The sequence below is a fragment of the Lactuca saligna genome, chromosome 1 (genome assembly GCF_052625555.1).
Source record: "Lactuca saligna cultivar CGN05327 chromosome 1, ASM5262555v1, whole genome shotgun sequence".
NCBI classification, from domain to species: Eukaryota; Viridiplantae; Streptophyta; class Magnoliopsida; order Asterales; family Asteraceae; genus Lactuca; species Lactuca saligna.
The window spans coordinates 1,312,833-1,384,921 of record NC_136417.1 but is presented as its reverse complement, the minus strand read 5'-3'; the positions used below and the strand labels follow the sequence as shown (position 1 = coordinate 1,384,921).

Below are 72,089 nucleotides of genomic sequence, written 5' to 3'. Positions count from 1 at the left end.
TGTTGAAAGAAGAAACCAAAATCTAGTTGAAGCTACTCGGTTGATGTTGAACTTTTCAAATCTTCCTCTTTATCTTTGGGCTAAAGTTATCTCAATATGCTACTTTACTCAAAATCGAAGCATCATCAACTGTTAACACCATATGACACCATATGAAGTAATGAATGGTCGGAATTGAAGTACTTATTTTTACACATTTTTAGTTGTAGATTCTTTATCTAAAACAACCGTGATTAACTCACCAAGTTTCAACCGAAATTTGAAGAAGCCATCTTTTTAGGATACTCAGCCAAATCTAAAGCTTATAGAGTTCTGAATCGTAGAACTCGTGTAATTGAAGAAAGCTTCGACATCACTTTTGATGATAATTTTGCTAGGAACTCCGTTCCTACTCATGTTACAACACATATCATGGAGTCTGATGCTCCACCTTCTGGGACTTTGAATCCACATATTATCTATGAAGTTGATTTTGAAAGCATGTTCGAACCAATAAAAACTGCTCCTGACTCGGGATCTCAATCAAGACTGTCCTCAATTGCCACTCCTATTTCTCAAAATGTTTCTGGTCCTACCCCAACATTTCCTCCATTTGATTCCAAGACATTTCAACTTTCTCAGGTTGAGGGGGAGAATAGTCATCCAAACCTCGAATCAAATGTCAATGGATTTCAAGATACAGCAGATCAATTCGCTGAAATTGATCCTATTCTGAACAAAAATGAAGATGATGTCAACTTCTTCGACTTTCCAAATGATGAGGATGATGACATATCCTATTAAGAAGTTCAGGGGGCACCATCCTCAAATTCAAATTGTTCAGGGGGGGGGGGGGAACACTAGTCCATTGTTAATATCGGATCATCCATTGCACAAGAGCTTATGAGGTTGCATATCTAGAAAAAAGATCATCCTCTGAGTCAAGTAATTGGAAATCTCAACACTGGCGTTAAAACTCGCTCTACAACTAACATTCAAAATGAGTGTCACTTCTAATCATTCATAGCAATGGTTGAACCTAAATCCATCAACGAAGCCATAGAACATTCAGATTTGATTGTAACCATGCATAGCAGAAATTGACAGAAATCAAGTGTGGAATCTTGTCCCTCCTCCTTAGGATCACCCTATTCTTAGTACACGATGGGTTATCCGAAACAAAGTCAATGAAGATGGAGTCATAATCCTAAACGAATCAATATTGGTAGCCAAATTATTTACTCAGGTCGAAGGACTTGACTACGATAAGACCTTTGCTCCTATCGCTCGTCTTGAAGCTATCTGAATCTCTCCCATTTATGTTACTCGCAAAGGATTTATAGTTTACCAAATGGATGTTAAGAGTGATTTTCTCAATGGTGAACTTGATAGTGAATTATATCTTCAATAGCCTCCTAGGTTTGTGAATCTTTAATATCCGAACTATTGCTATAATCTTCAAAAAGCTGTTTATGGCCTTAAGCAAGCTCCTCGCACATGGTATGAGACACTAACTGATTTTCTAAAGAGTTTTTGTTTTCAAAGAGGAATTCTTAATCCCACATTATTTTGAAGAACAAATGGGAAACATCTCATGTTAGTATAAATCTATGTCGACAATATCATTTTGGATCAACTGATCTGAGATCGTTGCTGACTTTACTAAACTAATTGTTAGTCGATTAAGCTTCTTCCGTGGACTACAAGTTAAAAAGAACAATAGAGGAATCTTTATTTATCAAGAGAAATACATTTCCGAACATTTGAAGAAATATCTAATGGACACATGTGCCTCTGCAAAAGTTCCAATGGGTTTTGGATACAAGATCTTCTCGAACCCATCCCGTTTTTCCATTGAAAAAACAAGTATATGGGAATAATTGGATTGCTAATCTATCTCACTACAAGTCATCCTAACATAATGTTCTCATCATATGTATGTGCTAGATTCCAGGTTAATCCGAAGATGTCTCATCTTTTGGCTGTCAATATCTCAAAGGAACAAAGAACCTCGAAATTTGGTATCCTACAAATAAAAGTTTCCTTCTTCAAGCCTATTAGGACTCAAACTATGAATGAATTTAATTCAAAGAAAAAGCACATCTTGCGGTTGTCAATTTTTGGGAGGAAGATGGTTAGCTGGACATCCAAGAAACAGAACTGTATTACTCTTTCAACAGCCGAAGCGGAAACATAGTTGTTGCAAGATGTACATCGCAAGTTCTATGGATGAAATCTCAACTTTTGGACTATGTTTATCAATTTCAATAGATTTCGATCTATTATGACTCACAAAGTTCCAATGCAAACTCTTATAAACCAATTCAACATTCTATGACCAAACACATTGATATTCGATACCATTTCATTAAATATCATGTTTTGAAAGGTAACAATGAGCTCATTTTTGTTCCATCTGACGATGAAATTGCAGTTGTATTTACCAAGCGACTAGACTAAACCAAATTCAATGGTTTTCTGAACAAAATAGGAATGATGATGCATGATCCTCAATTCTTCCAAGAAGTTTGTACTCTCTGATGGAAACATCGGAAAGTCAAATAATTTTAAACCAAATAGTTACCTTGAAATTATTTCTTCTCGGAAAATAAAGGATCATTATATGTCTTTGTTCTAACCTTCCTTCAAGTATTAAGGTTTTTAGACTGCTACTTTACTTGAATTTTCGTCCGATATAGTCACATCTGATACCTTGAGATAATTCCACCTCAAAGTATTTTGCCTCGACTATTATTGATTAATTATCCTTGGAATTCAAATATGATATGCTAATGTGATCTCTTCACTTATCTCTTTCCGAGCTCTTCTCCTTCAGCTCTTGGAATTTCTTGTAACTTTTTCAAAAACGTGTCCTTTAAGATCTTCACACATTCTACCTCTGATATTAATCTAGAAATTGTGCAATCTCCAAATCTTTATCATGTAATAATAATGTGTTTCAATTCTTTCCGAAGTATCTTATGACATTCCATCTGAGAATCTAACTATTCCAAGACTCTCAACAATATATTAATTTTAAGGTTATCATTTAAGTGATAATTTCGAAACGTTTTCTCCTGATCATCTTTACTGTAATTTCTTTTATGATTATTCTCTTAATTCACAATAAACATGATTTTGGAACATGTTTCAATAAAGTACTAAGTGATTATGAATTGAATCGATGGGTTCCCTTTTTGAACAAACAAACGTTCCATCTCTTTGTTCTTAACTGTCACATAGGAAGGCTTTTGAGTCCTTGCATTTAATACAACCCGTTTCTGATTTTCAGGGTGTCATCATTTCAATTTTCTAACCAACCTAGAAACACTCATATATAAAAGGATTTTGATGCCTAACTGTTCCCACTTTTCACACTTTTGGCCTTCATTTATCTTAAAACGTTTCATCTGTACTCTTTGTTCTTTAAGTTTTGATCACCTGCGAACAATGGCGTCGACAACATCCCAACCTGAAACCAAGAAGAAATCATCCAAAGGATCTGCATCATCATCTTCAACTGAATTCGTCCTTAGGGAAACTACCCGTACCTTTTCTCTCGATCCATTGGACTATAATGAGTGCGTCAAAATCATGATCGAGTTTATATCCCTACATCACAACGTCATTCCACTTTACAAAATTCATATCCCTAATTTCCCTCTTAAAATTGAAAATGGTGTTATCGAAGTGAAAATGCAAATTATCGGATCATGCCAATTCACAAAACAATTTTTTTTAAGTAATTGGAGTTGTAGAAAACCCACATGGTTCTCAGATGCAGAACCCACACCAGTAGAGTTTTAATCGTTCCTGGATCATATTGGCTACAATGGCAAATTCAAAGCCAAAGATTTCAAGAAATCGGTCTTTCCATGTATTTGGACCATCTTGATGCACTTTATTCTCAGAGGTTTGTCTAGAAAATATGGAGGAATAGACACGATGAGAAAAGATTGGCTCTATGTCATGTACAGTATCTTCACCGGAAGATCCACCATTGTCGAACTACCAGAAGTTCGTTGGGAAGACTTTAGGGAATTTGCAATCAAAAGGAAGGTAAATAATATCCAAGGTTCGAGATTCTGGGATCTAAACCTCCAACATCTATATTTAGAGCGTAACGAAGCCATTCTAATCAACTCTGGCATCTAAGAGGTATATTGTTATTTTGAAACAATTAGAACCTATAGGTTATCAAGTCAAACTGCTTTCGGACCTATCAAATGTCTACATCGGTACATATTAAAGCACTATTCCTTCTAATTCTCCATATCTCAAATACCATCGTGAGACTTCGGTTGTGTATGTCCCAGGACAACCTACCCCGGTATCGGATGACATAGACTCGGAAGAGAATAGACTGGCTACCTTGGAAGGTGATGTAAAACAGATTACAAAGAGAAAGGCATCCTCTTCTAAAGTCAAAGCCAGAAAGAGAACTAAACGTGGTGATTTCTCTCAAAAGTGTTCATAGATCGGTTCTTGACCTAACTCTGGGTCTCCACCAACCCCACCTATCTTCCGAAGTACCCTTCGGAGTTTCAATATCACACTGTGCACATACACAGATAGGGAGTCTAAACATAATCTATCCCCACCTTATAAAAAATGTGGTGGTGGTATCGAATATAGTCCCTTGCATCCCCATGGGACATACTTACGTGTCAACTTGAAGTTTCTCTTTTCTTCTACATAAGCACAATTAGTGACCCCTGCCATAGATTCCAAGATTTCCGAGATAAGAGCAGTCTCTCCTATCTCGAAAGCCACAACCAGTTTCATACCTAGTTTAGGGAAAGGAAAATCAAGTATATTTAACAAAGATTGGGTAGATTTTGTTGACATGGCGCACTCACTACATCTAGAGCCATCTCCTCATCAAGTGGAATACACTCTCATCTCAATGCGGCAATGTGCCATCAACAATCACATTCTATTTTTTTTTATCCTCCCACTGAAGGAATTAACCAGGAGCTCCGACCATCCATAGATGCGATAAAGGCCATAAAAATTGCAGATGTTTCGACTCCTAGCATTTCAAAAGACAACTCTCCCAAAAATGAAGATTTTCCTATAGGAGAAGTTCCCAATAAAACCTTTTGTGTTGTATGATCCTCCCTTGAAGATTGGTAATACAACTAATGCATATGTCTCCATGCTAATCTCCAAGAAATCCAAGCCCAATGACGAAGATGATCTCTCTGAAGAGATTATGTTTGGAGATGACAACACCACCGAAAGTGTCATTCCAATTCACTTATTCTTCAACATTTTACAAAAACCTTCCTCCTCCAAAGCTCATTTGATTTTGGAATCACTTAGTCCTCAGAAGCATCTGACAAAAATGAAAATTTAGAAAGGAACAAAAATAAGCAAGAAACTCCACTTCAAGAAGCTCAAAATGATGACATCAAGGGTAAAGATTCTGAAGCATATAAAAATGATGACCAAAAGTCAGAAAGCTCTATCTCGGACATAGGTTCCTCTGGTAAGAACATTGCTGATCCATTTTCTCTCCTAGAACTCCGAGAAAACGTTGCCACTACTAACTCAAAAGTTGATAAGGTCACAGAGAATGTTGTAGGCCGTGATTTGAAACTCAATATTGTGATTAAATCTCTTTCTGAGATCAAAGCTGCTGCTTTCTCAAAATTTGATCGATCAAAATTAGTTGGACCAAATTATTTCTCTTCGCCTAAAGCATACCTTAGAAGAAGCAGAGGAACATTACAAAGGCAACTTGGATCACCATCTATCTACTATCAACACCATGCTCAAAATCCATGATGTCATGATCTCTGATACCAACAAACTCATCAAGAAGAATCATGTTCGTCAATAGAAACAAATTCAGATACTGGAGAATGGAATTCTCCACAAGGATGCTATGAACATAGTGATGCACGAAGTTCTCATGAAAGTCATCTGATCACCTCAACACTTCGTGGATACTCCAAACAGAAAGTGTGGCGAACTTTTGCTTATTCTTGAAGAAATCTTTGACCATCTCAAAGCTCAAGCTCCTACCGCTACTGCATAAGATTTGCTTTCCAACCAAATCAACATGAGCTTTCAACAATTTTTTGAACGGCTTGATGAATTAAAATCAGACACATTGCTTGCATTGAAGGATGGGCCTTCTATGTACGAGGCTGAGATTATTCAATTCAATGGAAACCAGTCTTGGAATATGTGCTCTGAGATGAAAAAAATGATGAAGAGATTATAGTGATAGAAGCTTTTGAAGAAGAAGATGATGTTGATGAAAATGATCTATTAAGTAATGTGATTCTTGGACTCTTAGCAATTAGCGAACAACATGTGATCTCCAAAATACTTTTGAAAGAAGAGAAAAAGAAATGGTCATCCGTTTCTTGGCCATCAAATGTACCAGAAGAATTCAAAAGTAGTTGTGATATGGGTAAGTTAAAAACAAGGCTGAAAATTGATGCCTTGTGAGCCACTCAGCCAATGTCTCATCTGATTCCAGCTTCAAGGATTATCCAAATCAATGAAGGTTCTCCTAACAGAAAACCTAATCTGCTTCCTGAAGAGCCTTTAGTTCTTCCTCCATCAAAACTAGTTATTATTCAATCTAGTCATCAAATCATTTTAGACATGTCTACTCTTGGAGATCAATCTAAAGACAAAGGAAAAAGGATTACCTTTGAATCAGACAACCCAGTGAAGTTGTCTAAAAAGTCTTAGGGCTGGTCCAAAGAACAATTGCAGCAAGCGCTGGAATAAAGCATCCAGATTCAAGACCTAAAAGATAATCCCAATTTGATGTTGGGTATTTCTCCTCTTTTCTAAAAAGGAATTTTAGACGACATCAAGTTTGCGCCCTTCATGTATTTTGATCTTTCAACAAATGATGCATACCAACTTGACTTACTAATATCTCCTCATGGACATTACTACATCAAATTTTCACCTTTGGATCCATCTGATGATACTCAAACCATCATCTGAACTAAGCGTGAGAGATCGAGAACCTTCTATTCCATCAATATATGACCCAAAAGGAAGTGTGGTCTTGATAATGGATTACCAACATTGTTGGTCATGGTAGAAAGGTTCGAATCAAGTTTGATATCGATTGTCTTCTTTATAGATACTTCATATCTTAGAACAAGTAATCCACTATCACCATCATTGATGCCAACTTTCCTTCAATAAATTCGAATTACATTCTCATAATGGTTGTTCATCTCAAAGACCATCACACAAATGAATCTAGCATTAGAGCTTACAACACCACAATCATCTTTCTCAAGGACTACATTTCGGAATATTATAGATCCGATGTGGAGTTTGTCGCGTGTTCAGAATTGAGAAACACTTGGCCAAAATTAGCATTGAGTTTCTTGAAGCTTAAATATTAGCCAAAGGTCCTATTGAAGAACCAGAACTTGGTTATGTCTACCTCAAGAAAAAGACCAATCAAAAAGAATTCTTCTGGGTTCTTAATAAACACACCATTCCAACCAAGATTCTTCAAAATTTTATCTCGAATGCTGCCTATAATGATTCCTGCAAACACATGTAGAAAAAAAATTATTGAGCATCTCTAACGGTACATTGAAGTCCGAATCTGGCTTTAGAGTGTGTATATGTTTGTGTTTGATGGATCCAAGTGACTAGTTAAAAGATTTGTATGGTCACTTAGGGAGATTGTTGGAACATAATGTGATCCTTATGCAAGACGAGACCAACACTTCCGAGGTTGAAGATCATTTGAAAGTAAATATATGTTCCATATAGAGTGTTAGTCTAGAAAAATTTTGTATCTATAATGCATTTAATATTGAAAGTACTATTTTGTAGTGTTCTTATTGTTTTGTAGTATAGTACAAGAGACAAGATCAACAACAATGGTTGTGTTAGTCATTTGATCTTCAAAAGTTACTCAGTTCATGCACACTTTTGTCTGATTTATTTTCTAGTTACTCCTTGTCTATATAAGCAGTTGTCTACATTGTACCTTTGTGGAGATGTATGTACCTTTTTCACTATAATCAAGAATCATTTGTTTTCTAGTTACCCCTTATTAATTATTACTTTTCATATTTAAGGTACTTTTTTTTTATCATCTCTATTCCGATACAAGACTAGTTCACTAGACTTGATGGAATCTTTAATACAAGTAGACATTAATCTTAAAGATAATTCAGGGTTTGAATGGCCAAACCTTGTGCCTGCAAATCCTTGTTTCCACACAAACCAAAGCCCTAGATTCATAACTTCACCAAAGGACCACTAATTCTGTAACACCGTAAATTTTCAAAACAATTTTTCATTTAAATATAATGATTTAATTCTTAAAAACAATTTTCTTAAAATCTCATTCATAATCAAATTACAAAACATAACTCCATTTTCACTTGCATAATAAACTAGGATCCTCAAAACATGACTCTTTCTCTGGTGTGTACAATCAAGTCAGTGCCGTCCCGTGATCCTGAGAGAAACCTGAAACACATAACACAAAAACTGTAAGCACGAAGCTTAGTGAGTTCCCCAAAATACCACATATAACACATATTAGCCACTCGAGGCTATAACTCTGTGGGTCCGTGAACCCAAACTCTATGAACCCTCAGGTTCTAACTCTGCAAGCATGCACATCATAAATCACATAGAAGAATGCAGTACAACAACAATAAATATAAAACACTCTATCACATAACTCTTTTTACCTACTCAAGGTAAAGTATAGTGAGAAGACTCACCTCGCGTATCTCGGTAACTCGTAAATCCCTAAAATCACTAGTGCTCGATCTCCCGAGCTATAGTCCTCCTATAACGCAATACATCTCTAAATAACACTTTCTCAACTAAGGTTGACTAACCCTATCAAGTCAACACCGGTCAACTCTGGTCAATGGACAACGGTCAACCCCAACTCACCGAGTCTGGCGTGGACTCGCCGAGTCTCTATGGGGAACCGATTCCTCTGAGTCCCTTCCGACTCACCGAGTCACTCACCCAACTCGGTTACTCAACCCCTAGTTCGAAATCCTTGAACAATCCGCACCAACTCGTCGAGTCTGCCAATGGACTCGAAGAGTGCATTCTATGCATAACCCCAAACGACCTTCTGAGGTCAGATCTGTTCCACTAACTCATAGATCCAATCCTTCCAAGCTTATTTATCACGTAAAGTTCATGTCTTAGCGCTCATATCACACCTAATGACTCCTAAATGGTGTTTTGATCTCAAACACAAAGATCCCAAACCAAAACCTCCATGGATTCATAAAAAACTTCGACAAAGGGACACTCTGGACCTCCAAGGGTCCAGATCCAGAACCTAACTCACTTAAGGGACCATGGGAGCACTAGATCTAGCCACAAAAGGCTCAATAAACCCTAAATCAACATGAACATCACCTCAACATAAAATGCTTCGAAAATAGTACCTCAAATGTGATGTTCTAGACCTTAGATCGTCAGGAAGTTAACCTTCTTGCTTCCTCTTGGCTAAAGCTTCCTTTCCCTTGCTAGACAACACCTCCAAGGTTGATAATGGCTCCTTCTCTCACTCTAAACGCTCAAGTGCACTAGGGTTTCGCTCTGGGGGCTGGTGAGCACAAATGACGGCCATAAGGCCCTTTAAATAGGCCCCAAACTCGAGAAATTAGGGTTTCATTAAACAGCGCGGACTCGCCCAGTCCACCAATGCGACTCGTCGAGTCCAATCATTAATCCGGATGAGAAATCGCGTCTCTACTCGCCGAGTCTACGCACCAACTCACCGAGTTCTTCCAAAACTCAAAATAAAATGAATAAATGTAATACATGAAATTCCGAATGTTACAATTCTCCCCCACTTGAATCTGACTTCGCCCTCGAAGTCTCATCCCCGAAATAGATCCAGATGTTGTTCCCGCATCTCATGTTTTGGCTCCCAGGTCAACTCGGATCCTTTCCGATGTTGCCACTAAATCTGTACCAGAGGCAGCTCCTTGATCCTCAGAGCCTTGATCTTCCGATCCACAATCGCAACTGGTCTCTCCGCGTAGTTCAGGCTCGCATCCACCTGAATGTCCTCTAATGGCACTACCGCCGACTCGTCGGCTATACACTTCCTCAACAGAGACACATGGAAGGTATTATGAATCCGCTCCAATTCCGCAAGTAGCTCCAAGCGATATGCTACCTTGCCCACCCTCGCGATCACTCTGAATGGCCCAAAATACCGAGGCCCTAGCTTGCCCCTCTTCCATTAATCGAATCACTCTACCTTCAAGAGAACATAATCACCAACCTGGAACTCGAGCTCGGATCGTCGCCTGTCTGCAGAACTCTTCTAGCGACTCTGAGCGGTCAACAACCTCTGTCTGAACTGTTGTATCTGCTCTGACGTCTAAAGCATGATCTCTGTACTTCCCATCACACGTTTCCCTACCTATCCCCAGCAAATGGGGTCTGATACCTCCTTCCCTACAACAGCTCAAAGGGTGGCATACTGATGCACTAATGATGGTTGTTGTTGTAGGAAAACTTTGCCAAGGGCAATTACGGGCCACAATTCCCCCCCCCCCCCCCCCCCCCCCGAAATCTAATACACATGCCTGAAGCATATCCTCAAGCGTCTGAATTGTTCGCTCGCTCTGAAGTGTCCACAGACATCACCATGGCAAACTCTAGCTCATTTCTCATATTCATCTTCGATACCGAGCACCAGGCCAACTTTTGGCCCCACAGCTGAACCCCCACATAATATGATTCAAAATATCTCACTAACTTCCTCCCCATGACCACTATCACGGCCAAGTGACACGCAAGTCACGAAATTCCCTTTCCCTCATAAAAATATACAATCCAATCGAAGATCGACTCAGCTCTAACCTCTGGTGTCTGTTGCGCATATTCTCCCGCGTGCCTCGCTAACCCTCCCGATAGAGACAGAGACCCCAGTCTCGCCCCGGTTTAACCACTAGGCTCCATAAACTCAACACTAAGGCTACTCAAGCCTAAAACTCTTCTGCATCATGCACTTATCGGAGAACACTCCATCATCATACTCTCTTGCCGTCTAGTGGGTACTATGGCTTCCCGCAACATTAAGACAACCTCTGACTAGTGATAATACGGCTCCCCGTAGTATCACAACGCCAACTAACTAGTGAGTACTACGGCTCCCCGTAGTACCACGACTCCCTCCCTCTGACTTGTGAGTACTATGGCTCCTCGTAGCATCACAACACCCTCTGACTGGCGAATACTACGACTCCCCGTAGCATCACGACTCTCTCTCTCTCTCTCTCTCTCTCTCTCTGACTTGTGAGTACTACGGCTCCCGGTAGCATCACAACACCCTATGACTGGTGAATACTACGGCTCCCCGTAGCTTCACCCTATACTCTCATTCTCATTACAACACCCCACTATGTTCACTAACTCATGCACCGAGGACTATCATAGATAGTTACACACATACTTGCCCTGATATGCATTACAGACTATGGCGGCAACCGCTATAACACAGAACCTACCTCTGCGGAGATCCACTTCCTTAAATAACCCCTCTTGATGACAATACACGAAGGGCTCCCACTGGAACCGTAGATACATGATACATCACTAGTCGTCTTAAACCCAAGACTCTAAATAACTCCGAAATCGAGACGCTATACGCGGAAATCACGGAACACCATAACAGAGCATCACAATGTCCTGCCTCTACCACTGATTCCCTCACTCCCAGCACCATACACATACATCAATACATTTCCTCTGAATCCCATAATAATTTCCTAACACAACTTAATTCAATGATTTAATTACTTATCTAAGATTGGTTTGATCTTAGCTCTAATAAACTAGTGTTCACTGTATTATTAGGTATTCAAATTCATGCAGATTTGTATTCACTAACTACACAAAACAAGAATTTAAAGCAATCAAATATCTAATATAAGCATGCTAGGTAAGGTCAATCAACACAAGCATATTACCAACAAGTAAAGTCAAATCTAATGCATTAAAACCATGAGTTCCAACTTCATCTAGCTAACAGAAGCAGCTAGATTTAGTTGGACATACTAACAACTAAACAAACAAAAACCACAATCAAAGACATGTTTAATTGTACCAAATAAGTAAAGTAAATTAAGGATCTTTTAATCTTTTGGTGTTGAAACCCTTTTCCAGAACCTTACTTCTGTTGTAAATCGTCTCCTGGAACCTTCTTTCTTCAACTAAAAGTCTCTCCAATCGTAATGAAAAAGGGTTTATATATTTTCTAGAAAGTCACAGTCCACATCGTGACAGGAATCTCCATGTCATGGTCAAGGAGTTATCCGTATCGGGCAAGGCCTTCTCCTTCACGTAAACTTATCTTCTAGAATATTCATGCCACGACGTGGTTTACTCGGCCACGTCGTGGTTTCAGTTGAATCTGTGAATTCCTTCACCTTTTGTACTCCAAGTCTCCAATGTTCCATATATTGTCACTTCTGGTTCCTCTCTTCGAAAACGCTTTATTTTGGGTGCAAATAACATTTTATCTTTATAGGTATCATAATTCTGTGCAAATAACCAAAATAATAAATAAAATGTAGATCAATATTGCCTAAAAATGTGTATAAATATGACAATATCAGGAAACAAAACTTATACACTAAAGTCTCAATATTTTCAACGATTTGATAAAAAGTCATAAACTTTATTTTCATGACTGTAAAGTCCTAATTTATGATTTGACAAAAAGTCTTAAACTTTATTTTTTTGGCAGTAAAACCCCAATTTCCGACTAACCAGAAAAAAGGGTAGTCATGTCAAAAACTATCGGTAATTAGGATTTTACTGTAAAAAAAACTAAAGTTTATTATTTTCTTGTCAAATCGTTGAAAATATCGGGACTTTAGTTCATATCCCTATTTTTTTTTTTTTTTTAAAACGCTTTAGGTTCCATCAATTAAATAACAAAGTATAAGTAAACCGAATATGATGAGTTCCATCAATTAAATAACAAGGTATAAGTAAAAGTTGGATTTATAAATGAAGAAATTTAAGCCTAAAATGAAAAAAATAAGTATATAAGATCATTCATCAAATAAACCCTAAAAATATTAAATCAAAAAGCTAGTCAAACTTCTAAAACTTGTATTTGATCTTATATTTTAACAAAATGCCGTTTTAAGTAATAAATATATTATACAAATTAAAAATTATATAAAATCTATAAAAATATTATTAATTATATATAAAATTACAGTCATACGTAACTCTGTATTAAAGGATAAAGCTCGACATAACAAATAAAAGCTTGATAATTAAGACTAATATCAAATCATGTTTAAGGTTATTTAGAATATTACATAGATCCCTTCATTTTCCAACACAAACAAATTCTTGGTCGTCCTCCTCATATCCAGTTAATTAAATTTGTTTTTGTTGTCTTGTCATTTATCAATTATACGTTATTCTCTGACTTAAATAATTGAGGTTTAATTTCTAACAGCAGCTCTCTAACAGTTTTTTTGTTGCTGGTTTTCTAAACATCTTTAAATATTTCGCGTGTCACACACTCTTTGTTTCACTTTGAATTCCAACATCAAATAAATTATTTTTAATTTTGAAATGAATAGAAAAGTATTATATCTTTGAGAGAGAATTCACTTATTTCACTACTTCACTATATATATATATATATATATATATATATATATATATATATATATATATATATATATATATATATATATATATATATATATATATATATATATATATATATATATATAGAGAGAGAGAGAGAGAGAGAGAGAGAGAGAAGAGTTCAATTGAGAAAAAAAAAGATAGACAATAAGGAGATCATTTTCAGCCGTACATTTATTTTGCCGCAAAACACTTAGGCATACCGGTGGAAATTGATAACGGATATACATGTGTTTTCCAATAAAACATGTTTTATTAAACTATACTAATAATTATCTTAATATACTCAAAAACATTTTTTTTTTGTTTTTATTATTTTTAGAAAGCGATTTTTATCGAAAAATTATTTTAAATATATCAAAATTTATAATTTTTTATTCTCTATAAATAAACATTCATATTGATATAGTTTACAGATAAAATTTTTTTTAGAGTTTCAGCTCTCATTATTCATAAACGAATAAAAAAAATATCAGATTTTTATTATAATATATTTGTTATTCACTTATGAATAACACGTATGCCTAACTTTTTTTTTATATAGTTTGAGTATCGTTCATATATGAATATAACATATAATAAAGTCTTTTTACTTAAAATATATTTTTTTCATCGTCTTTCGTCACATATTATACGGTATTTATATATGAATAAAATGTGTATTAATTGTCATCATATTTTATATTCATATATGAACAAAACAATTATCAGATTTTTGTTACAATTAATTTGTTATTCATATATGAAGAAGTAGTATAAATGATACTTAAACTACAAAAATAATAATAATAATAATAATAATAATAATTAATAATATTTTTTATTAATAAGTGAATAACGAATGTACTGTAGTAAAAATTTGATGCGTTTTTATTCACTTATAAATAACGATATCTGAAACTATAAAAAAATAAAAATTTTAATTTATCTTAAAATTATATCAATATGGATGTCTATTTGTAGATAAAATAATTAAGAATTTTGATATATATTTAAAATCATTTTTCAATAAAAATAGTTCCTTAAAAATTAAAAAAAAAAAACTATGTTTATATATATTAAGGTAATGATTAGCATAGTTTAAGGAAAATGTTTTGTTGGAAAACAAATGTGTATTTTTTTTCCCATTTTCGCAAGTACGATGGAGGTTTTTACGGCAAAAATAAATGAGTGGCTAAAAATGATTCATCAATTCTCATCATTTTCTATTTTCTCAATTGTACTTACTTCCCTCTCTCTCTCACTCTCTCTCTCTCCCTCTATCTCTCTCTCTCTCTCTCTCTATATATATATATATATATATATATATATATATATATAGAGAGAGAGAGAGAGAGAGAGAGAATCAAGATCAAATAAGAAGGAAAATTTTTGTAGGAAGGTAAGAAGTTTTTTTCTATATATTTTTTACCTTCCTACTAAAAAAAATTTCTTACCGGATATATATATATATATATATATATATATATATATATATATATATATATATATATATATATATATATATATATATATATATATATATATATATATATATATATATATACTAGAAGTTATTTTGAGAATTTTAAAAAAGATAACCTAAAAAAATCAAAAGTTATGAAAAATTATTAAAAAAAATGTTTATCAAATTTGTAAAACAAACGAAGAGTTGGATCAAACTTATAATAAAGGAAAATTTGAGGGAAAAGAAAGAATTGAAAAAAGAAAAAACCGACTTTTCATTTTTTTTTTTTTGGTAAAAATATGTAAAAAATAAACAAAAGTTGGGCCAAACTTATAATAAAGGAAAATTTGAGGTAAATACTATTTTTTTAGTAAAAAGATGTAAAAGGCCAAAGCTACAGAGGATTGTTAAGGAGATCGGAATGGCTTGGGAAGGAGATTAGGTTGGCGGTATCAATGGTACCGTCGGAGAGATTGCACCAAGCAAAGATCGGTTGGTGACTTGGCTCTATTGTGGGTTCTACGGTCCTTCCCGCACCCACCCCCACACACAATCTCTCTCTCTCTTTCTCTCTTTCTCTCTCTCTCTCTCTCTCTCTCTATATATATATATATATATATATATATATATATATATATATATATATATATATATATTGCGTAGGATATAAAATAAATATTTTATATTAAAAATAACTAAAACATTGTTATTAACAATTAAATAATAATTTCATAAAAATATAAAAAATGATTTTTAGTATTTTTATTATGTTGAACTATATTATAAGAGATAAGGTTGGAACTTGAAGTTGTATTGCATATACAAAGTTATATGAGTAAAATAGAAAAAAAAATTAATTTTTAAAAATAAATAAATCGTTATTGTTATTTATTAAATAATAATTTCATATTAAATTAAAACATTTATATTAAATATTATCCTTATGTAGAAAATATGATAATAGAGACATTTTTTTATCTATCTTAAATTTTATCATTCTGTACAACATATGATAATAGAGACAACTTTTTATCTTAAATAGTAAAAAAAATGTTTTGTATCATAAATATTACCATAATTATGTAGAACATATGATAATTGTGACGTCTTTTATAAGGTTAAAACTTTAAATTAGATTACATACAGGGTTGTAAAACTTGGCTAACACAACCAAATACTCGACATGTTACTTAAACTCGGCCTCCAATCGAAGCGAGTTTGCCTAACTCAACCATAAGACACTCGGATCCTTATTAAACTTGATCCAAATCAAAAAGATACGGCCCAAAATCATGCAGAAATTTAATTGGTGACTTGTCGACAAAGACAATCTCACCAAAGAATAAACTCAACGTCCTACAAAGTTAGATGCAAGGAATATCTCATGGCTTAGTCCCTTTGAAATATTTCACTTCTTTTCCTATTTACAGAGGAGAATATATTCTCTTGTTTACTCCCACAATCAATGTAGGATGAAGACATTTTAATTAAACTCATTTCTTTATTTGCCAATAATTTCATTTTGTTAAATAAAATATTAAATAATAAAAATAAATTGTTATCCAAAAAATTTATTGTTCAATAGTTCCATTTTTCAGTAATCTCGTAAGTTGCTATAAAAAATTAAGTTTTTATTAAATAATTTTTTGTTAAATCCTAAAATCATAAATTCAGTTAGGTACTTAATATAGAAAGTTTGTTTATTTGTATTTTCATGATTCAAAATGTCAGTATAAAATGAATTCATTATAAAATAAAATCAAGTATATATTTCGTGCTTTTGAATCAAAGTGATTTTCCAAACAATTAAATTTTATGTTTAAGTAGATTTTTTTTATATTTATATAACATTATGTAACCTATAATATTATTATAAACAATTTGAATAATCATGGAAGTTTCAAATGTATGTGATGAAAGGAAAATGCTTCATTTATCGGTCCAAATTTATCAAACTCGGACTGATTCAGCTTAATATACCGAACTACATAACATTTTTTCTATTGAAACCCGGTTTGTATATATTTTGTGTTTTTGAATCAAATTTATTTTTCAAATAATTATAATTTTATGTTTAGGTAACTTATTTATAATATTATTAGAAACAATTTGAAAAAACACTGGAGTTTCAAATGTATGTGTTGAAAGGAAAATGCTTCCTTTATCGGTCAAAATTGATCAAACTCAGATCGATTCAACTAAATATACCAAACTACATAACGGTTTTTCAACTGAAACTCTATTTGAACCTAAAAAATATTGTTCAAAACCATTTTCCTGATTCTAAAACTTAAATGGACAGTTGCCAATAAATACAATCTCACCAAAGAATACCCTTAACATCCTAAAAAGGTAGGCATAAGGAAGTTCTCATAGTTTGGTCCTTTTGAAGCATTTCACAATCTTTCCTATTTATAGAAGAGGAAATGTTCTCTTGTTTACTCTCACCATCGATATGGGATGAAGACATTGTAATAAAACACATTTTCTTGTTAATAAAACATTATTCAACTTATTTAGTAAAACACACTTCTCTTGCTTACCCTTTCTTTATTATTCAATAGTTTCATTTTTCTATAATCTCGTAAGTTGCTATCCAAAAAAGTAAGTTTTTATTGAATAACTTTTTGTTCAATTATCAAATCATAAATTCAGTTAGGTACTTAACATAGAAAGTTTGTTTATATGTATTTTCAAGATTCAAAAGTTCATTATAAAAAGAATTCATTTATAAAATATAATCTGCATATATATTTCGTGCTTTTCATCAAATCGAATTTCAAACAATTATAATTTTATGTTTAGATAAATGTTTTTTTATATTTATATAACATTATGTAACTTTTTTAAAATATAATTGGAAACAATTTGAAAAATCATGGGAGTTTCAAGTGTATGTAGTGAATGGAAAATGCTTCTTTTATGGTCCAAATAAATCAAACTCAAACCGATTCAACTAAATATACCAAACTACATATTTTTTTTTCTAGTGAAACCCGGTTTGTATATATTTCGTGCTTTTGAATCAAAGTGATTTTTCAAACAGTTATAATTTTAGGTTTAGGTAGATGCTTTTTTATATTTATATAAAATTATGTAACTTATTTATAATATTATTTGAAATAGTTTGAAAAATCATGGGAGTTTCAAATGTTTGTTGTGAAAGGAAAATAATTCTTTTATCAGTCCAAATTGATCCAGCCCCGTTTCAACTCAATATAGCCAACTACATAATTTTTTTTCACTAAAACACAGTTAAAACCTAAAAAAATTCGGTTCAAAACCATTTTTGGAATTCTAAAAGTTAACTGGACACTTGCCAATATAGACAATCTCACCAAATAATACCTTCAAAATCCTACAAAGGCAGGCATGAGGAAGTTCTCATGGTTTGGTCCCTTTGAAACATTTCACAACCTTTCCTATTTATAGAAGAGGAAACATTCTCTTGTTTACTGCTCTCTTCACCTTCATCTGCGATGAGAGATCACCTTCATCTAAGATTGTTCTCACCATTTTCTTCCACTTTTCTTCAAAAACATCATAAAATCACGAAATCCACCATGCCTCGAACAAAAATGAATTCAAAATGAAGTTAATCATCATAATCTTCAGGAAACAAGCTGCAAATAATGTGGATTTTCTTTTTGATCTTATCTTAATAGAATTAGCAAGCTTGTACTTATGCATGATCCAATTGGTTTTAGACCCGTTTTAGGGCTTTGCCTCGGTAGAAGACCAAAGTTTTCTTCTAATGGTTATGTGTTGTGCTAAATTGGCTGAAAATAGATGCAATATGTATCCAGTGTGTATGGCCCAAAAGAAATTGGAAAACGAGATATAGGGGTTTCGATGGTCTCTTCCCCTTCGAGTCATGAACAGAGCTATTTGTTGTTGTTGTGTGTGTCTCTTACCTCGTCCCTTCAATCGCTGGCTTCCAAGCAAGATGGCTTCCAACCTCCAAGTGATTTGGAAACCGTTTGCCATCTTCAACCTCTAACACCGCCACCAAACACCATCGTCTTCCACCACAATCGTCCACATACCTGAAAAACAATTCTAGGTTTGAGAAAAACGATTCCACAAGGCTTCCAAGCAAGATTATCAACGAACAAAAACAAAAACACGTGAAATCGGAATGAAGAAGATAGTCGAACCTATTGCGGACTCATGCCCTCTGAACTCTGATTGCAGACCGACCATCAGTTTCTCCAACCTTTGTGTAACATCCTTGTTGGGTTAATGTGATGCTTCACCGAGTTTTACATCCATGTAAATCATAATGAAGAATAGATTGAAACCTAGGATACCAAGTAAAGAGAGAAACCTAATAAGAATAAGGCTAATCTCTAGGGCGAAGGTCGATGAGAGCGAATCAGGAAGGTGGGCGTCTTGCTTGAACATGAACATAAAGTCTTATGTGGTGGGTGAGGATGCGAGTGATGTGTATTATAGTTTAATTTTATTTTTATTGAAAAATGCTAAATCATTAAGTAGACCGGCAATTGCAAGTCAAGTTCCCTTTTTAGCAGGTAAAAATTGGTTTTATGCCTCTAAACTGCAAAAAAATAACATTAAGGACCTTTTAAAACAAAAACCGATAGTTTATTGGGTTACAGTGACATTTACCCTAAAACTTAAGGATTCACTGTAATATACTACAATGAAAAAAGTTTGAAACTTTGTGTTGATCGTTAGTCCATGTATCGAAGGCTATCACACGTACGGATCCCTTCTTGCCCTTAAATTATTCATTAAAGCCTTATAATTCAGCGTAACATACCATTCGCTAATGAGAGCTTGAAAAATCTAAGTCGATGGTTAGTCTATGTACCATAAGCTATCGTATGAACCAATCCATTCTCGCCTTACTTTCTTCTTTAGAATTTTATGATTCAATGTATAAAACTAGACATTGATGAGAATTCGAATACTCTGTGCCGATGGGTATATCATGTCACATTGTGTATTACACACACCTACCCATTCTCTCCCAACAAATCTTTTATTAAAGAAGTTAATGACTCATTGTATCTACCATACACTGATAAAACATTGACACTCTTTGCCGACAGGTACATTTCACACCGGAATGTATTACACGTATCACCCAATTCTCGCCTTTTATTCTTCTAATAAAAGAAGTTGAGCTTATTCAACATGTCAGATTTAGATAGTTGACAACCTAAAGCTAGAATAAGAGTTATGCGAATCGACACCATTCAGAGTTAGAGTTTTAGGTCTGGGATATAGTACTTCTAAAGTTATCCCCCTGGAAGGGTATTATTCGTTTTAGGAAGTGTGGAAACCTGGACCCCAATTTTACCGGTTTGTTCTGTGTGGTGGCCAAGGTAGGCAATGTGGCTTACTGATTGGATATGTATGAGGAGCTCAGTCAGATCCATAGCAACTTCCATATTTCTCAAGTATGGAAGTATGTGGCCGATGACATAGTTGTGGTTCCATTGGATGATATTCAGGTTCATGAATGTCTGACTTATGCTGAGCGATTGATGGTGATTCTCGACCAGAAGATGAAGGTCTGCGCAACGAGGTGATGGATTCGGTTAAGGTGAAATGGCAGATCCGGAAGGGTTTTAAATGGACTTTGGAACCTGAGGAGGATATGAGGAAGCACTACCTTGAGTTGTTCTCACCAACGGATTTCGAGGGCGAAATTTGATTCAAGTGGGGTAGAATTGTAACATCCATTTTCTAGTAAATGCTTTTTCCAAGTTTAAATTTTAAAATATAATTTATGGGGGTTTTAGGTGGGCCACGATGTGGTGGATGACGCCCTATGACATGGCATCATCCGATTAAGAACACAGAGCTGTGAAGCGTCGCATCGTGGCAGTCTGTTTGCCACGACGTGGCAGCTATTTTGGTGTAAAACCCCAAATCTTTAGGCTTGTACCCTATTTAAGGGTACTAACTCCTAGGGTTACCTAATTTGGCACCCTCTACCCTCTAAGATCATTCCCCATCCAAACCTTAGCCTTTAAGTACCAGCCACTTGTATGAAAGTTGAAGGAAGAAGGAGTCCAATTTTGTTCTTGTGTGCTTGGTTCCAGCTTAGATCTTGCATCTTCATCATATTTCTAGTCTTTCAGATGTATAAAGTCTTCACATTGCTCGTTAGATCTTTAGATCTACTTTTAGGTCATTTTATGAGCTTTTTGGTCCATTTATTCACGTTCTTGGAGTTCAGGTGAACGCAATAATGTTTGTGTGCCTTATTTGACTTCTGGACCATGGTGGTGGTTAGAAGGGGGACTTTAATGACTTAGTTTGGTTTCTATGTAAAGAGTGCGACTATTAAGAGATTAGGATTTGAGATCTTGGTTTATTAGGATTTCTTAATGGATAAAGTTAGAAACTTTATCCATGAAGACCTTGGGGAGATTCCCATCTGAAATTTGTAGCTCATGGGGTTAAGGGTTAAGGGCTTAATCCATTAAGTTGTGGGAGACCAATTTCCACTACATGGGAGTCTACTTGTAACAATGTAGTGGCCGGTGTCACCATGACTATTTTGTTATGTAGCTACCACGACGTGGCCTATAGGTGGCCACGACGTGGAGGACAACTGGGGATGACTTTCACCATTGACTTTTTGACCATGTTGACTTTTGATCAAATTGAGGGTTTTAGGGTGTAGATTGAGAGGGTACTTTTATATTGATGATTAGGAGATTCTTAGTACCAGTCTTCATTTTGAGAGAGATGTTGTGTTTGTATGTTATTTGCGATGTAAGTCTTCTCAATATATTACCTATGTCATAGTAAGGAGCATGATAGACTAGTAGAGTCTTATTTGCTGATTGTCGTTGTGTGTATTTATTGGATTGTTGATAACTCCAGGACTACTAATAGTCCTCATGATTTTTGATAACCCATAGGGTTGCTATGAGCCCAAAGGATTGCTAATAGTCCGCAGGACCAAAGGATTGTTGATAGTCCTCTGGACTGTTGATAGTCTCAGGGTTGCATATAACCCATAGTTGTTTATTATGTTATGTTATATGTGATATTTCGGGGAAGTCACTAAATTTTGTGGTTATAATTTAGGATTAGGAGATGAAGGTATATACTTTGGGAGCCAATCGCTAGTTATTATGCAATGTTTACCCCACTAATGATTTTTCTGATTAATAAAGAATGAGGATTAAGAGTGGGAGGTGTATATGATTTTAATCAACCTCTCCCATTTAAATGGATGCATAGATCATGAATATTGGGGATGCTTATTGTGTTCAGTTAATCAAGAGTATTTATGGATATGATGGCAAATGGAACTCTAATATTTAAATTGGTTACACGGGGTTACCTTCGGTTGATATTTTGAGATCAGCCATGAAACTGATTGATAAATGTATTAATATACATATCTTATGTTCCAAGAACATTTGGTTATGGTAGAGATACTTTATTTCAGAACAACATTTGGATTGGTGATATTCCCATTAAAAGTTCATGTTCTAGAATTTATCTTCTTGATCACAATCAATAGGCCACAGTTCGTGATATGGACTCGGCTAGGATGTGAGATTTATTTTTCTAGGGTGAAATAAACCAAATGATGAATCTTCTTGCCATAATACAAAGTCTTTTTGATGTCAAATCAAAATGATAGATGTGTTGGGAATTGGATCTGAGTGGAAGTTACACGGTGGAATCGGCTAGAAAAATTATTTTCAAATGCATTACTCCCTTTGACGTTTCACTTATAAAATTAATAAGCTTATCCCAACAATATTATTGTTTTACCATGGAGATTGAATATATTACGAGTTTTAATAACAAAAAATGATTTTTATGGTGTTTTTATAGATGTAAGTGAAATTATACACATTTGTATACACTATTATATTCTAATCGCATTTGAAAATTATGAACGTTTAGAAAATCTAATAACCACATAACTAGTTTGTTCTTGTATATACAAGTTTAAAGCATATGCGACCATATAATTACATTAATTTCATACATGACTAAAAATAAACTTAGGAGCTAGGTGGTCCTTCTAAACGAATGTAATCATACATAACTCCATAAAACGGGTTTCCTGCATTTTCTTGTGTCAAATAAATCGCATTCTCTATGGTAGTGTTCAAGTTTGTTCCTGGTATGTCTATGTTGAACAACCAATACAACCCATGTATTCCATGCCTTGCAATTGCATTGTCTCCTCCAATTATTCCAGTAGAAAACAATGGCAAATCCTTGTTTGGATCGTTAAGACGAACCTGAAATTCAAAATCCGATCACAAACACACACACATTGAAATTACACATCTTTGATTCAACTAATTTATATGCAATAGAAAATTAATAATTTAATGCGTATTTTTTAGTGAATAATATAGTTCAGTATGTATCGATGGAAGGAAAATGGACAATAAGTTGCACCGCTATCCGTTTCTGGATGTCAAAACAAATTTTTTTTGAAAACAACCTCTGTAGATCTAGGAGATATGACACTAGAATGCATGAACTGTTGCACTCTGTTGAGGAGATCCACCGCCTCTGGTGCGAGACAACCAAATGTATCAAATGAAAAAGGTACAAACACATGTTGATTTTCTATACATGCATTCTCATGCTTTGTCACTTTACACGCAATGACTTTCAAAGTGGCATGCCCTGCTGAGAAACCCCCGCTCCTCAAATCGATGAGAGGAGAGACCCTAGTAAGATCCACACACGCGTGCTTCCATCCAACCCATCCAAAGAACAAAATGTCAGTCAGTTTAAGTGTGGATCTTCCATCATGTGGGTCCGTCAAAAAGTTCATTGGCGCTTCTTTCTTCGCAGAAATATCAGGATGCCGACAAGTACCAAAGAGAACATCCCTAACCACATCATGTTTGTACATGAAACAAGGGAGCTCTCTACAATGAACCAAATGTTCCCCAAAGGAATCTAAACATGCCTTGCGGAAAACTGGACATATCTTGTTAATTGGGAATAGAGGAATCATGAGGCGGTAACGAAGGATAGTTTGGTACTCCACATGAGACATATGCTGGCAAGGCCATCAATAGGGATAGTTAGCAGAAAATACTGAGCATGAGGTGCACAAAGACACTCAAAAATTGCATTCTGTCTAACATTCATGTCGAAGTTGACTTCCATATCTTTGACAATTTAGTTAAACAGGGCACACACCAATGCTTTTTGGGATTTAAGGGGAGCGGTGTCCTTATTAGTGAAACCACCATAGTCAAATCCCATAATCGTATTGCGAAAACGAATCATAGTACATAGGTAATCAGAGTCCATACCACATATGCCACTGTCACGTAAGATGTGGTCTTGTAATGCCCAAGATTCCCTCAAGGCTACAAATGTGTAGGAGGAAACCTCGTATGTTAAGTACAAACCCAAACCACCGAAACGAATAGGTAAGGAAGCTAGACGCCACTGAATGTATCCAAAGAAGGGGCCTCCACATACCACCATATCCTTAATAAACCTGTGAAATCCTTTGTCAAAGAACAAAGCTGACATTTCCATGTGTACTGCCTGGCATGTCCTTAAACCAAAGAAAAGTTTTGCAATGCCCATACATAATCAAAGCAAAAGGAGCTCACTTGGTGGGTCACATAGTTTTGGAAGAAGATCCATCAAATAAACAACATTGATTGCTCTTTTTATGGCCAGCCCGCTAATAAACCCTGCGTCTCTGCTAACAGCCCCCCCCCCCCCTAAGGAGCTTCACCACCAAAGAAGGTATTTATATATCCGCAGGGAATAAATTGGTGTGAAGCTTCCTACCATCACAGGAGGGCTAAAAAATCTCTGCTTTCTTGATTTTCAACTCAAGAACCAAGTCTGGACCATTCACCCGAATAATGTTTAACACTTTAGCCACCTCCTCTGAATTCCCAATGACAGTCCCATCATCTAGATACCATGCATGGAGAAGGATCTTACACTTGTCACTAATCTTGTGCACAAGCATTTGCAAAACGAGGGGAAGAGGGTCTAAGGGGTCGCCTTGTTGCACCCCAATGGCAGACTATATATGTTGGTCTCCGATATAAAGTCTCGCTGCTTACCCGTACATGAAATTCACCCGTAAAGAAATAGAAGGGCACATCCTCTTAACCTTGTGGAGAAATGATGATCTATCCACCAGGTTAAAGGCATTCGAGAAGTCCACTGTAAGCATTGCAAGAGACCCATTAGCATGGTGTTCACTTAACACCTTATTGGCACTGTGTAACACTACCTTAACACCCCCAGACACACCAAACCCAAATTGAAAATCGTTAAGGTACCTAGCCATTTCTTTACCCACACCTTTCATGGCCACCTTGGAAGCCAGACATCTCCATATAGTGCCTACTGAAAGTGGACGGATCCCGTTGTCAGGTTTAAGTAGAGGCGTGAGAGGAGCGGATGCAACAAACTCAGCCAAAATGGTCGGACATCTTCCCAATAACCATAAATTAACCACTGAAGTGATAGCACATATGAGATCTGTGGCAATAGTAGACCTTTCTCCACAAAGGGCATCCAGTAAGTATTGAGCCCTCAAGCTATCTCTCCTGCAAGAAGTTCCTTTAGGGAAAGATTTGATGCAACCAAATACACAGTCAGAGTCTGCTACAAGGGGAGGATCAGAAATTAAGGGGCTCGACATGGATAGGGGTGGCCTGAAAGGGTGTTTGTCCTCCAAAGCTTCAATAGTATCACCATTATATGGTGCAACACCCGATGAGCATAACACTTTCACTGCTGCGGTAAAATGCCCATCTGCAACCTTACGGAGACACTAACTGATGTTGGTGTTACTTGATGTAGACTCCTTCTAAAAGGTGCCTCCACTCTGTCTCATGGCCCCAACCTCGGGATTGTGTAACATATATTGAACTAACTTCCTGATACCATCCTCTTTCCCCTGTGTATCCAAAGACTTCAAGATAGAGCTTTGTTGTAAGGATTTTCTATTCCTAGACCTACATTCTTGTCTATTTTTGGGCCTAAACACCTGCAGTATGCAACAAGGAAGAAGTAACAAACAAATCCATGCATCAACCACGCCAGGTTGGGCAATCACCTTGTAAAGAGCAGTTTTCAAAACCTAAGAGAAAGCAAGGCAACAACTATGGGGGATACTCTTGACTGTAGTGGTAGGCTCTTTAAAAACACGATCAAGGAGTCCAACATCAAAAACTAAACCTCAAAGAACATTTGTCACCGACTCTTTAGTAGACGACTTTAAAATATCGATAATGTAACAACTCGAGCCGTCAGCCCTTGTAACAAACCTCGCACGACCATCCGGGTGATGACAATAATAGCTAAGAGCATGCAAAGCCATACACTTCCCACACATCCAATGACCAAAGGCCTTCAAAGTTTCTTCCATCGCCAAAAATAAACCTACATTACTAGAAAGAGCTTCATGTAAAACATTACGATCTTCTGTATGTAGATGATGTCTTTTGATATGTGAAATCATATGGCCAATCTCCTTACTTCCCACTTCACCATTTGTGAAACAATGGAAGCTTTTGAACGGGCATATACAAATATCACCTGAACTTGTAGAAAAAGAAACTATACAAGAGAACAAACCTCGAGATGAACCTTAAGCTATGAAGTAATATTTAACAAGGAAGGGAACGAAATCACACACCAACACACTGTTGGTTTGCACAAAGAGCATCCAAACCTAAGTGTTGAGTGATGGATGATCCTTGACAAGGGATGGATCTAAGACATCACTTTGTTTCTCATCTACACCAGATGATGAGCATGTTGTGCATATAACATAAATCCAACCTCAAAAGTTGATCTTTAATTGCTAAAAGTCTAACATATTTGCCGAAATTTATCAGAAAGTTGTAGAATTATATCAAATTTCAAACCCCACAAATCGAAGCATATGAACTAAAAACCGGAGTTTCCATCGCCTTTACTTCCTCCAGTGACGACAATGAAATTATTTTCTGTATCGAATCTTTTTAATCGAACAAAACAACTAATCTAACATTTAGGGGATATCGAGTGAGACACAATTTGCGTATTTCATATGAAAAACAGATGTTACTAGATTGACTCAATAAAGTTTAAAACTATATTGAAAATTATTATTACTAAAAATATTGAAATCCAAATATATTGATTTTTATATACTCGTTTTGTTAATGTGACCTATTAAATGTAAAACTAGACCAAACAATTTTCCAATAAATGCAAAACTATAGTACATCTGTTATGAATTATAAATCGGTGTTATTTCTTAATCATTAGCAATGTATAATTGTTGTCATATTAATAACATACCTGCAGATCAGAAACGTTTGCAGATGCTAGAGCCAATCTTAGTTTGTAAATTCCATTAGTGTTCACTTCGTTAAGCGTGAATTTGATCGTCCATGTCGTTTTTTCATATGTATTTTCCTCTTTTTTCCTATAAAGCAATATAGGACAGAAATTTTTAACTTCAAAGCTACGTATTCAAACTTATTTATAGAAAGGTTAATTGGTCGTATTATTTATTTTCCTCCCCAACAAGTCAAATGATTAAATTATTAATAAAAACTCAACCAAAAACATGGTAAATGGGTTAAGGAATTCAATGTTCAGGAAGTCTTCAAAATGTATTCAAATGCTTAAAACCTCCTAAATCGTTTTTTATGCATTTTCATCATTTATAAATATAACTGATACATTACTCACTTATAAAGAGAAATTATTGGTACATCAAACCCATTATGAACGATATTTTAATTATACAACTGTCCATGCCCAGAAAGAGATGGATTATACCTGGTTACATGTGCAAAAAACCAGTCTTTGTTGTAATCGCTTTCACCGATCGTGAAAACCAAATCTTGATCCGGGTAAAGAATTGAATATCTTTCCCATAATCCGTATTGTCTAAACCTGCTTAAATAATATATATATATATATATATATATATATATATATATATATATATATATATATATATATATATATATATGAAGATTGTAAATATTGTTGACCTGTTGAGACGGTTGACGAGAAACTGGTTGGTATATATAACATCAGGATCAGGAACGTAAAATTCGGCTGCAGAGCGATCAGGGATACCAATCTCCCATAAAGTTGGACCGTCTCTCGGTGGCTCAAAAACGAGATTGCCAACCTCAATGTCACAACCTGTGCACGATTGATATAATAACAATTGTTGTTTTTGAAGGAGGTTTCAACCCATTTTATGAAAAACTAGGTTATAACTCATGTAATACACGGATGACAATTAAACAATTTTGAAATTAATAATATATTTTCAAAGTTGGAGGCTACTCCATACATATTCGATTAATTGTTAAACATTTACATAAATTAAAATTTAATTTTCTTTTATCAAACAAAAATTATTCTTTATTATTACATATAACTAAAGCCCACATTTTTTAAACTTATAAGGCATTGTGCATAAAAAAATAAAAATAAACCTCTTTTGACTCTAAAGTACCCACTTTTGAAATCTCATCCAAAAGTCGGAAAGTCCTTGATTTTATATTTGCATAAGATTTCATTCTTGGTTTACTTAGGGATTTGTATTATCAAGAAAATAAGCAACCAATTTATCTATAGGCTACAATTCAGAAAGTCCTTAATTTTATGCAAATATAGTTACGAAAATAAAATTTGAAATAGATTTTTTGGTTTAAGCAGAATAATAAGAAATGGAAATACAGAAAAATGCCACATGGCAATATGACTTTTTAAAAATTGATATGTGGCAAAAATTAATGAAATGAATACTAAGCTATGAAATATAATAGGTTGGATAGTTTAAAGGTAAATAATTATTAGAATGTTGCTAGACAAATTTATTTATTTGATATATAATAAAACCACTATTTGTATAATAATATTTTTTTAGAAATGAATATTAAGCTATGAAATGAATCAGGTTGGATAGTTTAAAGGTAAATAATTATTAGAATCTTGCTAGACAAATTTATTTATTTGATATATAATAAAACCACCATTTGTATAATAATATTTTTTTAGAACGGCTTCGTATGCACTCACTATACTAATCCTAGTATATATCTTTCGTATGAGACTTAAACCTAAACCTTTAGTATATTTATAATATAAAAGTAGCAAAAATTGACTCATTTTGATTTGTATGAAAAGTAATTCCTTTTAACTTGTTAACAATCCACTTTCAAATTTCATCCACACCTGACGTAATGGTGATGGTGGTATCGTGTCTATAGTCACCAATGAATCCATGGACCCACGCATATATATTATATGTGCCAGCCAAAATGTTTTCAATCAAAAAATGCCCTTCCTCATTTGTTTTGCTCCAAAACTGATATCCCTATATAAAAATAAACACAATTGGTTTTTCGATTGCTAATTTCAGATAAAATATTGCATGCAACGAGGCTTTAATCTCTATATCCTATTTGAAACTCACCTTGTTTTCAAATTGCCATGATCCAGAGTCTCCTGGAGGAGCTAGCCCGATGCAAGCATCAATTGCGGGCTTTTGTTCATTGCTAATGAATCTAAATAGGTGCATAAATTGGTCTTCATGCCTCTTATGTTTTGATTTTTCTTGTGGATACAAAGGAAAGAAGATTATACCTGTCATATACCATTAATTTGCCACTTATCATGCCTCGTTCCTCAGCTTGATGATAATCTTTGGAAGCTGGAAAACTATAAGGCCACTTTCCTATTTCATCCAACATCTGAAAATGGTCGATTATAAAGTAATAGTGATCGTTTGTTTTGGAAATAAAATGTTATTTTTGTATGACCAAGATCTAAGATGGTTGAAAGCAAGAAAATTAAGAAATGTACTTGTATACACCCACACACACTAAAAGAGCTTCTAAATAAATAATATACCTGATTCTTGGCATCTTCCCAGAGCGTAATCGGGTCCTCACTCGTAGAGGTAGAGTTAAGATACATAAAAACCGGACCAAAAACTTTCTTCCATGCTTCCCCTTCATCAAATTTGATTACTAAATCATTTCCACCATAATGAGCGCTAACAAACATCTGAATTCGTGAAAATACGCTCGTTTAGCTAAACTTTTTGAACAAGTTGTTGGTACCACAAAATTTAACTATTCCTACCGCTAAATTTATGGGGCCAACGTGCGAAGTAAGCTCCTGCTTGGTAGGCCCGCCGGTACGGAACTCATTACTTGGCGAAATTTGCCAAAACCCTACTGATGGATCTATGGATATCCATCCATGAACCTTTAGATCACTGGTTTCACATGAATATTGATATTTATCATCTACCTACACCCAAAAAATCATAAGAACGTAAATTTACGAAGAAGAAGAGCAAAGCATACGGGAAAGTGAAGTTGGCTCTTCTCTTTCTCATGCTTGTATTTGTGTGATATTCTCTTTATTTCTACATTTCTTTGTATCATCTTATGTCGGGAAAGAATCATATGTGATTTACATTTTCTATGTTTCTTATTGTTTCTTTGTGCATCAATTTTAAATGTTATTTACTTGCATGCTTTGTTATGTTGAAGAGAATGGTCATAATTATGCAATAAATATGTATTTTTTTTAGATATTACTTGCATGCTTTGTATGCTACAATTATATAACATTTTTCTCATAGTTTTAGTGATTGTTTTGATATTTTTTTTAATAGTCAGCTAGCTAGAAAGTTAGTGTTGATAGATGTACTCGGTAGCATCAATTACGTATATTTTTTAATTGTCCATGATTGTGTGTTATTGCATCTGTAAGTTATTTTTTGATTGTTCGGTCACTCTATATTTCATCATCCCTATTCTTGCTATTTATTTTTTGATCATTTAAACAACTATTGTTTTGATTGCCTTTTTTCTGTGTGCAGAATCAATGTTTTCCCAAAAGGAATGTATGTAAGGCTCAAAGCTAGCCCGAAAAAGTTCTCTAGGATTCATGAGGAATTGGTAATGTCCTTGCTTTGTTAGTGTTGTGTGTTTATCATCTCGTTCCATGCAATTATATTTTCTTCTTGATCTTTTGTTATTATGAATATAGATGAATGAGAACCTAAATATGGAACAACCTAACTCAACTCAAATATTTGAACGCATACGTAAAAGGATAATAAAAAATATATGCTGTGAAAGATATGATGACATGACAAGAAAAATGTAAGACAATTCAAGTTATTAATTATGTTATTACTTAATTGTAATTTTGGTAAAATTTCCATTTTGAATAAATTGAACAAAGAAATTAAGAACTACCAATCCGTAGAATACAAGAGTGCTCTAGTTGATATTTTTGTAGCATCTATGGAAGTGTTTTTTACCTATCATTCTTGTGAATTGTTTAAAATGAAAATAAATTCATTGTTCATTATTGTGAAGTGTGTATATGTATTTCTTAAAAATACTAAACATATTTTTCTATAACTGTAAACATGTTCTAAATATCTTTTTGGCGCACGAAAGATGCAAGTGGATTTTTGCAATGATATCGTGTGAAAGAAAGTACAAGTATTTTTGGATTTATGTATTTTCTATTATTATAGTCGATAGTTTTTATGTTGTTTATACATATAATGTTTGTTATGTAAACGTTGGGTGTGTAAAATTACAATTTATAATTACTTTGTTTTATTCTATGCATAATTTATTTCTCATATTAGCTTCTAATAGATGTAAGTACTTAAATTATTGTTCTTTTATATTGTATAAAGCTTTAATGTTATTTTGCAACATATTTTTTATCGGTAAAATAAAAGAAGAGTTGTGTTTATATTGTAAAATCAGTTATGACTAGTGTTGCATGTATGCATGGAAGTGTTCCACTTGATGTGCATAAAATGCTGCCATAAGTTTATTGTAAAATAAAAGAAGAGTTGTGTTTATAGTAAAAAGTTGTGCCCTTGGTTTAATATGTATTACGTTTACAAGTGTTGAGATTATTAAAAATGTAGCACTTTAAATGTTGCATATATTAAAAGAAGTGTTGTATTAGGCCTAAAGAAACATTGCCTAATACAACACATAGTAAAATGGTACTGCAACACTTTACGGTGTTACATTAGCTTTATTTTCTTGTAGTGGAACATATAGAATTTTGACAAATTAAAATTCCAATCTTGAACTAATAGATATGTGTTATAGACAGATCATTGGCATGAGTTTTTTTCTTAGGATACTACAAATCGCAAGCCTCTTTATGTACATATTTCGTGTTTTGTACTCTCTAAATCAAGTATGTCTTCTACTTTGTATTGAATTATGTCGAGCTAATTCAATATAATTACAATAGTTTGTTTATGTTTTTATTTTTAGAATTCATGATTGTTTACTTATGTCATAATATAAGACTCCCGAAGGCATGTCTCCATCGATAGGTTCTATATTAACTAATCATGATGATGGAAAAACCTTTAATTGCATACCTCTCCTTTGAACTCGGGCTCTAAGGGATCAACAATAAGAACTGCCTCTGGATAAGCCAATGATATACTTCTATTCGGCGAACGATCATCAGGCAAAGGCATATATCGATGTCTGTCATCAGACATCGCCATGTAGTGAAACCTATGAAATTCATAACACAATAAGAAACTATAATTTGTTATGTAGATAGATTTTCATCAAACATAAATCGATCCTACTTTATAAACAACTTGGATGTTCAAAAAACAATGTCAGCCAAAGATTTCACCATCTTTTAGTATTTATTTGCACATCCATATAAACATATTAATGAGTATGGTATAACATGTCTTTTTTTTTCCTTTTTGCCAAAAAAAGGATCCTCAAGACTCTCCCACATATGATGGGCGATAACTCTTATCTTCAAAACCCTTTGCAGGAGAGATTTGTTGATTGTGTCATGTATCTAATGTTCCACCAACGAGTTGAGTTTTTGCCACTTAGGACCAGAAGTGGCTTCTTCAGGATGGTGATTCACACCAAACCACATGCAATATGCTTCAAAGAGCTCTTGTCACTCATTGTAATTTAACTCATCGAGATCGAGTGTAAGGGGCACATATAATCGGATTGTTGACCGGATCGGTGACCACGGTGGTAATTTAGGGTTAGGGTCAGTTCTAGGATACGAAGACGAGAAAGATTAAAATATCTGATTAGAGGGATTCTAACAGCCCGCTCCCAAGTTGTAGCAAAGAAAAGAATAAAAAAGAAAAGAAAGTAAGGATAGAATAGAAGAGAAAAGAAAGGAAAAGAAATTTGTCTTTGTGCTCCTGAGTTAGAGAGAAATTGATGGAAAGTTAAACATTTTGTTCTTTTTTTCCAAATTCTTCCAAATCAGAAGGAAATTAGGAGGTAAAGTGATCCTTCAATTTCCTTCCACTTCATTCATTTAATGAAATCCGAAAGCATCAATTTCTTTTACTTACCTCTCATTTCCACCTTTTTTTTTTCTCTCCTTAAGTTGAACTCGGAAGCAGAATATAAAAGATTTTATTGAATAGCTTTGATATACAGGTCCAACAATATATACACACCAAATGCAATTCATGGGCTGCCATATTAGAATTGACCGAACGTTAAGTTATCTACTAGTTTTAAATTAGTGTTTAATTGATTATTATATTAATTTTAGACCGTTGTTTTATTTCATTTTTATAAATATATAGACATTTTTTTTGTAGTTTATGTTTTATAATAGAAATATGTATAAAATAAAAATCAATATATTGTTGAATGTAGGCAGGGGCAGATTTAGGGGGCTTCCGAGGTGGCACCGGTAACCCTTAAATTTTTCAGCCGCAGTAGAAAAATTTTCGAAATTTTTTTAAATTTTTATTTTTTCTACTATCGTGCAACCCCTAATCTTCCCGTGCAACCCCTACTATGAAATCCTGCGTCTGTTCATGAACGTAAGTAAACGTGAAAAATAGAATTCACATAGGATCATTTTTCTAAATATGAAAAAACGTTTGATGATTTCGTGGGTCCATCAACCCATTTTGCAAACTATTTTAAAAGTAACCATATTACAATTAACGCTTTTGAAAACAAAACCCAATTTTGAAGAAAAAAACAAAAACAAAAATAAAAACAAAAACAAAAAAGTTATAGTATAACATAGAAAGAAAGGAGTTTACTTGTCTTTCCTGAGCTTGAACACTATCCTGGTTTCCGGAAGATTGAAACCAGGCCATCCCTCTAAATGTTCGTAAATTCCATACGAGTAGAAACCCGAAGAACCGCGAAGCAACACAAACCTATTGAGTTTTCGTCGTCATAATCTGATATATATATATATATATATATATATATATATATATATATATATATATATATATATATATATATATATATATATATATATATATATATATATATATATGTATATATCACCTTTTGTCTATCTTCAACGGGACGTGCTTTCCCTCTAGGGAGGAATCCCATGTCCTTGAAAAGGAGAGCTCTACTTGATCATCTGTATCGACTATAACCTCACAACTTGTTCCATTAATCCTGTTTTATGGCAATCATTACGTATTAAAGGTTGAAACTTTCCGAATCAAGATAAATTAAAAGAAAACGTTGGATGGGATGGCGATCGAGAGAGATACCTTTCAAAAGTGCCTGTCGTTCCGGGACTTCTAGGTGGACTCCAAACGAGATCCCAATAACTATATATATATATTCACATGTCGTGACAAAAAAAGAGGTTAAGAATTAAGAGGTTGTAAACCTATGAGCAGCGAATCCAGCCATATTCATAAGTGGGGTGCATGAGTAATGCTAATATAATCTTCTTGGGGGTCAATTAATTAAAAATAAAAAATAGTTACAGATGATAACTGATAACTAAAATGTATTAACTTTATTATAATTCTAATTTTCATTCTATATATGAAAAAAAAAAGTTGCAGATTATCTATATGAATTTTAGGGTAAATATCAGCCAACAAGAAGGATTAGAGACGCATTTAACGACACTTGTTGGCTTTCCAAATTTGTGTTAACAAATAAAAGAGTGGAGGATTTGTAATAGAACTTTGTCATTGTCAACGTGGTCATAAAACATTGCAAAAAAACGTATTTAGATCAAAACCGTATATGGCTACCATGCATAGGTCGGTTTCCCACTACCCTGGCTTGTTTTAGTGAAAGGAATCATAATAAATAACCAACATTAGCCAGCTTACCCTCTATCAGATTCATCGTTGTGGGCTTCAAGCAAATTGTCGATGTTGTTGTACTTAATCCCAGTAACATATCCACCAGGATTCGTTAGTGTGAGTTGAACAATGCCGTTATCCATAATCACCTACATACACACATTAATTATACCCATAAAAACAACTCGAATATGCATTCAAACAAACTAGTGACAATCGAAGATTCACGTACATGGTGCTTTCGGAAATGCAACTTCACTCCCATTATCGCCATTAGACCCTTTCAATTCTAAACACTGTCCTCTATTCACTTCCCTTATAGAACTAAATATCAACTGTTTTTTTAACTATAAATAAAACAAATGATCGAACCCAAAAGACGACGATTTCGAAATCTAAGAGAATGTGTCGTAGGTTATGTTATTTTTATAATTAATTAAAATAAAGAATACACGGCAAAGATAGTTGATATATTTATGGTGCTTTGGAGTTGGTAAAGACGATAAGATATTAGGTGGATATGTTTAGGGGTTTGCTTTAAGTTTTGAGAAAGGTGCTTTTAAATTCTCTTTTACTTTTACTTTAAGTGAATTACAAAATTGCTCATCTGTTTATTTAAAAATTAAGGATTTAGTTTTCAGCATAAACTTTTAACACGTTTGGTCCGTGAAAACAATTTTTGCAACATTTACAATACACGTCGCGGTTCCCTTGTTGGCGTTATGTGATAGGCCGTATATACAAGAGCAATATGCAATACAAGATTGGCCTAAAACATATGCATATTAATAACTTTTATAAATTTTATAAAAAAAAAATCAATTCATATTTATTTCAGATGTATACAACCTTTTAATTTCAATCGATTAATAACTACTTATAATAATTCTTAATACACCTATCACAAAAAGTGAACGATAGAAACGACCGTCTAGACATAGGCGGAGGCACATTGGATCCCGATGTATCCCGGGATGCTCTTCAAAAAATTATTAGTGTAAATATTTCCGGAGATCTCGAAACATGGATTCGTTCTACCCACATACCAGCTCACTCGATCGAGATCTCGAAAATGGAATGGAGCTCCAGTGGATTTTGAATCGTCTTCTTCATCTCATCTTCTGAATCATTCTATCTCCTCGACATTGTGCCCCGTGAATTTCAAAGGGTACGTACTCTAGAAGCCCTCAATATTCTTTGGATCTAGCATTAGAATTTTCTTTTGATTTATTTTAGTTAATTTAACTCAAATCGGCATCTGTCTATATATTTAACGCGAATGATTTGTCTATGTTGCTCTGATTTCACTTCAAAGTCCGAGTCCATATCATGTAGTTATTGATCCAATTTATCATGTAGTTGCATTGGGGAAAATCGAGCATGAAGCTAGGGAGAAAGAGACTTTCTCTTTGTATGATTCGAAACTGTAAAGTTAAGTTTTTTTTTTCCTTATGAATAGTGATTCGACATATTGGTTTTGGCACGGTCCATTGATGAATCTACGCCACAATTTGATCATCTCAATTTAGGATTCCGAGGGAAATCAAATATCAAATTCAGGTTTATAATAAAACGTTGGAATTCATCTCACGTTGTATAGAATTAGGTTAATTTGGTTCTAATCAGTGATCAATTTGATATTGGGCTTAGGTATAAAGGGTACTTGGGATGACTTGTTTCTCATTGAAGGAGGTGGAATTATACATATGAAGTTACAATTCTTTCTTAATGATGATGAGGAGCGTAATAGGATTCGTTCAATGGTACTCTCTTTATTTTTTTCACCATTATTTCATTCCATGATGTATATAGCCATATAAGAGTGTTTGGATGTATTATTTAAGTTAATCAATTTTAAGTGTTTGGAAGTTATTTTTATCTTGTTACTTATAGAGAGAAGCTGCAATGAAGAAGAAGCAGAGGTCTTAGGTTTGATCTTGCACTATCTAAAGAAACATTTAGGCCTTGTTTCTTTTTCTTCTTTCTAATTAAGTAAAAGATGGAATGAATGAGGACAAATTTATAAAAAGTCATTAAGTAATAAAGTACAAATCACTGTAATTGGTGAGTGCTGGTTTAGTCAACACAAAGTTTTTATTGACCATCTCATTCATAGATCTTATTGTATGTTACACGATTTTTTTTCAAGATACCCCTTAATTTTGATCCTGACTCCGCCACTGCATTTAGAACCCATATTTTAAAAGGGCCCAAATGTTTTATGGAAAATATTATAGATAGAAGATAGTATAAATAATTTTTTTCAATTATTAAGTTATTATAAAATCTTGATGAAATTTATGTATTTTAAGTGCCGATTTTTCCCTCTCGTCCAGGACCCACAATATGCTTGGAACAGCCCTGAGTCCTTAACTTATATATTATAACTAGTGAAGATCCCCCGTTTTGCGGGGGTTGGAAGCCATCAAGTTTACAAAGAGATATTAAGACAAATATTTTTGGGAAACAAATCTTCCTACAACTGTTATCCCACATTGCACATACAAATGATCGAAATACAAAAAGTCTTGATAGCTTTATTCTCACAATTCGACTTCTGCAATCACATAGAGTGAAATCAGGCTATATTTATTGCTAGGATCATCTTTGCTCTTGTTTTGTTCGAGGTTTCAGTACCATAAGCTCTTACATTATTATGAAGTGAGAATCAAAAATACATTTATATGATGACCTGGCATTTACAATCAAAAAAAGTTTCTTCATCTCATTGTTCTTCAGAAAAATAGTTGAAAGACTTACCATAGTAAACTAAGCCCAATAACTACAATGCTACTCTTATTCTGTTGTATACCCTGCATAAGCAAGAAAAATAAAATCATAAAACTCTCATTTCATCCATTCAACTATATATGTTGTTAATCTTTATATAATTAACACATGCTGATGCTTAATTTGTTCACTACATGTATACAGAAAAGAAAAATGACCAAGACTGATTAATCTACCTGGGATTTACTTTGGCATCTGTGGCACATATAGCTTGGAAGTGGTGTTTTAATGATCAAAACAGTTTTTCTGTGAGTGGACCTAAATTTAAAAAAAAAAAAAAAAAATCATCATCTTTTAAAGGCTCTTAAATCCATCTCTAAACAGTTTGATTAATTTGGTAATTTCTTCAAATGGGTAATTTTGTAAAAATTTTGAAATATGAACTTTATAAATGGGTTTGTAGGGGAGATTACCTTTAAGGTATTATCTATAGCGGAAATTTTTTGGTGACATCATTTAACTCTCATATCCTGATGCTTTGAAAACTTGCTAGAGCATCCCTACACTCATATGGAATACAAAAAGCTTCAGTGATTGAATAATAAATATGTAATAATGACTTTTTCTTAAATCAAAGTAAGTATGTTTGTATCTGAATGTTGGTAAAGATCTTATTGCTGACTTGTCCTTCAACTGCCTAACATATGTATCTTTTTAACTATAAAAACAAAATCAAACATGTGGATTATAATATCTAGCAGCATATATCAACATGCTCTGCTGATAACAAATACCAAAATGCCCTTATTATCTATTTAACAAAACCGAATCAACAAAGTACAACAACAACAACAAAAATATGGATCTACTTAATGAGATAAGCACATCGTGTTCATAATCATATGTTATACCTCAACCATAAGAAATTGTATTTTAATAAAACTAAGTTGCAAATTTCAAAAATATCGTTAATACTATCTATGAAAACTTTTAAAATGGTGATAGGGATTTTTTTTTTAATAAATTATTTAACAAAAATTACAGGAACAGAGGATTTGGTAATTTAAAGAAGGAAAACTATAAGAAAGTAATCATAAATATGATATTAAGTAAAAATAGAAAATAAGTCGAGAGTGAAGTATCGAATCAAACTTTAATGTTCCTTTGAAGAAGGATTTACTTGTTGTTGCTGGTGATTCCATGTTTGTTGTTTGGACCATATTACCCTTCTCTTGTTTTCTGGCTTAGTGTTGTTGGGCAGCGTCTGTTGGATGCAGCATTAATGACATTGAAGTTAAATTTGTTTCGAAATTGGTTGATGTGCTTCCATAGCAGGTAGTAGAACTCTACGGGTAAAAGGTTTAAAGATCGTCTATATTGGCTGCAATGGACTGTGTTAAGATTTTTGTTTCATGATTATGACATTTCTTTTTTTGTTTAATAGTTTAAATTTGCAATGTGAGTTTCTCTAAATATTCCTGAACCTAGAAGGTACATGATGAAGAATATAGCAAGAAAAATGAAGAACACTACCTTTTTTGCTGGGAAATTGAGGTCGACGATCAAAATTCACACAATTTTCATCTTTATGCCTCAATCCACTTCTTATTTTGTTCATAAATCCCTACAGACCTCAAAGTCCCAATTTCTTCGTTAATGTACACACCACACATAGATACAAAGCCACACATAAATACAAACAAATACACAAATATATACAATCCTACAGAAATACAAAAATTAGCTACAAACCAGAAGAAAAACTTAACACACACGTTAACCATGCCGTAAAATCAAAGAAGAAATGTCAATTTTTTTACCTGTGGCTCCAATTACAAAGGTGGAGAAGAGTAGTTTATATGAGAGACGTGAGAATGTATGTTTCCATATAAACAATTAATCAATCAAATTATAAACCAAAATTGAAGAATAGGAGGTGAGTAGAAGCTGGCGGTGACGGAGATCTGTAATCAATATCAATTACCTCTGATAAAGGGGAAATTAGGGCTCATGAATTAGGATGATGGCAACGATGATGGAGGCGGTGGCGTTGGTGACGTCCTCTTCTCCACCTTTGTAAGCAGGCGTCGTGGTGGGCCGATCGTCTGCCTCGTCTCCGCTGGTGGGACGTCAACCCCAGATGGTTGTTGATCGGTTGAGGTGGTGGTGGAAAAGAGGCGGTGGGGAAGAGGGGAATAAGGGATAGGAAAGAAGCTGGAAGCGTGGGAAGATGACTTTAGAGAGAGATAGATGTTTCTGGGGAGAAGGGAAGCATCCACATAAGCGTCAATGGGCGGTGGGTTGTTGAGGTTGTGGTAACCGTAGTGTACCAGCAAGCAAAAAAATAACCGGGAAGAAATTTCACGTGTAATCCACTATCAAAAGAAATATTAAAAAAAACCCCAGCAAACCAAAAAAGAAAGAAAAAAAATCAATCAATAACAACAAAGAACTGTTGGATTGGGAACCCTCTTTTAATATATTTATATAACTAGGTGTGAGACCCATGTATTACATGAGTTTATTTAAAAAAAATTAAATATAAAATTTTAATAATTTGAAAAGTTTGAATTTATAAGAAAAATAAGAAAATTTTTGAATTATTAAAATTAATGAGACTTTAATGTATTGGATACATTACATATATAAACCATTTTCTAATAAATACCTTACATATATATTACCTTATATATTAAATGTGGAATTTTAATTTAATAAAATGAAAAATACAATAAAATGACAAGTGAAAAATAGAAAATTTAAAATTTTTAGAAAATGTCATGTGTCCAAATGAAGGAGAAAAGGACATGTGGCAAAAAAACCCTCATTTATTAGAGTAGACTAGGGAAGGACCCCCGCTTTGCGGGGGTTAGAAAGTGTTCAGTTGTAAAACATACAGTTACAGATACGAAAAGTGACTAACAGGAACATTGGAAAGACTGATTCCATTCCTCTCGCCCAAGAAAGCAGATCCCAATTGATTGCAAAGAAATTACCAAAATACATATTCCATTACTCAACTTGGTAAAATGTACAATATTCTCCACCCTTGGTTACTATGAGTTAAATGACATCTTAACCCATTAAGTGACGATGAAAATGACTTATAAGCTGGAATCACTTGAAATCCAACCCAAATTACAATGTTTTTATGTTCAAATTGAAAGTGTAATAATTTAAGATAGTTATAGAATAAGGGATTTTGGCTTGCATCATTATAAAATTTAACAAAAAAAATTATACAAACATCTGCTATTATGGAGGATCATTTTGGTAATTTTCAGCTTGGATGATCTGTTTGAGATGTAACCTATGCCTCCCTCTAGCTTGGCCTTTTGGATACATCTTGTACATCTGAATCAACAGTAAATTCAAATCTCTTTTCATTTTCACATTTAACTTAAACAGGAGAAAACCCCATTCAAATTAGATTCACAACTTAGAGGAGTAGCTACCTGATGCGTAGTGGCAACATTGCTGCCATTTCTTCCGGCATAATACCTCTGATTGACCTGAGCCGCCAACTTGACTATAATAATTTTATCTAAACTTTAGATCAGATCTACCTCCAACTCCAACCCAACGTGCAAAATTTCTCACATTTTGCAATCAGAACAGCAAATCAGTACTGACCATGGTAATTTAAATACTATTTCGAGATCAACTAACTGAATTCCACACATACAAATCAATAGATACTACATTCAATTGAGTACAAATAGAAAGGCAGAAGAAGATATTGAAGAAACAATAAATTCAATATGTGATCAATGTGAAAGCCCTAATTGCGATCAATCAATGGTTTCTTGTTTAATTGGTGTTCCTCTTTTGACAAGTTCATGATGAAATAAGTTAAATCAAATTGAATTAGGATAAAATCAAAAAAATTAATTGTTGGTATATCAATCAACAGCCTTAAATGCAATTGAATTAATAAGGGGAATTGGATAATTTCGTAACCGACCTCATAAACTGGTTCACGAATCCATACAAATATGATACCACCGTCCTATACATTCTCCACATTATGGCCCCATGTTGAAATGCAATGTGCCAGAAAAGTTAAAAAAAAATGGATAAATATGATCATGATTCATTTATGAGTCAGTAAAAGATATAAAGTACAAACATCATCACAGTTAAAGGAATCACAGTTAAAAGACCAGACATTTAAACCGGAATCACAACTGAAGGGATGCAAAAATCATTTATAATTGAGCAAAGTCCGATGAAAATTTACCTTCTGTGTTCAAGTATCAAATTCTACTGACACATTTCATATTTGTAAAAAATCTTTAGCCCATATTCTGTGAGCTGGATCATAAGTTGCAAACACCGCCTCCGTGTTTTCTCCCAATACATTAGCCCTGCTAATCACAAATTTGCCATTGTTAAAAAAACTGTACCAAGAATTTCCTACAGTCAACATATGTAACAGATCAACAAATTCAATGGCTTTTTAACCTTACCAATTGAAGTAGGTGTGTTTGTATTTACTAATCGAATAAAAATCAAATTAACTTATCAACAAATTCAATGGCTTTTTAACCTTACTATCTTTGTTAGATGGATTCCTGTTATGAACTTGTTAAAATTAGCCAAATCTTTTTGGTTATTAATTAATGAGGTTTATAAAAAAAATAATAAATAAATAAATAAATAACATACAAATCACCAGCACATAAATGCATCTCTGTATCATTTATTAGACAATTATCTAGCCAACCCTCTGAAGATTGATCCAGATAAACCTTGCTATTGGTGTTTTCTTGCATCGTATTTTCAATATGACCAAAGTACCCCTTAAATCCAAACAAAGCATCAGAAAAACTACCAACCATTTTTACCTTGGAACACAGCGACAGATCTGAACAACAAAATAATTTTTCAACCAACAAAGAATCAAAAGCCATTAGAAAACTTTTTTAAGTTAAGAATTCACAGGATTTAACAAAACAGTCAAAAACAAAAACCCAAAAAAGAAATAAATGAATAAAGAAGTATATGTATAGATTGAAACATATATAATCTAATCTCACCAACTTTCACTATTTAATTTTTTGTTTTCTTTGTAATTTAGTCTTATATAATACAACATATCTTGTCATCCCTAAGGAATATTATCACAAAATGTAACCAATAATTCTTCACTTGAACTTCCAGAAAGGCCCTTCTTGCAGAATATATATCAGGATGGATAGAAATTCTCATAAACAAACTCATATCCAAATCATTTTCATGTCGCACAATTCCAGTGCCCTTCCAATGATGTTACCATTAGAATGATCTTTGAAACATTTAAAATGGTGCAAAGTCCAATTTGAGATGTTTCAACAATGCTTTTAGAGTAATTACACTTCGTTATTGCTCTTTGCATATGTAAACCATCTATTCCTTATCAATTCATGACAGTCAATTTGTAAATAAGTTCCAGAAATGTTCTTCTTAGAGCAACAACAATTTATGTTTTTTTTTTTTTTGTGAAAACGAATCATGTTAACCGATTTTTTTTAATATCCTGTTAAATTTTCAGTAAAACAAATGGTGGAAGCATAATAGTAAACCTCTTACTTTTAACATTCTAAAGAATTAGTTTGGCAAGGTTGTTGATATACCAAAATTAAAGATGAAACTCAGATTAGGTGTGTTATATCATAGTTTTTGAATTTGTTTTTTTTTTGTTCAGGGTTACATGTGTGGTCTTTACGAAACATTGTCAACTACAGCTGGTAATAAGTTTCCGTTTACACTTCTTTGACTTTGTAACACATAAATTTTGGGTTGTTGAAGGTTGAACTTGACTACAATAAAATAGAATTAAGGGAATTCATATCAATTTGGTTATGAACTAAGGGGGCATAAAAGCTGGTAATTAGGGCAAATGAAGCTATGATGAGCAACACAACATAATTTTCAAACATGAGGAAGAAGATTGGTAAACAATTCTAAAATACGAAATCAAAACAAAACTGAGAAACTAAATCGAGAGTACTTGGTTGATTAAACATATGTACACTTGAAACCACATCATAAACCCAAAACTCAACCCTAACGATAGCTTATGTGGGCCTGGTCTGATCGAATTTCTATCATAGGAAGAAACCAACGATAGCTTATGTGGCCCTGGTCTGATTGAAGCTGAAGCGGCGAAGCCATTGGAAGAGAGGAAGGGAGAAAATAAAGTGTAACAGAGAAACAAATAGAAAGATGGATTAGTGGATGTTAACAGAAACACGGTTAAAGGAAGTTACCTCAAGCGATTGTGGATCTTTAGTCAACCAAGGGAGATCGAAAGGGTTGTGGAAGAGGAGGTGGGAAGGGTTAGATGGAGAGGAATCGATAGATAATGGAAAAAGCCAAGATTCTAGAGAGCGAATCAATCGGTGGAGGGTTAAAGTAAGATGGATCGGTGGTAGGTTCTTCTGCATCTTAAAGTAATATGGTGGCGAATGTCATAGCGGTGGTTTGTTATTGGAAGACGAAGTGGCTGTAGGAGAAACATGTAGAAAGAGAAGAACGGATTAAAGGGACACGTATATAGTTAAAAACCTTAAGAAAAAAATTTAAACCTAAAAGAATTTTTTTTTTGGTCCAATCAACAGTAAGAACTGTTGAATTGGGAACTCAATATTAATATAATTATATAATTAGTTAAGTGAATGAATTTTTTATGTATGTAAAATTAATATCATTTACTAATAACTTTTTCTCCTCATATATATATATATATATATATATATATATATATATATATATATATATATATATATAGGATCAAATGAGAACACCTAAAAGGTTGAGAACGCGAGAACAGATCTCATTCATCTATTATCTTAGATCTAAGGCTCTAATTAATTAAGAATTTTGTTATTATTAAAATGTTTAAATTCAATTAATTTGAATTAAGAATAAGAAAAGGGTATCATGGTAATTAATCATTCCCTTATTTTAAACAACTCCTAAAATCTCTCAATGTCTCTATAAACCTATGATTTCATTATTCACTCCACTATTGTCGACTTTAGTTTTCTCTCTATACCTAGGGCACGCCTCCCTCACCTGTACATCGGTCTCAATCGCTCCATCTAAATCAGAACCTCACGGTGGTTATTCTTGGCAGCGAATGAAGAAGAAGAAAAGGAAGAAGGGGGCTTGGTGGTGGCAGATTGATCGCAAAGAGGAGGGGGGAAAAGGACCATCGATTATGCTGGTTTGTTGCTGTGAATTTATCATGGTTCAATTTTGTTTGAAATTTGACTATTGAAGATTAGTATACGGATTCTTGATGCCTGTAACAGCCATCTAAATTATCAATACAACAGAGCTCGGCCCATATTACTACTTACTGTCGATTGCCAAACCGTATATCAGGATCTTCACTCCCCAAATGTTGTCGTCGTCCCCAAATCCTAGCCACCGAGTATGTGCAAGAGAGAGAGAGACAGAGAGATAAGAGAGAACCAGAAATCAGGCGTGTGATTAGGGCACAATGTAAGGGAGCAGGGTCGTTCTTTAAGCCCCATACCCACCACCGGAAGGGGCCAGCTAGGTTGCGCAGCCTCGACTTTGGAGAACACAATGGTTACCTCAAGGGTGTAATCAGCGAAATCATCCACAATCCCGACCGTGGTGCTCCTCTGGCTCGCGTCACATTTTGTCATCCTTTCCACTACAAGCGTTCGAGGTGAGGGGGAAAAGCCAAGAGGATGTTGCCTCTTTTGATTTCACCAGGGTTAAATTTGACTTGAGGCTTTTTTTTGCTGACTGGTTGAGTTATTCTTCTGATTCTTCTAATTAGAGTGGTATTCATTATGATTAGAGTGGTATTCATTATGATTGGATTTGTATTCATTTGTGATCAATGATATATATTCATTTATGAATAATTAATTATTTTTATTATAGTTTTTGTTTATGTTGTATTCAAATGTGATTATAGAAAAATAGATATGTATTACATTGTAACTTGTTGTGTTATTATTTATGAATAAATGTGTAATCTAGATATATTTTTATTGATTTATGATTATAGTTGTATTGTAGTTTTTTTTCTATAAATTGTGTTATATTCATTTATTATTATAATTTAATTCATCTATTCATTAACGATTACAACAGATTCATATATGACTATAAATATGTTTTTATTTTTGTATGATTATACATATTCGGTTGAAATGATTAATCTTTTTGATATATTGGTAAAAAATAAAAAATAAAAACATTTTTTAATCGTGGTATAAACGTTTTTTTAATAATCTGATTGTTTAAAAATAGATGTGAAATTGGAGAAAAAAAAACATTTTTTAAGAAAAAAAAATTAAATTTTTTAGTTTTAATTTTTTTTTTTTTTTGATAAAAATATTTTTTTATATTTCAATAATAAGAAAAATAAAAAATCAAATATTTCCTTCTATTTTGGTAACTGATCCTAAATTTAAGGGAATTTGATTGATTTTATTTTATTTTAATTTAATTTAAATATACAATTACTAATATGCCCTTATATATTGATTGGTTTAGAACTGTTCTCGCGTTCTCAACCTTTTAGGTGTTCTCATTTGATCCTCTCCCTATATATATATATATATATATATATATATATATATATATATATATATATATATATATATATATTCTAGACATATTAATAGCATATACATAAGATTTTCCTACAAAACGACGTTTATATGATTGAAGTGGTTTTATAATTCAAATATGGAAAGTTAAAAGAGATGTAAAGAGTTGAAGAAATAAGTTTTGTAGCATAAAAATTTGAGAAATTTATTATGTTTCTCAATGTATAGAATATGTAAACCTTATATAGATTTCTATGTATTCTTTTTTGATAATTTTACGAATGTTTAATTTGTTTGTTGAATATAAATTTTAAAATATATATTTTAGTGTTTTTATGTCAGTAAAAGTTATTGTATTTTCATACTATTTGTTGTTTGTTATATATAGAAATCAATATATATATATATATATATATATATATATATATATATATATATATATATATATATATATATCCGAACTAATCATGATATCGCGTTTACTATTCTTTCTTAAACATATAACTTACTAAATCGATCAAATTTATGTTCTTTTAATTCGTTGTGTCTTAAAGCATTAGAAGTCACGAACATTTAATCGGCCCTACTAAATTTTAAATGAAAATTAATAGAATAAAAGATAAAAGAAAAACATATAATAACTCAATCAAGCTTTCCACAAATTATTCGATATAGTTTTCAGTTTAAGGACAAAACTTTCGAGTTATATTCGTTAAAGATTATTGATTTTTTACTTTCCTTATAAACTTTACTGATGTTTTGCAATAAAAAGATATATTCATAAGTGATTTTAATATATTGATTTGAAGCTCTTGTCATTTTAACTTCTAACGTATTTAACGTCATACTGATAAAATATTATTAATATGGTAGATTATTTGAAATGCTTAAATGTGTTAAATGGAAACCTAAATAGAATTGTAGAATTAACTAAAATAATATCTAAAAACTACTCTTTATAGTAATATAATATTTTTCAAAGTGATTTATTAAATTAGTTAACAACAATAGTTTAAAAAAAAAGTAATATAAAACAATTTATATTTATACCTATCATTAAACTTAAAACTATATAGATTATTTGAATTAGTAACATCTTGTTTCGAGAAATAATTTATTTCGGGATTATAGGCATTAAATGGATCAAGTAGAGGCATTGAGATTTCAAAGGATTAGAGTTTAGACCATATTGGATGTGGATAATCTATGGTAGGTGATCCAAGCTCTTGGTTCGTGTTTTAACGTGAGAAGGTTAAATGGTAAAAGTGATGCATCAGAATTCTTTCATGATCGAAGGATATTAGTCCAATATGTTGTCACAACTAGAAATTTTATGTCTTGTAATCACTATACTCAAGTAAATGTTGAAATCAAAAACTCAAAAGCATGTATGATGCTTACTCAATGGAAAACTAAACCCCAATTCACTACATCAAGCAATTGGAAAACCCTAGAAGTTCTTGTTAAGTCCATTTTGGACTATAACTTCCTTATTGGATCCAAATGGACCAATAAGCTTCCAATTGGACTATCATGGGTTTAGAACCCTAATTGGGCTCTAATTGGACCCACATTCATTTATTTCAATATTATGGGCCATATTGGGCCTAGAATGAAATAAATTGAAAGCTTTGATCCATGATTAACCCAATCTAGCTTATTAAAACATAAAAATCACAATTTTATTTTATAAGGCCAATAAATACCTAAGACTAACTCTAATATTGGGCTTAGGAGCAAAAATCCAAATTTTTCCTTCCTCCTTCCATGTTCTCGGCCCAAAGCAAGCCCAAGAGAAGGGTTTGACTTTCTCATGCCACATCACTTTTATCTTTTGGACTTCCATGCAAGAGACTCATGTCTCCATGCAAACCTCACCTCAAACATCATTTCTTCTTCCTCTCTCTCTCTCACTCTCGGCCGAGCAACACCCACACACACACACATCTCTCACAAACACTCTCTAGATCACTCAAGGTTTCTTTCTTCTTCTCCATCCAAAATCTCGAGATTTAGGAAGCATTCAAGGAAGTTCTTCCACAAAAATCATCATCTAAGGTAAGGTTTTGCTTGGATCTATGACTTGTATTCCTTGTTTTATCAAAATCCCTTCCTAATCCATGCAAAAATCGTGATCTTGCACTCTAGAAAACTCCATAAACTCGAAAACTTCATCAAGGAGTGCAAAGGCCAAAAATCACTTCATTTCTTCCATTCTTTCTTCAAAAACCGAATCAACACCCAAGGTGAGTTTCATACCCCCTTATTTTCAGTTTTCATAAGCTTTTGTGGGGGAGAATACAAGCAAAGGTGTAGATCCATCATTATGTGTATGTTGTGGTTGATTTCTATGCTTATATGTATGTTTTGTATGATTTTGATGCTAGATCTAGTTATGAAATGCTAAAAACCGAGATATGTATTTTATTATAGCATAAAATATACTACTACATGCAAAGTATACTAAGAAAAATAGCCAAATGGCTTGACAACACTTAATTTGGGCTAAAAACTCATTTTTTTGACATAAAATGTTGAAAATACAAAGTTGAAGGGCCTAAAATGAATTATTTCGAAATCTGATGGGTGAGATGAGTCAAAACAGTTTACATAATGTATTTTCTGAAAATATACTATTTGGAGGGTTAAAAACATAAATTCCAAGCTTAATGGGCTAAAGATGACATTTTCGGCCCAATGAGGCCCAATATGCGAAATTTTCTGTTTTGGAGGGCCAAAACTGCATTTTTTCTGTAAAACAGTGGACTATAAGTGATCCAAGTCCTTTTCAAAGGTTTAGAATGCTTTTTAAATTTAAAGGGGACTAAAGTTGCAAAAAAATTTCAATTTGGGCCAAAATTGTCAAACTTGCGAAAAGATGGGTTATAATCGAGAAAACTGAAATTTCAAGGACTTAAACTGTCTTCAATGAAAAATATGCTAAAAAATATTAATTTCAATAATTTTTGGTATTAAAATGTCAAGAAAATCGATTTAAGGACCAAACCGGAAAGTTTTAAATAAAGGATTGAAAAAGTAAATTTTTATAAATAATGAGGGGCTAAAAACAGAAAAATTCTCAAGACTAGTTCAATACATGCAATTTGATCAAATGATGGTACCACAACTATCGACGAAATACAATACATTACAACACCAAAAGTCGTTGTCAAACGAATTGGTTCGGTCTCGAACCAATAAAAATCCGAAACTACTAACACGACGACACTATGACATTACGACATTACAATTCATAACTAATAACGATTGGGAAGTCACTATACATGCGAGTGTGCACAGACGTCTACGCACCACCTTTGGGCCCCAAAAGTGTAAAATCTTGTTTGTTGAGCCTAGCTAGCCCAATGACCTGATCTTAAGGCCCGAAGACCTCTCTCTCTTACGAAGTGTTGGGTTTTACCGACCCGACATAACGTAAAAGGACTTTCAATGGCAAACATGCTGCTGGTCCCCAAGGGTCCTTCAGTGCTGCTAGTAAAGTCGGGAACTCACGATTGCGGGATTGGGCTTCAGGCCCTTCGCAATTGCAATAGTCTTGAACGACGCGGGGAAATACCGAGGGTTTCGCACCTTCTCTCCTTCCCTCCGGTCGTGGGACTACACAAGTCCGGGAGGATTGAGTTGTGTGAATAATTACGAGTGACGCCTAAGGGATCGCTTGTAAGGTTGTCGATGGGACGTTTTCATTAACGCACGTCACAACACTTCACCACCCACTGTACTCGCAATGCCTCCGGAGCTCAACGATTACCTCTAACGCAACGAAACAACAGTATACAAACTAAGTAAAGCAAAGTGATAGGAAAACGTCGGGTTTTCCTAGGGTTTTCAACAAGTACAATTATGAATTACCGGTCGAATTTCACAACTCTTACGCTTACATCTATAGAATTCAAACAAGCATACTCATGGATCTTCGCATATTTTTACACTATTCTATTTTTAGAAAATATCGGATTTTCTGATGGTTTTCAAACAATACATTGGATTTCAAACACTACTTATGAACTCACCAACATTTCATATGTTGACATTTTTCAAAATACTTGTATTCTCAGGTAACAGGTAAGCTGAAGAATGATTTGTACTCTATGACGTTTTGCTGTGGTTTAAGTAGTATCAAACAGTTATTTTTTTTGAGAATGTAATGTTTTGAACAATGTAATGAATGTAAACGCTACCAGTTGTATCATTCCAAATGTTGGTGATGTATAATGTTATGTTTCATGTATATGCATTGTGATGGTATTCAATGAGTCACGATAGCCCTCGGACGTTTCCGCCGTCCGGTTCGGGGGTGTGACATATGTTTTAAGTAAAAACCGATTAGATAGGACTGTAGAGCTCTTCTATACCTTTCTGTGCATATAAAGAAACATGAGAACGAAGTTGAAACGAAGAAGTTATAGTTGTTTGAAGTTGAAGTGGAACTTTTAGATTTTTGAATTACGGTGGGCGTATACTAGGAGTACGTTGGGCATAATTCATTAAACGAATTGTGGACACCTTCGAGTACGCTGGGGGTACTCTTGCAAACTCCAAAACCTAAATTTTAGCGTTGAGCCCCTATTTAAGGACCTTAAGTCCCTTGAGGCCTCCCTTATCACCAACCCCTGCTATCCCAAAGCTCCATTTCGAAACCCTAGCCACCTCGTGAGGTTCTTGAGCTCTTAGAGTGATACTTTATGTGTTTTGGGGCATGTTGAAGAAGAAGAAGTCCATTGGAGAGGTCTTATGGAGCTTGGAGCTTGTAGATCCAGACTTGATTTTTCACCTAGCATGTTTTATAGGTATAAAGATAATTTATAGTTCTTTCGCTTAGATCTAGATTTGGGTTTTGTTTTGGCATGTTTTGGCCCCATGGTTTGGTTTTTGTGAGTAAAAGCTACTCGAGAACTTGTAATGGTCCTTTCTCAGTATTTTAGAGGTTGTTGCCCTATAATAACTATAAAAATAGGAACTCGGATATTCCCATTCTTCCATGCATGAAGACATAGGTTTTGGAGAGCATTTTGGATCTACGACTTGATGCCATGCTTTATTAAGCCATGAAAATGTAACATCCCAAAGTTTCAGGGTAAAAATTTTATTTTTAATATAACTAAAACACATTTGTAATGTTGATCACACATTGAAAAGCATTTCAAAGAAAACATTTATCAGAGTTCATTTCCAGAAATCACATATTGCGGAAAACATAGTGTATGCGTTGCGATCGTCCCGAGCTCCTTTATTTGAAAACTGGAGGTACCTAAAACCAAAACTGAAAACCATAAGCACAAAGCTTAGTGAGTTTCCCAAATATCACATACATACATATCAACTGAACCATACATTCCATACATAACCGTGAGCCATACATATATCATAATCAATAAAGGTGCTATGTGCCACACATAGTCTTGTCATTATGCCACGGGCCGCCTCGTGGTCATTCTTGCCAAGCTGGGGGCCGCCTAGTGGGTCTTACAGACAAGTGCCAAGAGCCACCTCCTGGTCTTCCATGCAAGCATCACAAAGACAACTAGCATACATACTACTCTACTTAGCCAATTAGCATACAGTGTGCCAGGAACCACCTCCTGGTCTTTCGTACATGATGCCTAGGGCTAACCCCCAGGTCTTCCTACATTACATAATAGCATATAGTATTCCAGGAGCCACCTCCTGGTATTTCATACATAATTCTTAGGGCTAACCCCTGAGTCTTCCTACATTACATAATAGCATACAGTATGCCAGGAGCCGCCTCCTAGTCTTTCATACATAATGCATAGGGCCCAGGTATATCGGATCCAAGTCGGGATATGGTTCTTCTGAAGGTGTCATCTGCTTCAGAAAACAGAGCAAGTTGGGCCCCAGGTATATCGGACCTTTCAGGGTTATAGCTCAGGTGGGAAAGGTGGCATATAGGTTGGATCTGCCAACCAAGCTTAGTCAGATCCACAACACCTTTCATGTCTCCCAACTGCGGAAGTGCTTGCTAGATGACTCCGTGATGGTGTTGCTAGAGGATATGCAGGTGAATGACAGCCTGAACTACATCGAGCGACCAGTAGCCATCCTCGACAGGAAGAAGAAGGATTTGAGGAACAAGAGGGTCGAGTTAGCGAAGGTGCAATGTGTAACGCACATAGATCCGGGCTAGTCAATTTAGAGATAATAGGGGTCGAAAATGAATTTTTTACAAAAGATTATTTAGAATAAACAATCTTAACCAAGTTTTATAATAGATCTCAAGGGTTTCGTACATATAAAGAACATTGAAATATGAGTTATAACGAATAAGTTATGGTTCGTCGAAGTTTTACGGCAAAACCAGCACGACACTGGGAGACGTAAATAATGAATTTACGATGGAGGAATTTTATCCTTAGAAATCTAAACAAAAGTTGTAGTATACGTTAAACTGAGAACACACAATAAAAGAATGCCCAAATTTGACTTCGTATGAGGAAGTTATGAATTTTCTAAGATTTGGCTTAGCAGTGCACAGCCCGAAACTCGAATTTTAGATCGAGCGGTTTTTAGCCTATGCAACCTAAATGAGAATTGAAGATCTCATTAATAGGAACTCAACGGTGAAAAGACAGACGAAAACAAAGTCTGTATGTAGAAGTTATGAATTTTACGCGGACATTTAACAGTATAATCTCCTCGTACTGTTAAATTTAAGATCAGTGGAGAATTAGGCAATAGAGTCAAAACGAAAGTTTTAGATCTTATTTTTACCTACGCGTGGATATAAAGAACGTCCAAAACGGAGGTCGTATGTGAAAGTTACGGATTTTAGAAGTCGGGAGTGTGTTGTGCGAAAATGGGTGATGTGGCACAATCTTGGTCATTGTTTTCTCCCCAAGTCTTGTCACTAGATGGTGACATGTGGCACCAAGTTCAGCCATTTTTCACCCTATAAATAAAACCTCTCCCACCTTCATTTTCTTCACAGCTTTCTCATTCTTTCTTCTCTTTACTCTCTCTCTCTCTCTCTATCTCTCTCTCTCTCTCTCTCTCTAGAACCTCTCTTTAGCCCCGAAACCCCTCGAAAAGCCTAAGGGGCCTCCCTAGCACAAGGCGGAAGCCACGGAGTGCTCGATGGCTCCGAGAAGAAGAGCTTTTTGGCTCGGGAACGCTGCTCCAAGCAAAGTCTAGTTTTCTATAAAACCCGCTGTAAATGAGCTACGCCTATGCTATTTTTAATATAATTTAGAGTAAATTACTGAAATCATCCCTGTGTTTGGTTAAAATTGCATATTTGGTCCCTGACTTTTATTTTGCACTCGGATCGTCTCTGTGGTTTGATTTTGTTGCATTTTTCGTCCCTATGGTTTGGTCAAAATTGCATGTTTGGTTCCTAACTTTATGTATGTAAGGGACGAAAAACGCAACAAAATCAAACCACAGGGAGAAAAATATAACAAAATCAAACCACAGGGACAATTCGAGTGCAAAAGAAAAGTTAAGGACCAAACGTGCAATTTTAACCAAACCACAGGGACGATTTCAGTAATTTACTCTATAATTTTTATTTAAGTATAATAACGTTATTATGAACTTATAATAAGTACTTGGGCTATTATTATGAGTTATATAAGTATTGTTTAAAGTTTATATAATAGTAATAATAGCTAGACTATTAATTAGTCTCGGCGAATAATAGACTAAACTCTAGTGGTAATAATACTAGGTTTCGTCGAAGAAAATTATTTTTAAGAAGCGAAGCGCTGTCTGAGTTCGGAATCACTACCTTTTTAAGTGGGTGCATAGTTACTTTCAGCTTACACATAGATATGAAGTATTTTATATAAATTACATGTTGTGTGTGCATATTATCTGTATACTTGCTATCTATGCTAGATGAACGATTTTATACATGGTTTAAAAGATTTAAACTGTATATGTATTTTATATCTACAAAATGTGTTGGGTAAAACATGGTAGATGTAATAGTTGCTGTGTGACAAAATAAAATAATGAGAGGCCTCATTATAGATGTTATTGATGATCTAGTCATCTAGCGGAGTATAGATGACTACCACAGACTATTCTAGACAGTATAGTGGAATGCTAGCAGACTCGCAACCTGTAGGTGTTTATTTGAATTATATTTTTATTTGAACTGTGTGCTCACCAGCAGTACTCCATCCCCCACATGGTTGCCTTATTTGACATGAATTGTTGAGGAACCTCCGGAACATATGTTGTCACCCCGATGAAAGTACCTTAAACTAGGTCCCTTGTGTTAGATGTTTTGGGGACATAAAGTGAGGATAACGGGAACGGGTAATAAGGTTTGTTTGGTTTGATAAAGTTAATAAACCTATTTATCGTGGGTTGAAAACCCTATGTACTCACCAGGTTTCCCAACCTAACCCACTCAGTTTATTTATATCACAGGTGTTGATATGAAGTCACATTACACTGAGAGATTAAGTAGATATAAGTCACCAGTGATAATGAATGTAAGTTCTGTTTATGCTTATGTTTCTGTATTGACGATGACATCCCAAATGTTTAAAATGAATAAAAATACTTTTCTTCGGAAATGCTTTGATATTTATCATGTTTTACTGGAAACAAATTCCACAACATTTTTATTAAAATAGGTACTCTGATTTTTATAAAACATAAACAAAATCGGTCTTTTCTGGCCGTGAAAATGGGGATGTCACACAATGGCAGCACTGCAAGGGCTCAGAATGGACTTGGGAGCCGGAGGACGAGATGAGGGAGCACTACCCAAAGCTTTTTCTAGATGCAGCAGACTTTAGGGACGAAGTCTAAAATAAGTAGGGTAGATTTGTAACGCCCAGTTCCTGGTATGTACTTTAAAAATGATTTATTCATTTTGTTCAGGAACTCGACGAGTTAGAGGCCCCAAACTTGTCGAGTTGGAATGGAAATCTGGATGCGGGATTTAAAGTCTACTCAACGAGTTGAGAGACTCAACTCGACGAGTAGGGCTGCCATAACGAAACCCTGATTTTCAATATTTAACACCCTATTTAAACACCTTAACCCCAAAGGTTGGCCTCATTTATAGACTACATCGTTCCAAACCCTATCAACGAAACCCTAATATGTTTTTTAGAGTTTTGAGCGATTCTTGGTGCTTTCTTGAGGTTTTGAAGAAGGGGAGACTTGAAGAAGGAGCAAGGAAGTGAAGGAGAAGAATAGATCCAGAAGTTGAGCTCCATTTCTGGTTCATTGGAGGTATAAAACTCCTATCTTGTCTACTTAATGTTTAGATCTAGTTTGGAGTGATTTCTACATGTTTTGTTCCAAGTATGCTAGCTTTTGAGACTTGGACGTCCCAAATAATTACTCTTTCAGATCTGTGGTCTAGAAGGACTTTCATCACATGAAGGTGAAAACTTTATGGCCATGGAAGTCACATGCAAGCTTTAAGGTGTCATTTTGGCCTTTTAAGCTCCAAAAGGTCATGCATGGAGGGAAAGTCAGGGACTTTACGTATTCATATGGTGTCTAGGGCCTAGATCTCAATTTTATGCTTTAGTGTGAAGTATTATGGCTTTTGGGTCAAGATTTAGGTCTTAAAGGATTAGGGTTTGAACTAAACCCATTAAGTAGGGCTATTAACGGGTAAAGTTGGAAACTTTACCATTAAAAAACATTTTCTTTATGTAGTGGAAGTATGGAGCTTAGGTCTGAAGGATAAGGACTTAAGCCATTAAGATGGCTCAACAAACTGAAAAACTCGTCAACTCCATAGAGGAACTCGACGAGTTGGGTCGAAGAGTCCAGAGTCTATAAAGGGCAAAACTCGACGAGTTCAAGGATGACTCGACGAGTTGATTGGAGAAGTCCCGACTCTATTATAGGGTGAAACTCGATGAGTTCATGAAAGAACTCGACGAGTTGATGGACCAACTCGGTGAGTTGAGTCAACCAGGATGTTGAATTTGACCAAATGTTGACTTTGACCAAGGTGTTGGCTTTGACTTTGACTTTAACCAAAGTTGACACTTAAGGGGGTCAGCGTATGGAAGGATAATTAAAGGAAATGTTAATGTTTAGGAGTCTGAGAGAGATTGATTTCAGAGTCGGAGTCTTTGCAGTTATTCCTAGTTATTGTGGTGAGTTAACTTCCAGTAGAAGTGAGTCGAAGGCACCAATGCCGGCCCACTAGTGGTTGATTATAGTTAAAATGATTGTTTTTGTGATAATTGTCTGGTATGCCACTATATGTTATAAGCTATGTGCTAGTATGTTATGACATTATGTGATAGTGGTAGGAGGGGTGGGATAGACCCCGTTATCAATTGTAAGGACCGACAGGGTAAGTCGGGCACACAGATATGTATGACGGTATGTTATGCTATGTTATTATGTGGTAGTGGTAGGGGTGAAATAGTCCTCGTAACCAGCTGAAATAAAACGGAGGGTAGGTTGGGCACCCAGATATGTCTGGCAGGGTAGGTCAAGCACCCAGATATGCTTGATAGGGGTAGGTCGGGCACCCTGGTATGCCTGACAAGGGTAAGTTGAGCACCCAGATATGCTCAGCAGAGTAGGCCAGACACCCAGATATGCCTGGCAGTATGTTTATTGTATAATATATGGTATGATAGCGAAACTCACTAAGCTTTGTGCTTACTGTTTTCAGTTTTTGTTTCAGGTACTTCTTCTTCGAAAGGAAAGGAGTCGGCATGACTGCAGCGCATCACACCACTATTTTCCGCACTATGATGTTCTTTGGATTATTACTCTGGCATTATTACGATTTGTTTTGAGACATATGACTTATGGTTTTCATGATATGAGATAACACAATGATGTTTTCAATAATCTGTTTTATGAACTATTAAATTAAAAATGAAATGTTTAGTCGTGGATTTTGGGGGTATATATATATATATATATATATATATATATATATATATATATATATATATCGTGCTATGTGTGAACCAGATGTGGTTCTATTTATGTTAGTATATATAGATAATATTATATAACAATATTATATAGCGTTGTTGAGAAGACAAACGAATAATAATACCTAATGCTTTATATGGAATATATACACTAAAGATAAGTTACTGTCACCCAAAAATAGAGTTGGTATTAGAAGTTGGTTACAGGCATTATAATCTCGTCTATGAAAAACTTAGACTTATGGAAGATACCTAATTCAATTCAATGTGATATTAGGTAGCCTCATTAGGAGAATATGGGTAAGCTAGAAACGGAGAGTAAACTTCTTTTTTGTGAGACTCTCAAGTGTCGATGTACAGTAGTCAGTAGCTCCATATGGGAGTATGCTATAGTATTCCCCTTGGATGACTATAAATGGTGGGTCCATATCAGGCAACTGTAACGGTATGTCTAGTCACCTCCAAGAGTAAGTGACAACACTTGATCATTCTCAATAGTCGTATGGATTACATTGGTGGCGTGAGCTCATTACTCACAGACACAGATGAAATGGGATAATTCATTAAATACTCTGATGACCCATATGTCTTTATGACTACGCTGGCCAAGAAAGCCCATAGTTGAGTAGTCAACCATTTTAACTATTTATTAGGAGAGATATTTTCTCCCTAATAATCTGTAAGGATCAATAGGAATGGATATGTGGGAATGTAAGCCCATATGGATAATTAAAGAATGTTATCATAACAATATTGTGGGATTGAAATCCCTATGCATCTCAGTAGGTTTCCAAACCTGACCCCTTCAGTTTATATATATCATAGGTATCAAGGCTTAAGCTACTGGAACTTGATTAGGATATTGAGTAATCAAGACACAACTTGCAATAGAGTTTAGGACCATTAGATCTTTACGTTGAACCTATGTTTCTGTATAAATTATGACATCCTTCGGATTTTATTGAGACAATCACTTGTGCTAAAAATGTTTCGAATGTACTGGAATTTCTGCATCAATGTTAATATAATTTAAGAAACGTAGAGAAAATTTTTAATTGGTTCTGAAAATTAGAGGATATCACCTTTTCTAGTTCATCATATCCACAGAATCTTCCTTCGGCATTAGAATATTATTGTCGATAAAACCGATTTTGTTCTTGGCGAGTAATGCATTCGTCATCTCGTTTTTCCAATTGTTGTAATTTCCATCATGAAATAGTTTTCCCCCAAAAAAAAATTGGTTGGGGCAATTAGTTGTAATAAGGAAATGTGGAGATGTCATGTTTGTGGCATATTTTTCTCTGGTTGTTGACTCGACACCTTCGATTACCGATTAGAATGGTGGGGTTAAGTTTCTAAGTTTGCTTTGATACCATGACAAATTTGATAACAAACTTGAAAGCAAATCTTTTCTTACGATTCAAAATGGTCATGCCCCCAACGAAGTAAAAGAATAGAATAAGGAAATCTAACTTTTAAAAAATTGGATAGAGATAAGCCCCAATAGTATCGGATCTCAACGAATGAAACTTAACTTGGACTCTTGGAGAAAGAAATCGTCCATTTATTAAATGAATTTTGTAAATGGATAATATATAACTTAAAATATAATATAATTATATTGTATGTGAAATGTTACATAGCCAATCAAATAATACACACCGTTGCACTAGCCTATAAAATATTTCTGCTTTTCATAAACGACAATCTAAAAAACGAACAATAAATTTATTTACATTTTGCGTATGTATAATACGAGCATATACGATGACAATATCATTGAGCCTTCTTAATTCGGAACGTCAGATTTAGGTCCTTCTAAGCGAATATAATCATACATGATAGCTTGGAATGGAGATTGGGAGCGTGGTTGTGTGAAGTAAAAAATGTTATCTCCCTCTTCTTCTTTAACCAGTAAAGAACCCAAAACCTCTACTGTATACAACCAATATAGCCCGTGAATCCCGTGTCTTGGGATTGCATTATCTCGTCCTATGAGTCCTGTTGTGAACAAAGGACGCACTTTGTTTCGATCATTTACCCGAACCTATAAATAGATATATAGTGGAAACTTCCCATTAATTAGCTAGCTAGCTTGGAAATTCCAAGTTTTATTTATTTAGACCAACTAACCTGTAGTTCTGCTAAAGATGCACCAGCCAATGCTATTCGTAGGGTGTAAGTAGCCGTTTGTTGGACGTTTTCTAGCTTGAACTTGATCTGCCATGTCGTTCCTTCATATGACTTATCTTTTTTTCTCCTACAAATAGATCGAATACATTGATTCAAAGAGTCACCACCTTTAAATATTGCTTGTGTAATATATATATATATATGTAAAACCAACAAATTAAGTGGATAAATTCCTTATAATTAAAGACAGCTTGTTGTACCTTGGAACTTGAGCATAAAACCAATCTTTGCTATAGTCACTATCTCCAATTGTAAAAATCAAGTCCCCCTCGGGGTATAGCTCTCCATACTGTTCCCATAACCCATATTGCCTAAAATTGCTGACAATATATATGTATGATATGATTTGTGTCGGTGTAACTAATTAATCTTATGAAAAAGGAATTAGTTAACATGTTTAAAGGAAGGAATTAATTAACGAACTTTTGTGGTTGATCTAGAAACAGCTTGTTGACGTATTGCGGGTTAGGATCCGGGACAAAGAATTCAGCAGCAGATCGATCTGGAATCCCTATGTCCCACAATGTAGGACCACTCCGTGGAGGCTCGTAAACAAGAGTACCCACATTGATGTCACAGCCTATAGTATTTGATTTGAATATTCCAAATTTCAAACAAAGTTGAATCAACAATATTAATCTGAGATAATTTGTGGTTTTAATTAATTAATTATATATGGCTAGGTAGGCGACCTGCAGTGATTGTGATAGCATCGTCGTTTCGGTAATCGCCTATAAATCCAGGGACCCAAGCGTATATATTATAGTTTCCAGTTCTGATATTGGTTATAGAAAAAACTCCATTCTCATCCGTTTTTGTCCAAAATTGATAATCCTGCTTGTTAGTACAATAACCTTGTTTGATCAATAATCACTAGTTCACTATTATGAAGTCAAATCGTATGTTTGACCTGGTTAATTAGCTTTAAAGTCAACTTAATACGTACCTTGCATTCTCTTTGCCATGATCCAACTTCACCCGGTTGAGCTAGCCCGACATATGCACCGTTTGTTGGCATGTCATTGTCTTGAACGAATCTAAAAGAAATAATAATATGTGCTATAGATGATCATTAGCTCAGAAAACTCTGTTTAACTGTAAGTGGACTACTTAATTAAGATCGTCTTGGGTTTAATTATTATGAGCCTAGCTATACTCTACAGTATTAATTTACCTATCGCGAACTAGTAACTTCCCACAAATGTTGCCTCGTTGATTTGATTTTGGGAAATCCTCGGATGCCGGAAAACTATAAGGCCAACTCTTCACCTCAATCATCATCTGCTCGATACAATAAGTAAATACGTGGAAGGAATATTATTTAAGAGTAATGTTAACGTTATCTCTAATTTAATTTTGTCATCTCTAATTACTTGTGTTTTTGCATCATCCCAAAGAGTAAGTGGGTCTTCTCCATCCATGACCGAGTTCAAATAAATAAAAACCGGTCCGAATACTTTCTTCCATGCCTCTCCTTGACCAAACTTCGGGACCAAATCATCCCCAGCATAATGAGCTCCAACGAAAACCTTGTTAGTTAATTTTTCAATTAGATCAAAGTACGTACTATTAAGCTCAGTTTTAAACTGTGACTTTGATAATTGTAAGCAATAGTATGGATCCACCGACAACATGCATACAATATAATAAAAGAGGCCAAGTAAATACTATACTTACGGCTAAACAAGTGGGCCCCACATGAGAACATAAGTTCTGTTTGAGGGGTCCACCTGTTCGAAACTCATCACTCGGTGTAATTTGCCAAAAACCTGTCGGAGGGTCATTCGATATCCAACCATGTACCATAAGATTTCTGTTCTCGCAAGTATATTGGTATTTATCATCCACCTACAACAAGAATTATATATTAATAACATAGCTTTAGCTAAAGAAAACATGCTCGTTATTCTTCTAGCTTGTGCATCTAGCTACTCAAACTATGGGAAAATGACTTAAAATTCCAACAAAGTTTTCAAACCGTTTAAAAAACCTCAATCATGTTTTGTCTATTCAAAAAAACCCAACAAACTTAATATTTTATCTAAAAAGCTCAACTAAGTTACACCTTCTCGAAAGTCAAATAAGAGAAACAGATGACGTGGCTTATTACCGTATCAGAAAAATGACTTGTTAGACCAACGAAGTTTCCAAAACGTTTAAAAAACTCCAATCATGTTTTGACTGTTAAAAAAAACCCAACGAACTTAAACAAAACAAAATTGGAATTTTCTGAACGGTTTGAAACTTTGTTGGACTTTTTAGACAAAAAGTTAAGTTCGTTGGGTTTTTTTGAACAGACAAAACATGATTGGGGTTTTTTGAATGATTTGGAAACTTCGTTGGTCTTTTAAGTCATTTTCCCCTCAAACTATTTATATAATTATATATATATACCTCTCCCTTGAACTCAGGTTCTACCGGATCAGCTAGTAAAACGGCTTCAGGATATGCAAGGGGTTGGCCTCTTCCCGGTGATCTATCATCCGGCAATGGCATGTATCTTCTTCGATCATCTGACACCGCCATGTAATGAAACCTATAATTAACAACTACTTATATTAGTTAAATTTCAATGAGTAGTTTTGATCGTTAATTAGTGAATTAAAAGCTAAAGAATATATACTTGTCTTTTCTGAGCTTGAATGCAACCCGTGTTTCAGCAAGACTGAAAGCTTGCCATTCTTGTGAACCCAAGTGTTCATAGATGGCATAAGTGTAGAAACCGGAGCAACCACGAACCAAAATGAATCTGATTAATCACTCAGTCACCAAATAGTGCAAATTATACATACATTATTAGAGGTACAGAAGTCTGATTTCAAACAATTACATTAAAATTTTCCATTTTTGAAGGAATTGACAAAAAAAATCTAATTAGCGAACCTTTTGTCTATGTTTAAAGGAGCCAACTTTCCTTTTAAGGAAGGATCCCATGGCCTAGAAAAAGATATTTCAACTAGTTCCTCACTTTCAGCAATAACCTTGAAACTTGTCCCTTTAATCCTGCAGAAAAAAACATCTTTGGCTTGGTTAGACTTGGAGAGTGGTGTGTTATATAGAGGGAGTGCGGTTTCGCCATCTAGGCAGCGAACACAGTCCTCTGGGTGCGGTTTAGACCGCAGTGTGGTAAAAAATGGTTGTGTTTGTGATTGGGTGGGATAATTTGACCGTTTTATGATTGGGTGGAGAGAAAATTAAAGTTTTTATTTAAATTAATTTTTGTTTAAATAAAATGTGGCACCACTCATTGGATGTGGCAATGAATCACACTTTTATAGTAAAAAATGATGTGGCACTTATATGTCAATGAAGGAAATGCGGTTTCGATGGCGTCACTCATAGCCACACATATATATATATATATATATATATATATATATATATATATATATATATATATATATATATATATATGTTCAGGTTCATTTGAGATCATTCTAATTTTGTGAGACCGTGAAATCAAATCTAAAAATAATTTTAAAATGCAAAATAAATGGAAAAATCCAAAAATTCTTTTTTTAAATATTATTTTCGGAACTTGAATTAACTAAAAAAAATAAAAAATAAATAAAAAAAATCCGTTTTTTTTTTTGAAAAATACGTGAAATATTCTAAATAGAATATTACACTGACATATTCTAAAAAATAATTTTAAAATGCAAAATAAATGGAAAAAATCTAAAAATTCTTTTTTTAAATATTATTTTCGGAACTTGAATTAACTAAAAAAAATTAAAAAAAAAATAAAAAAAATCTATTTTTTTTTTAAAATACGTGAAATATTCTAAATAGAATATTACACTGTACATATTCTAAAAATAATTTTAAAATGCAAAATAAATGGAAAAATTAAAAAAATCTTTTTTTAAATATTATTTTTGGAACATGAATTAACTAAAAAAAATAAAAAAATAATAAAAAAATGTGTCTCACGGTCTCACAAAATATAGATGGTCTCAAATGAACCTAACCCTATATATATATATTATTTTGAGAATTAAAAGATTTGTGAGAACACGAGAACTCATAATCCACTCATCATTTTTCAAAACTAAAACCATCATTGGACTCCTAAAGTTGTGTCTAAGAGAAATCTATGGTGCAAAAAAAGATTTAACTAACTTTTTCTGTGAAATGTGAATATATGTACATCTAAATGTGCATGCATTCATATTTATGTTTTCTTCATTTTTTTGATATTTTCAAGTTGCGATTCTCTTAAACGTTGGTATTAGAGTTATATTGTCGTCCTGCTTTTGAAAAATTTTGAAAAAAAAAAAACTACTAATTGTGCATACATGCACATATATAAACATTAAAATGTGCATAAATGTATATTTCAAAAAAAATAATCAAATCTCTTTTTTTACGATGGCCTCTTTTAGATGCAGCTCTAGAAATCCAATGGTGGTCTTGGTTTTAAGAAGTGATAAGTGGGTTAGGATTTCTCGAGTTCTAGTAAAATCTTTTTGGTTCTCGTAATATATATATATATATATATATATATATATATATATATATATATATATATATATATATATATATATATATATATATATATATGGAAAAGTGAATATACCCTTAAGGGTATACAAGCTTAGGTACCCAAACTCACCATAATACGTCGTTTTGTTTGATATATTTATTATAATGTTCTTCAACATCAATCCTTAACTTGATATACTTTCAAGATTTTTAAAATTTCATTATTATCTCCCTCTTAAATCACATCTTTTTGACGAACATCAATTAGACTATATATATTATAGTTCAAAATGAAAATTATGTAAGAGGAAAATAAATGTGAAATTTATAAAAATCTTTGAATGAAATCAAGTTAGAAGTTGAATTATAAGAACATTAGACAATTACAATGTATATATATGATACAAAACGACGTATTATGGTGAGTTTGGGTAACTAAGTTTATATACCCTTAAGGGTATATTCACTTTTCCCATATATATATATATATATATATATATATATATATATATATATATATATATATATATATATATATATATATATATATATATATATATATATATATATATATATATATATATATTTGAAACATTAGGATTCTAAGAGAAAAAAGGTAAAAACAATTCATTTAAAACCATCAAAGCTAACCAAAAATTATTAATGGTACAATTATGTGTTTGTATATATTAAATTCTACCGTCTTTCAAAACAACTCTTTTAAAAAGTTAATATAAAACCTCATATATAAATAAACAAATACCATTGAGTTTTAATTAATGCATGTTCTAATAATTCTTCTTGTCTTCTAGATATTATAAAATTGAGTAAATTACGAATGGTCCCTATGGTTTGGGATAATTTGCACGCTTGGTCCTTAATTTATTTATTTAACTCGGAATGTGCCTACTGTTTGTTTTTGTTACACGTTTGGTCCTTAATGTTTGTTTTTGTTACACGCTTGGTCTCTGTCTTACCTAAAAAGATTATTATTTAAATTGGGAAAAATTGTGGGATAGGTAAGGTAAGGTAAGAGTAGTGAGGTTGAGGGTGTGTTTTTTAAACAATGTAAAAAATCAATGGCAAAATAGTCTTTTTAGGTAAGATAGGGACCAAACGTGTAACAAAAACAAACAGTAGGGACCTTCCGAGTTAAAAAAATAAGTTAGGGACCAAACGCGTAAATTACCCTAAACCATAAGGACCATTCGTGTAATTTACTCTATAAATTTATATATGAAAGTTTTTGTATTTATTTTTGGGTTATTGACACAAAACCCTTAACGTTTGTCAAGTTTATATGAATTTTTCGTAATTATAATCTCTTGTTCATTAATGCCTAATAGTTAAACAATTCTTGTCATATATTCCATTTGTCACATAGATGACCTCATAGTCGGTTACCATAGAAGCTTGCCCTATGACATGTATTTCGATTCAAAAGATAATAAAAAAAAAATCATTTAACTATCAGGCATTGATGAATAAGAAATTGTATTTGGAGTAAACTCGTATAAAATTGACAAACTTAAGAGCTTTAATGTCAAAACCCTTTATTTTTCATGGTTAACGTACTTTTTATTTATCATATATATTTCATACATGAATAATAAGAACATACACTTCAAATAATCCGGTTTTGCCCGAGCCATCTAAAGCACTCCACACGACATCCCAATATCTGTATTTTTAGTAAAATAATTAAGATGAAATTTAGCTTGTAAGATGAAATGCAGTAAAATAATTAAGATGAAATTTAGCTTGTATTATTCATCTACCGACAAATTAAACAAATCACTAAAAGTGATAATTTGATATGGTTTGATTAGTGTTAGTATATATTGCATGCGACTAACCCTCGATCGCTTTCATTGTTAAGAATCTCAAGCACATTATCAAGTCCATTGTATCGTATGCCAGTGACAATGCCCTCAGGATTCGATATTGTTACTTCTACTATGCCATTATTAATCACCACCTGAAAATTTTATTCAAAAAAGATTTATAAAAAAAAAAAAAAAAAAAAAAAAAAAAAAAAAAAACTTTGTCATTTAACAAGTTACATTTCTATACTCTATACTAGCTATAATGTAGAAAACCGACAGATTGAACGTTAGTTTGAGAGAATATATGAAAAATCAACGCTAGAAAATATTGGACGCCGTAATAATACTTGTGGAAATTAAACTATAGTATAAGATATACATACTTATTTCGTTACAAGTTATATATAATATATTAGGTTTAACGTGCATGTATTATATAAGTTTATTTAAAAAATAAATAAACATGAAGATCTAACATTTTAAAAAATATATATAGGGAAAAAAATAAAAAATATTAATTATTAAAGTTGAAATGATTATTTATCTTTTAAATTTAAACTAATAATTTAAATAAATAACCAACTAAAATAATTGAATTCAATTTAGAAATTTAGAAATTATAAGATAAGTTGCATTAATGAATTAGATATACATTTATTATTCCATTCATTATATTTAAGTTTTATATGAAATTTAATAAAATGGAAAAAATCATAAAATAACATATGGGTATAATTTAATCTAAATTTACCATAAAATGATATGTGACATAATATATATAAGAGGATCACAAATGACAAAGTTATTTTTATTTAATAGGAATGATTATTTAGAATTGTTTTAAGATAACAAATACAAAGAAAAGTTTTTACATGGCCATCTTCAATTTGTAACTGCACGCCGATAGGCGACATAAATCCAAGTCACGATGATCACCTAGAATATATAGATCGATAAGAAATCATTTATATGTAAAATTAAACTCGTTTGTTTCTTTATCGACGGGAGTCGGGACGACGGGTATACACAAATCTTACCTCGTGTTTAGTAAAAATAGATTGGAGAAAGCAATATATCTGAAGTTGCACACAAAGGAATTGAAATAGATGCTTTAGAGAGTTTTCTATAAATAAGTTTAGGTAATGGGTTTCTTTAATTAGAAAGAAAGCTTAGGGTATTTTATGTGTATAATAGTTATGCGTTGTAGCGTCTTTACGTTTAGGACAAAGTTTGACAAACTTAAAAGTCACTACATGATTTGGTGCACAAGTCTAATATATGAGTTTTCCTATCATCCTATCTTTTAGTTTTAATTTAAATCTATTATTGAATCGAATAAAACGTAATAAAATCACATATGATCATGGTTTTGAAAACCGAAACGGAGACCAAACCGGCTGTTTTACATGTTTGATGATTCAACCGGTCCAACCGGTTATCAATCTAAAAAACCGAAAAATACATAATATATCATAATTACGTTATTATCAATTTCAGTTATATAAAAATAGAAAAGAAAAAAGAAAAAAATATATAATTTTAAAAATTTATGGTTTTTACCGGTTCGACCGTACTGGTTTTTACCGGTTCACATGACAAACGGTTTTTTTGCCTCTAAGAATCAGATCTGGGACCGGTTAAACCTACCGATTCGATGAACCTGGTTTTCAAAACATGGTATGTTGAATTTTCTTTCTTCGGTGTGATTTAGAAGACACGAAACGGGGAGTCAATCAAATCATTGTATATTATTATATTATTAGGATTAGATTATTTTTAATGAAAATTACAGATAAAATAAATAGTTTCGGAGTATAGTTGACAATGACTTGTTGAGTACTTTTAATAGCTTTTAGTTTTGGGTAAATGCCTCACAAAAGTTGTTAAGTTCACATGAATATTCGATTTTGACATTGCATTAGTTTTGTCTCTGTTTGACATTTTTTTTTACAATTTGTTACAATTCTGACCACTTTGTATGTTGACATGACACTTTTGGCCACATCATATTGTAGGTGTCGAAATTGGGGAAAAAAAACAAAAATATAATGATTTTTGTAATAATTTTCTAAAATATAGTGACTTTTGTGCAATTCGGTGTATGTTCGGTCCACACGTGTTTCTTATCGCTATGGATGAGCAAACTCGAATCTGAAAACCAAAAAAACGAAAAAACTGAAACCAAACAACAACCATCGATTTGGGGTTCTAAAATAAAAAACCGAAAAATCGATTTCGGTTTCAGTTACGGTTTGGGTAATAAAGAAACCGACCCAATATATTTAGTTATGTTTTCTAATATTTATTATTAATATATAACATAAAAAATAATGTATGTCTGTTATCTCTCAAACCCTAAATCGTCTTTCCTTTGTGATAGTTAAAACGGTCTTTGTCTCTAAATCCTTCCAATTGTTTATAATCTACGTTTCATTCCAGTGATTCGACAATCACCAACCCCCCATCTCTAATTTTGGGAGGAAGGAAGAAGGTAGAAATGTGAAGATCAATAAAAAAAGGTTTAGGTACTCGAGAGGTATTCAATGAAGGAGTACAACCGGTAGGAAGGAAGTCGGTAAGGTGGCATCAGATCTTTGAAATTTTCACAATGGTGGAGGCAGAGACGAAGGTAGTTACAGGGATCAAGTACTACTTGAAAATCGCAGCATTCTCCTGATGGATTTTGTTCATAAGAACATCCTATGTGCTCATACAAACCCTAATGCTTGGATCTAGATTTCTCTATTGTACATGCAAGTTATCCAAGACTATAAACCCTAATTCTAGCATACAAGAATCGATATAACATATAATTAGAGTTTAGATCATACCTTGATTGTTATGTAGCAATAACAATCTAAATCCTCCTTGTATTGACTTTAGAAAGCTTAGAGTCACAAATGTCACTCCTCTAATGGTTCACAAACACCAAAAGCAAGAGGATGAAGAAGAGAGAGGATGGAGGCTGCCCTAAAACGTGTGAAACCCTAGAAGGATGCTTAGCCACGTTTTTAGGTCATAAGGGATCTATATATATAGGAAGCTATTAGGGTTATCTAACAAGGAAACCCTAAATTGGATGCTTAAGCCCTAAGCAACCCATAGATTCCTTTCCTTAAGGCCTTAGACGATTTCCTCATGGGATTTCCCATAGAATTCGTCCACTCCTTAATATAAGGCAATACATAGCCCAAATTGCAATTATCTTATAATTACAATTCCAGTCCCTTAAGTTTAATTAATCTCTTTTAGTCACAAAACTAATTACCAATTAATTCTTGACTAATATTAATTTAAACAATATGATTTCTCCTTTAATATATTATTCTCATAATATATTAATAAATCATATTGTTTAAATTAATATTAGTCAAGAATATATTATTCATATTGTTTAAATTAATATTAGTCAATATGATTTCTCCTTTAATATATTATTCTCATAATATATTAATAAATCATATTTAATCATTTCTCTCCATAATTCACCTAGCAAGTTACTTTGGTGAAGGCAACCCAAAAGGACCATGCACCATCGGGTCAAGTACATACCAAAATAGTTATGGACTTAGACACTAATCCACCATCTCCATGCCTGGTGCTTCGAAGGTGTTCGATGCGGAGGTGGTGGTTAAAGCATAGATGCATTCGAAGCAGTTGCTAAATTTCAAACCGTCTCTGATGAAGAAGTAAACTTTAAGTATGTTCATGCTTATTCCATTTTCATCTGAATTGTTGAGATCTATTGAGTAATCAAAGCTTCTTGTAATTTGTAAATCAGTTTTATGAATATAACCAATGGATCTTTTTAATTAATTTGAAATTCACACTTGATATGAAGATTAGGAATTTTAATCTTCATATCCCATCTTCAACATACACATTGTTTCGCTCCATAAACCCCATCTAAGATTAAATAGTTAAACTGAATTTGATTCCTTAAATATGATTTTTGTCCTCGGTTTAACTCAGCTTAAATCTGATTTTGGTCGATCTATGTTTAATTGAGTATAAATCTGATTTTTGTCATCCATGTTTAATTATGCTTAAATTTGAGTTTGTTTCATATGTGTTCAATTGAGCTTAAACTTGAGTTTAATTCATCTGGAAAATGGATTTAAACACAAAATCCATGGGCATAAACCTAAAACTCGTGAACCTATAGGTTGAACCTAGAAACCGAGACACCAAAAAAACCGACCCCATAAACTAAGAAACTGAAACCATTGGGTTCCAATACCCAACAATTGAAATAAGTGGGTTGGGTTTGGTTTTATGTAACATCTATTCTAGGTAAATGTTGATAGGTTTTATAGGTTACAAAAAAATATATGGCGAAAAAACTTAACCCTAAGTTCACAAGCAACCTATTGGATCTAAGTTTTCTCTATTGATTGCAAAAAACAATTGAACATCAACAACCCTAGGATTGCTCTACAATTTTCAAAGTTCATAAAGGGTTTTAGGGTTTACATAGATTTTGATTATTGTATTAAATAATCGACAATTCCTTCTTGAACATGCTTCAGAAAGTAAGCACCAGAAGTCCCGTGCCTCTAATGGTTTGTACAAAAAACTTAGTAACTAGAAGACTTTTAAGAGAGAGTAGGAGAGCTCAAAATTCCGGCTCTTGAGATGGTGGTACGTGATATATATATATATATATATATATATATATATATATATATATATATATATATATATATATGAATTAAAATTAATTTTGTGATTAATTAGATTAATTGGAAATACATGGACTAAAGGTGACAATGTTCAAAAGTTGAGCATTGAAGGATTCCAGAACCTTCCCATGTGGAGTTGAAATTTTTTTGAAGGTTCATAGGGCTTCTTGGAAGCCTTATGGAGCAAGAAAAGAGATAAGGGTTATCTAAAGAAACCTGCCTTATCCAAGACTCCTTACTCACCTATATAAACTCCTTATAGAGTTCATTATTTTCGTTCATTCATAACCCTCTGATATGTGCATATCTACTCATATAATTCATGCATTATCTTAATATTTTATGTTGCATTTGTGTCAATTATTGAATAAAAGGCACTTCATTGGTTGAAAATTTATTTTGTAGCAGCCAAGACATACATGGAAGGAAAACGAAGCGGAATATGAATGGAAGCTAGGATCTTGGAATTTAAAGAAGAAGAAGAAAATTATTAAGAACACAACATGTTTACATCGAACACTGTGTGTAGTGTTGAGGATTCACGATGAATCTTTCCTTGCCGCATACGTGTTTTTAATGAAGAACACGACGTGTTAGTCCTAAACCACACAGTGTTTCACCATTTTTCAGAATCTATTTATAGATCATTTATCTTCAAAACCATAACTTATGCTAGAAGTTTTTTATCGACTTTTGGAGGCTAGAGACATCCCTTAGGATCTGTGGAGTGTAGAATTCGATTAGAAGCTTCATTTTGAAGAGATCTAAGGCAATTCATCTTTGCTTTACCTAATTCCTTTGTTCACATCATGTTTATAATGTTGAATTTCGTTTTCATGATTGTAATTGCTGAAGTCATAGGCTAAAAACCCTATTTCGGTTAGAGTAGAGGATCTTGCAACTATGTGTTGATTTTGTGGTTTTAGATTATGTTGATTTGACTATTTATCATGCTAAACTTGTTAAAAGAACCTTATTTGTTAATGATAATTATTTTTATGTTAATTACTAAGTTAATTGAGATTGTATGACCATCTTTGTTGATTTCTTGAATCTTATAGTTTTGTGGCCATCAAAATTGTAAGACTAGTGTTTTGAACAAAACCTAGTATTAATAAGAAAATAAATAAATTGATGTGTGAGCTATAGATGATGAATAACCATATATGAGTTAATTTAAACAACCAGTTGAATTAATTACCACAACAAGTCTTGCATGATTCAAACTTAATACTAGTAAACTTATTAGTTTAATCAATTGATTATTATTTGAATTGATTTTTTTTTTTTTGGAAAGGGAACTTCCCTAACGAGGGTTTCTGGGCCAGCTTTCGCGCACCGACTAATCCCCCGCTGCAAACATAAAGCTTTGCATCATGCCCTGCAGTCACTGCATGCGAACCTCCATGGCCACAAGGGCTGAGTGGTGCTAGGATTTGAACATGGATCAATAGCTTATCCA

At 33.6% G+C, this 72,089-nt stretch overlaps 2 protein-coding genes and 2 long non-coding RNA genes across 9 annotated transcripts; 1 reads left to right on the top strand and 3 right to left on the bottom strand.

Annotated features, from left to right (window-relative positions):
- Positions 1-22,964: 22,964 nt before the first annotated feature.
- Positions 22,965-35,654, bottom strand: LOC144997435 (uncharacterized). Its single transcript, XM_078957642.1, has 15 exons — positions 35,446-35,654; positions 35,241-35,362; positions 34,662-34,721; positions 34,444-34,563; positions 34,188-34,307; positions 32,508-32,649; positions 30,212-30,382; positions 29,978-30,133; positions 29,711-29,817; positions 29,541-29,631; positions 29,300-29,441; positions 28,102-28,258; positions 27,884-28,000; positions 27,398-27,524; positions 22,965-23,346 (listed from the first exon to the last, which is right to left on the bottom strand). Exons 1-15 carry the CDS (start codon positions 35,485-35,487, stop codon positions 23,104-23,106), a joined length of 1,917 nt encoding a protein of 638 aa, XP_078813768.1. The 5' UTR covers positions 35,488-35,654; the 3' UTR covers positions 22,965-23,103.
- Positions 35,655-36,060: 406 nt separating this feature from the next.
- On the top strand, positions 36,061-41,060 carry LOC144998403 (uncharacterized). Of its 2 annotated transcripts, none has more exons than XR_013660676.1 (4): positions 36,061-36,381; positions 36,573-36,773; positions 36,864-36,976; positions 38,148-41,060. It is a non-coding gene; the product is annotated as an uncharacterized LOC144998403 (long non-coding RNA). The 2 variants fall into 2 exon arrangements; XR_013660421.1 differs by lacking the exon at positions 38,148-41,060 and adding an exon at positions 37,550-38,134.
- LOC144999650 (uncharacterized) lies at positions 37,543-40,314 on the bottom strand. Of its 5 annotated transcripts, XR_013661370.1 has the most exons (5): positions 39,928-40,314; positions 39,477-39,567; positions 38,417-39,324; positions 38,180-38,261; positions 37,543-38,026 (listed from the first exon to the last, which is right to left on the bottom strand). It is a non-coding gene; the product is annotated as an uncharacterized LOC144999650 (long non-coding RNA). The 5 variants fall into 5 exon arrangements; XR_013661166.1 differs by having other exon boundaries at positions 38,417-38,503; positions 39,124-40,314; XR_013661286.1 differs by having other exon boundaries at positions 39,477-40,314.
- Positions 41,061-59,072: 18,012 nt separating the features above from the next.
- On the bottom strand, positions 59,073-67,090 carry LOC145048743 (uncharacterized). Its single transcript, XM_078956639.1, has 16 exons — positions 66,983-67,090; positions 66,818-66,881; positions 65,976-66,097; positions 65,741-65,800; positions 62,518-62,637; positions 62,258-62,383; positions 62,029-62,170; positions 61,312-61,482; positions 61,008-61,163; positions 60,809-60,915; positions 60,581-60,671; positions 60,327-60,468; positions 60,058-60,214; positions 59,835-59,954; positions 59,575-59,701; positions 59,073-59,488 (listed from the first exon to the last, which is right to left on the bottom strand). Exons 2-16 carry the CDS (start codon positions 66,857-66,859, stop codon positions 59,231-59,233), a joined length of 1,941 nt encoding a protein of 646 aa, XP_078812765.1. The 5' UTR covers positions 66,860-66,881; positions 66,983-67,090; the 3' UTR covers positions 59,073-59,230.
- Positions 67,091-72,089: the final 4,999 nt, after the last annotated feature.

Excerpts from the sequence above, each read along its gene's own strand:
- LOC144997435 (XM_078957642.1), bottom strand. The coding sequence starts at position 35,487 with ATGGCGATAATGGGAGTGAAGTTGCATTTCCGAAAGCACCAT. Across the intron at positions 35,363-35,445 it reads TGCATTTCCGAAAGCACCAT|GTGATTATGGATAACGGCAT; the intron begins GTACGTGAATCT and ends GTGTGTATGTAG. Across the intron at positions 30,134-30,211 it reads TTGGCCCCATAAATTTAGCG|ATGTTTGTTAGCGCTCATTA; the intron begins GTAGGAATAGTT and ends TCACGAATTCAG.
- LOC145048743 (XM_078956639.1), bottom strand. The coding sequence starts at position 66,859 with ATGTCGCCTATCGGCGTGCAGTTACAAATTGAAGATGGCCAT. Across the intron at positions 60,672-60,808 it reads AAGTTACTAGTTCGCGATAG|ATTCGTTCAAGACAATGACA; the intron begins GTAAATTAATAC and ends TATTTCTTTTAG. Across the intron at positions 60,469-60,580 it reads CATGGCAAAGAGAATGCAAG|GATTATCAATTTTGGACAAA; the intron begins GTACGTATTAAG and ends ACTAACAAGCAG.